Below are 72,089 nucleotides of genomic sequence, written 5' to 3'. Positions count from 1 at the left end.
GTTGATCAACAATATTTAACGTGTCGATTAAATAATCAATGAATTAAAATTTAATCAACTGATTTATCAATGCTTTAAAATTAATCAACTGATTAACCAAATGATTAAATAAAACCTACCCATCATGCATTGTTTTGGAGCATCCTGTCTGTAAAAATATGGCTGAATCTGCTGAACCAAACCCAAGTAAACTAAGAAGACTGAAATAGACCAACTTCACTTTGGGAGAGGAAGACCTGATCCAACAACTTGTAGAAAAACACCCCAGTATCATAAATGGAAAACTAACAAATTCTGTAACCAACCAGTTAAAAAAAGGTTTGGGATGACATAGCCATACAAGTCAATTCGCTTGGGGTTGCCATTCGTACTGCTACAAAAGTTACAAACAAGTGGAGGAATACCACAAGAGTGGCCAAGGCTGTTTACACAACTAACAGGAGTGAGTTATTCTAAACTGGGGGAGGACCAGCCCCAAAACAACCTAGCTTCAGGGGGATTCAGGGTGGACTTGAAACTGAGTTATTCCAGACAAGTAAGTAAATAATTTTTAACTTTTTTTTTTTAACTACAGTTTTGGAAGTAAAAATTTGAATAACACAAGATTAGATTTGGACTTAGTGGATGACGAAATTCCTTCATCACAACAATCTCCTCCTATACATAGAATTATCCCTATCAGCTTCGACATAGGAAGTCTAGACGAGGGGATTAATATAATCCCAGAAGCAAGTGAAAAAATCGAGGCAAAACTTAAAAGAAGACATCATGCAGCAACTCTTACAAGAGACCTAAGAAGATTTTCCCTGGATGAACTACCTTCATATGCAAGAATTGCAAAGGCAACATTCGCCCCCTTTCATGAAAAGCAGTCACGTTTATTTTGATAATACAAATTCTAAACTAAAGACGCGATATTCTCATTTTAAATTTGGAAAATGTCACAATAGACGCACTATTATATAGTCATTTACATTCTCATTTACGCATTTCTCACTGGTGCGTGATAGTTATAATATGCAAGAGAATCAATATATTTCAAAAGTATTCCAAAACATTCTTTTTACAGATTTTTTTTAATAATTATTCACAGATACTTATTGACGCCATAACGATAAGTGAAGAGCAGTCTTGTTATTTTTCTCAACTAAACTGTTTCTGATGTCCAATTTTATGTTGTAGAGAGAAACATATCGGACCAAAAGTAAAAAATACTTACATTTCTATAACCTCTTCCCTCCTCCTTTTGGCGCGAATATTTGTATTATGTACACATTGGCCAGATGGGAACACTGCCATGAGCATATTCTTGGGTATGTTATAATATTCGTCCTCTACTTCTATTATATTGCTGAAATTCAAAAACAAGACCTTTATTAATTTATATGAAATAGTATGTGCAAAACATTGCCTTTTATATCTCCTTTTTTCACACTATTACATTTATTTTACTCCCATCGAGCTATATTACGTTTATCTTAAAATCTAAAAATGAGACTTTGAAATTTCATTGTGTATTAAGATAAACGATTAAAAGTAAATATTTAACATTTTTCCTATATTATTGGTGGTCTTCAATTTCAAGGAGTGCCCAAACTTTTACTCTTACTAAAATTTGGTTACCTTGAAGAAAACATTTAGGAAAAATACTTTTGACATGTGTTGTACAAATGTAAATGATATTTAGAAGTTCAAAACCTTCCATCAATAGAAATACACAAAATATTGAATGCAAAATTTGAAACAGTAGGTCTTTGGTATTTCTCACTATATTTTTCAATTTTACGGATATATTTTCTCTAGTGTTTCCGAAAAATTGTTTTAAAAAAAAACTTTCTCTTAACTCGCATTCATTAAATTACACACTAATATTTTATGCATGGCAATGCGAAAGATATTGTTACTACCATGAAAATTAGCACTTAATGAAATGTTTTAGGGGAAATTCAGTTTGGAAACTTGAAATATTCCAGTAAAAAAATGATTAATTTATTAAATTGTAAGCACAATTGTTTTGTTCTAGATGCAAGCTTTAAAAACTCAAATTATCAAAGAAATTTAGCTACAAATGAAATTAAAACCAATCAAACGATCAAGCAATTCAAAAATTCTTTAAAGGGTCGGCACAAGTGTCGTGCAATACGTTAAGCTATTAAACTGGGCTTTGCTGGTTTTATTTTCTCTGTACAAAAACAAAATCTTTCTTCACGATAGCAATAAAATAAAATGACGTGCCGCCAGGGAACACGTACCTTTCAAACTAGTCCACATAATTATGACGTCTTGAAAGGCTATTATATTTTTTTTCTTTGACGCCTTACTCCAACGTCATAACGCCAAATTCATATTTTCAGTTGGACTTTGAGAGGGAATTCACTGCTTTATTCAAACGTTTAGCTGATTTTCCTCAAGATGCTTCATTTTAGGTGTATAAAATATATTTTTGAACCAAACTTGGGATGTCGTATTGGTCATACTAGAATAACACACGAGTATCTTTTAAAAGATGAAGATGAACCACAATGTGTTCCTTGCAACTGCAAGTATACTATTAAACATGTTTTAATTAATTGTATTGACTTTGCTGATATTCGTAAGAAGCATTTCAATGTCAATAATATGTATGATTTATATAATGATGTTCCATTTACAAATATTGTTGCTTTTTTAAAAGAAATTGGAATTTATTATAAAATATAAAAATGTTATTATATTTAAATCGATTTTAATTTTTATCACGTTATTTTACTGTTGATTTTTTATTTGTATATACTCAAATTGCTTTAGTCAAGAATTTTAGTATATTGAAGGACTTTTTGTCTTTTTTTAAAAATATGCTTTTAATTGTAAAAAATATTCGAATTAGCTCTCGCCGCGATATAGCCTTTTTGTGCTAATGCGGCGTAAAGCAACCAACAATCAATCAATGAACCAAACCCGGAACATTTTGACGAACCTGAATTTCCGGATAATGTAAAACAATGGTTCCGGAAATTCGGGTTTTACCGAGTTTGGTGTAAAAATTATTTAATAATCCCTAAAAAGAAATCAGACGAACGTTTTAAAAAATGCAGTCGACACGACCCCGCCTCGGATGGAATTGTTACTGATATTATTATTTCTGTAGGGATTAATTGGAAATATTTTGCACAAACAAACACATAAAAGGTAAGAATTTTTATATATGCATTTTGTTTTAGTCTTCAATGAAAATTTAATGGCTAAATTGGGTCTCAAAGTTGAGAGCCAAATATGCTGTCAAAGTCCAACCAAAAATGGCGGCTTCAGCATTATAACGTCGAAGTAAGGCGTCAAAGAAAAAAATTATATTAAATAGCCTTTCAAGACGTCATAATTATTTGGACTACTTTCAAACGAAACCGACTCTACAAACCCGGTAATGATTCCTGTATCCTCAACCCTGTCTTCCAATATCTGTAATACAAATTAATATCTGCTTTACTAAATACTAAATCATATTTAAAAAAAACATCCAATTCCTTGAATCAAGCTTTTGAATACATCCATCATATATATACAAGTCTAAATTGAAAACTACGTTCAAATAGTTATCAAAAGTACCAGGATTACAATTTAATACGCCAGACGCGCGTTTCGTCTACACAAGACTCATCAGTGACGCTCATATCAAAATAGTTAAAAAGCAAAAAAAAAATACAAAGTTGAAGAGCATTGAGGACCAAAAATTCCAAAAAGTGCCAAATACGGCTAAGGTAATCTACTCCTGGGGTAAGAAAATCCTTAGTTTTTCGAAAAATTCTGAAGAGACAAACCTATGTTTGCGTTGGATAAAAACCGCAATTTTTATATGCGTGCATGTAAAACAAATTTCGTTGTAGAAGGGTCTAAATACAGCACAAACAACATTTTCCAAAAAGACAAAGAAAGTGAAAAAGTATATTTAAACCAAACGCATTTGACTTACAGGTCGAACAACTGATGTTCTTTAACCCTGCTGACTGCCATTGGCGATTGCAAAATAAAATTGATCATCAGATGTAACAAAATGGATCTTAATATAGATTCAATACTAAACAGAAAACAATGAACTGGTGGCCAAGATGTTATGCCACACACATAAAGTGTCAATATACTTTTTGTACACCAGATCCGGATTTCGACAATAAATGTCTCTTCAGTGATGTTAGCAATCGAAACGGTATTTGGAAAGCCATATAATTTACCCTCAATATATATTATATATAATACGGAGGTATATGGGGAGGGTGTAGATCTTGCGAGGGCTGTATAGCCATGCAAGGTCGTAAAAATCGTCCATCATATCATCAAATATGTTCAACACCGCCGTATTATTGCGTCTGTCCAAAGTAAGGAGCCTCTTGTCGTTACAAGTTTTGAATGTGTTTTAATTGATTTTTAAATTTTTTTATTTAGAGTTTAGAATAACGTTCATTGTCGTTCTTCGTTTGATCAAAGGATAAAACTTCATGAAAAAAGATGAAAACGAATAAGGATACGAAATACCTCAAAGGTTGTTGACGGAGATGCGTTATAGCATCTGCAGTCATGAAAATCATTTGTTGGTACAACACTTTTTATGCTGTACATCTTTCCGGCCTGGAGATGGCAGCCGCCAACAGTATCTGCCAATGCATTCCAGGTCGTCAACTTGGCTGTACGGCCACTATACTTGAGGATCATTTCTCGTCTCTTTGACCCATTGGCTATCTGTATTTCCCCTATCTACAATTCATGAATATTAAAGTTAACTTAGTTAAATCAACTGTCCATCTCCATTCAATTGTAAAAGGTTATTGTAGTATCATATGAATGTACATGTATATACTTTTTATAGTTTCTTGATTTTGAAAAAAAATGTATAACATTGAAACTAAAAGGGTCGTTATCACTTTATAACACAGCGAACATTTGAAAGGTTGGGATTTGATTTTGTAACTACTAGCAAAAACTGTCATATATACACTCAAAACACAGGGAAATTATCGAGAGAATAAAAATAGCATTATTGATACGAAAAATCAAAGCTGTGGTTAAAATGTTATTTTGCACAGAAGGCGTTTCAAACAAAAGATATGTTGCGTAGAAGAATACTATTGTAAAACTGATAGAATATAAAGTTGAAGACCCCAAAAATCTAATTTCTCTGGATTGAACAATATATGTACATGTATGTTGGTTACTATGTTATTCGTATTATAACATATTTGGCTAACATATGATTAAAATATTATGTTATTTTCTGTGGATATTACTCTGATATAGTCGGTTTATATTACGACTTAAGTAAAGACATATCGACTTTTAATACATACACTTGTAATGCCAACTTTCTCCAAAGAAATGCGGACCCCGTTGGAAATTGATGCCGCTTGGTCTATTGTATACATTGGGGGGTTAAAAAATTCTTCTCTCAAACCCACCACAGTTTCGTTGAGGGGACTACTTGTTTTCATTATCTGAAATAAGGAATTCGTGATGCAGTTTGTTACTATTTCATGGATATTGAAACTTATGGTGTACTAGTTTATCAAACAAAGTAGTATAAACAATGTAAAAGAGATGTGTAATTTAGATAAATTCATATTTGGATCTTTTAATTTGAACACCGAAATGCTAAAATAATGTATGTGTATTACTACAACATCTTCTGCTTTGCTGTCACATAGTTTGAGTTATATTTGTATTTATGTATTTTATGTATTATTGATATTTATGCAATTCAAATGTATACCTATAGTTTATATATAGACTTTGGTCATTTATATTACTAGTATCGTCTGCCTATTTTGCTTCAAAATCTGTAAGACTTTAAAAATTATTTCTTTGATAACATATAAGGGTAGACCTTACTTTTTATAAAATGAATATATATATATTAGAAAGTAAAATCACAAAAATACTGAACTCAGAGGAAAATCAATTTGGAAAGTCCATAATCACATGGCAACATCAAAAAACAAAACGCATCAAAAACGAATGGACAAGAACTGTCATATTCCTGACTTGGTACAGGCATTCTCAAATGTAGAAAATGGTGGATTAAACCTGGTTCTATAGCGCTAACCCTCTCACTTTAATAACAGTCTCATCAAATTCCGTTACATTTACATGATGCGTTAAATAAACAGTCACAATCAATATATATATTAGGTTGATTGTCTAGGCACTTTATATATATATATACAATACATATTAACAGATAATATCAAAGACGAAAATTAAAAGGTACAAATGTAATTGCAAGTTGTTAATGAAATATGCAAAACATCATAAACCGAATATTTGTCCCCTTTATGCAAAGAATATGTTGTTACTTTCGTAAACCGAATATTTAATGTTCCCTTTAAGCAAAGAATAGCTAGGTTTTGTTTGTTTCGAAATTTTTCAACTTTTACTTGAACTCTAGATTCCCGTCATGTGCTTCGGGACTTAAATTTTCAACTTTAAATATTTCTTTATACAAATTACAACTGTGTCCGGCCTAATGATGTAGCCGTATGTTGCGTCATGATGTATTTTGATAAACTTGATTGGCTCGTCCCTGTTTAACTGCTGGGCCTTTTTTTCTTTAAAAGTTGCTATCTGACATATTTTACTGTCAACTATTGCCCAAACTGTATATTTGAGGGATTTCCCTTCAGGGGAGAATTTACTTCTCACTGGAAAAGACACCACGTCTTCCAATATATAGGCTTTGACACTCTGAAATAAAATAAAGTTTTCCTAAAACTTTTAAAAATAGAATGGGACTCTGTAAAACAAGACACAATTAAATGTTAAAAAGAAATAGTTTATGACATTTCAACTTATTTCACATAAATTGAAGATAAATTAAAGAAGCAAAAAAAATTTATAAATTAGCGAGGTTGGAACACGCATTTCTATTCTGCGTGCATTGGGAGAGCAACAGCCTAAACATGACGCCATCAACTCATGAGTATAGAAGAGTTAAAAGTAATATTTATACATTAGACATATAAATTAAAAAAAAAAGTTTTCTCCCGACCTGCAGTAAAACGCTTGTCGAAGTGGGGCGTCCGTTTGGAGAAGGGAGACGTCAAATCCAATGCCTCGTGTAAAGAGAGTGCCACGCTCTTTGAACGGTAAGAACACTTGCAACAACTCTTTTGAGGGGTCCGTAGGTGGCCTGTTGCAAGGCAAAATTTCTGTCCCTATCTATGATATCCTCATTTTCCAGTGGCAGTCAAAATTTCCCCGACCATCATCCCATATGGCCTCTATCGTATCAACCTACCTATTGTATTTATTGTGAACTTGTTGTCGTCCTGAATATGCATGAATTATTTGCCACTGGACGTTAAGTAACCAACAATCACTCACTTAAGCCTTAAATTTAGTAAAATCGGGTCATTTTCAGAATTCCCGGGTTATTTGTTTTCCTCAGGTCACACCCGCAGGATACAGTTTACAGGTATAAAGACGTCTTACTGATCGATTTGACACATGATTTTTAGCGTAAAAAAACAAATTACACTCGGTGCAAGTCTTTAGAAACATGTTTTCTAGAGACAAGTGACTGCGAGTCGGACTATCGGGCTATAGGAGTGACGGACTACAGTATTGTCGGATCATGAGTCTGACCCCGACATTTTCTATTTCATTGTATTTTATTCTACAAACGCTACAGTTTAACCATGATAATATTGTACAGAAATTGAGCCATCAAATGCTAAACCTGGACTCCGCTATATTCTTTTACAATAATCATTAATCTTGAGTTGCATCAGGCGCAATTACAGAAGGCTGACATCGATTATGGTGGAAACACACTGCTTGTCTGTGAAATAATTAGAGGCGAATAGCTAAATGACGACAACATACAAACACTTCTACAAGATACCTATTAAATGTCACAAAACAACATACCCTGTGCTTAACAACATGAAACGACAAAAATATTTTCAAATACCCTGTCTGTTGACAAAAAATAATTGACGCGTCTTCTACCACCTGGTGTATAAATTATGAAATTTTTGAAGAGAACATGCAGTAACAGATATGGTTTATTTATTTGCTAATTGTGTGAATTCTTATAATCAAAAATAGATATTAAAATGATTAGAAATCTTTTCTTTGACTTGATTATTATTATCAAAAATGAAACAGAAAAATGATTGACATACAATTTACTCACAATGTGGAATCAATGAATGGACGTTAAGCAACCAACAATCAATCAATCAATTGAACTTGGCCCAGTAGTTTCCGTGGAAATTTTTTTAAGATTTACTGTAAAGGACAACAACTCCTTAGGGGATCTATTGACCATTGTTAATCTTACTTTGTTGACCATTATTGCTGTTTACAGTTTATCTCGATCTTTAATAATTTTCTAGATAATAACCAAAAACAGTAAAATTTCCTTGAAATTACCAATTCAGAGGCAGCAACCTAAGAACAGATTGCCCGATTCATCTGAAAATTTCAGGACAGATAGATCTTACCCTGATTAATATGTTTTACCCCTGTCAGATTTCCTCTAAATGCTTTGGTTTTTTAGTTATAGTAAAGCCAAAAACTGCATTTTATCACTAAGTACTATTTTTAACCATGGCGGCTATCTTGGTTGGCCGGGTCACCGGACTCATTTTGTAACTACATACCCCAATGATGATTCTGATTTTCTTATCTTAGGCATAGATTACCTTAGCCGTATTTGGCACAACTTTTTGGAATTTTGGATCCTTAATATAATGTAGGATGGATATATTTAGAATATCTCGTCATACTGATTTTTCCGGATTGTAAAAGAAACGTAAATAGTGTAAAGGAGAGCTCAATATTCGTCAATTTCAAGAGAAACAGAGAAAAATGTGTAAAAAAGTCTGTATTTATTTGTGTTTCCCCATCTTATCAATCTCAGTAAGATTTGTTCGGGGGTTTTCCACACTATAAAAACAAAATGAATGATGTGAGGGAATGTTCACTCTGGTCAAACCCATAGGGAATTGACGGCTTCAGTCGTCTTTCCCCAAAAATGGTATATGTATACACATACCAAACAACCAAATCATGCAACTGCAATAATAACCAAGAAGATCAAATCCATCATAAACAAAAATGGTAAGACCACTTCTAAATTCAGAAAATTATTGCTTGCATTTATTATTGTGATTTTTCAGGGAATGGACAACTTATTGTGATTACAAAAAAAATCTGCATCGATTATATGTACATGATATATATATGTTTCAGTTATCAAAATATGATTTCTTATTTTTGCAATACTCACCCAGTCACATTACTCGCATTACTAAAAACCTCTGGATAATTTCTGAATTACAATAATAAACATGATAAAAATAATTGCCTCTGAATGATGACTCTTATAAAAATAAGGAGATGTGGTATGGTAAATGAGTGACTTATCAACCAGAGTTCAAAGAAGTGGATGCAAGAAATTAAAGGCCAATGATGGGCTGGCCTTCAATAATGAGACAACACTTCCCTTAAAGGTCAGCCAATAAAGATCCCAACATGAAAAAATTTAAACAATCCTATTTAGTTCAACATGTTCAAAAACAATAACAATTAATAAAAAAAAACAATCATGTCTGTGAGCACTAAACCTGGCCAAAATATAGGACAGTGATTCAAATAACACAACATATGAACATTCTATAACACTTTTGTAAGTGGCTAAACTTTAAATATCACTGCAAGGTACTACACAACGAATGTTTAATCTTGGGACACACAGCACTGAAATAAGAGAACTCATATAAAGCATGACAAGTAAGAATATCAAATGAAAGTTTCTCAAATGTCATATGAAACGAGTGAGTGATGAAAAATAAAGTTTGTCCAATTTTTGAACCAATGCATGTATACATCACAAACTTGGTCCTCTGTGCACGATTTTATCATTATTTTCACAAGTATATTATATAGATCGTCATTTTTTTTCTCTCTCTGTTATGATTTAACCAATATGGCTGCTCATTAAATGCCGTGTTTTGAAGCTGAGTTTTACTGATTGTCACCTTATAGTAAACAAATCATAAAAGCATGGGTATTGAGCACGTGTTTAACATGTATAATCAGCTATTTGTTTATATCAATGACAGATCCTTGCATATTGTGGTCACTGGTTTTTTACGAGGAGGGTTACGCTCGGGTCACTATGCATATGGAAATAATGTCGGCATATTGCTTCCTGGAAGCAAGCAATTAAAAATAAGTAAACTTCTTCTAAATGTGATCTTCCCAAGGTGACTGGGGTATAGAAATATGATCACTTGGTCTTCTCCCGACCGGCAGTAAAACGCTTGCCGAAGTGGGGCGTCCGTTTGGCTGTGCGGGATGTATCAAGTTCGCAGTCACTTCCGGTCAGAAGGGGGACGTTAAATCCGACGCCTCATGTAAAGAGAGTGCCACGCTCTTTGCACGTTAAGAACCCTTGCAATAACTCTTTGAGGGGTCCGTAGGTGGCCTGTTGCAAGGCAAAATTTCTGTCCCTATCCAATATACTCTCATTTTCCAGTGGCAGTCCAAATTTCCCCGACCATCATCCCAGATGGCCTTTATTGTATCAACCTACATTAATTGTTAACTTGTTCTCGTCCTGAATATGCATGAAATAATTGCCACTGGACGTTAAGCAACCAGCAATATATCAATCTAAATGTGATCAAATTAAAGAATTTTCCCCAGGAAAAAGTATATGTACTTATGTTGTATAATGAAAACTATCCATTTAGTTATAAAAACATATGCATATTTTTTTTCAATTTCAGGTTTCTTCTGAATTTAATTAAAACATGATAAAATAAGCTTATTTATATAGCTGTTTTTCTCTCTCCATTTATAACCTTTTTTTTTGTATTTTTAACTTGCTCTTCAACTTTGTATTTGTTTGACTTTTTAACTATTTTGATCTGAGCGTCATTGAAGAGTCTTATGTAGACGAAACGCGCGTCTGACGTATAAAATAATAATCCGGGTACTTTTGAAAACTAATTATTCTTCAGTTCAGAGAGATAAAATCAACATGAGAATTTTCTCCTTCAATTTCTTGTTGATAATATTCCAAATCAATATTAAAGTTATTTATTACTACATTTGGTTGATCAACCATCAACACAGAAACATCTCTTTACTTTTTTTGTATCAACCTACCTATTAAATTTTATTGTGAACCATTACCTGTGTGACGTGAAACAATTTGTCAGTTGCGGTCTTTAATCATTTCATGTGTTCGTAGATAGTAGTGTCTTAGTGTCCTGTTAAATTGTTCCTTTTAAAAGTTTTGGATTCTCATAAATTCTATGTATAACTTTTGGACTAGTTTGAATCTCGGTCTATTTCTGTAATTTATTCTTAGATACTTTTGATTTTTGTAACCCTGTATGCGTACATTGCCTATGTAAATTTTAAAATTGTTTGTATGCACATTGAACGACAAATTTATGTGTCCTGTTAAATTGTTCCTTTTAAAAGTTTTGGATTCTCATAAATTCTATGTATAACTTTTGGACTAGTTTGAATCTCGGTCTATTTCTGTAATTTATTCTTACAAACTTTTTCATTTTTTAACCCTGTATGCGTTCATTGCCTATGTAAATTTTAAAATTGTTTATAATCCTGGTACTTTTGATAACTATTGTATGAACATTGAACGACAAATTTATGTGACGTATATATTTTTTTCTGACGTCAGACACTCAAATCAATCCATGTGTTCGTGGATAGTAGATGTTTTTGTGTCCTGTTAAATTGTTCCTTTTAAAATTGTTATACAATACGATGATGACTGATGTACCCATATATTCATGAATTTGACATACCGAATTAGACTATTTACCGGATTTGTAATCACATAAGCAACACGACGGGTGCCGCATGTGGAGCAGAATCTGCTTACCCTTCCGGAGCACCTGAGATCACCCCTATTTTTTTGGTGGGGTTCGTGTTGTTTATTCTTTGGTTTTCTATGTTGTGTCATGTGTACTATTGTTTTTCTGTTTGTCTTTTTCATTTTTATACGACCGCAAATTTTGAAAAAAAATTCGTCGTATATTGCTATCACGTTGGCGATGACATACACTGCATCTCCATTTGGGGGTGTCGGTGGTTTTGAGTTGTTATCTAGCATCTTACACACTGTTGTATATTTTCCACCAGCACTGATATTTCCAATAATATCTGTCACAGTTTTGCTATGAGAAAGTGAAAAGATTGTTAAATTTTGCAGTAAGCTCACTGGCCCAATAAACTGAGCATTTCTTAATTTGTATACATGTTCTAGGAGCACAGACATGCTACATTGTGTACATTCATCCAGTTCAGTATCAAAGTTGCATTTAGTCAACATGCCAAGTACACCTTTCACAAAATCGTTTCTATCAGACAAATATTCTTTCAAGTTGATATCTTTTATGGCTTCAAGTGTTTTGTACGATTCTTGAATATGTTCAATATCTCTTGTTATATGTTTCCCTTCTGAGTTCATAATAGCTGATACCAAAATTGCTTTCTGCTCTGAATTTATTCCATCAATAAAGTTTTCAAGTGTTTCTTTTTTATCACCATCAGGTACAATTCTAAATGCTTGTATTAATGGACAAATCAATTCTTCTTCATTTTTTTTATTATTATTATCATTATTATTCTCTTGTTCATAAATTTCAATTTCATATGTTAAATACAGGAGTTCTTTATTTCCCATGCATGGACAAATGTCTGTATGTTGCCCAAAACTACATACTGAAATGGAAGAGGTAAATGCTTTTCCGTTTTCCTTCGCTTTTCTGTATCTATAAAGTTGAGACGCATGTTTTCCACATATTGAAGATGGCATGATTATCTCATTGTCTTCCTGTTCAACATCAATGTTGCATATATTAATCAATTCGTCCTTAAAACTCAGTTTATTGATTAGTTTTTTTGATGGCAACCCACATATTCTACAGATAGTATTCAACCATACTATATGTTGTTGGCTTTGTTGTTCTGCCATCTTTATAATTTGTTATATTTGATTGTCTTTATTATCAACACCAATGTTACATTCATTCTAAAAGTAGAGGTGTTTAAAATAAAAAAATAAAATTTGAAGTAGAAAAGAACACTTAAAAGTCAAGATTCTGGATCAAATGCTGTACATTGCCCTTTGCAACAACAATAACAAGCATGCAAATTTTAAATTAATAAAAACAATAAATGAACAGCTGCGTTGTAAGACCATGATACGCATTTCCCAAGAAGAGATATGTTATGAAAATGTCAATAATAACTGAAGAAAGAACTTGTACTGATGTGATGCAAGCCTGTCGAAAGAAAGTTGCCTTTCATTTTATAACTAATTATTTGAAGGCATGTACAATTTTTAAAAGTTTTTTTTTAAGATTTGTTTCATGTTTGTAGGCGGAGGTATTTTAATAGAGGTTTTTGATGCTTAAAATAATAAAACTCCCAACACTTATATTTACTTAAAACAAGACTTAGAGGTATGGTATTGCCTGTTCCAACTATCAGAATCATTTAACTATGAAAACAATATTACTGTAACATGTGTAATATGGGCAAAGTAGAAACAAAAGTCAAGGTAAAACTTCAGGCACCAGCCTTACATCCCCTGGTAGTGGGGTACCTTTCTACCAAATATCATTTTAGTCAGTTCAAAAATATTTTAAAGTCATGGAATGGAAATGACTGTAAGTGCGCAGTTTGTGCAGACTTTTAGTTTATATATTTTGCAAATTTATTTACCATCTAGATCATACCCCAAATTTTATGCTATGCATTTTTGCCAGTTTTTATGCCTAGTTTACACTTATATGCTTTTAGCTTTAATACCTAGCTTATGGTTATATTCTGCTTTTAGTGCTTCATTTTTGTGCTGTGATATGTATTGCATGTGTACTTTATTATGTGTTGTATTGTTAAAAATGTCTCATATATCGGTTAAAAGCTCATTAGAGCTTATGTTTGTCTATGTTTATATACCTTGCCGACTCTAAATAAAGCTTATTTATTTATTTATTTATCATTAAACAAAGCCTACTTAATTTTCAAAGGACCCTATTGTGTACCATTGGAAGTATATAAAATAAGGCATTCTCAAGTTCATGTAATGGTGTTGCATGTACCCCCTTTTTTTTAATAAGTTCAGTATACAGCATAATAAGCATGTTTGCAATGTATTCTCCCTGAATGAAACAATCAACGGTCATGAAAAATCATGACTTTGAAACTAGTCACGATTTCCCGTGACGTGTTATTACACTTCGTCATGGAAAACCGTGACCAATGAATTTAAACTTTAAAAAAAAATCCCCAAAAAACATCGCGAAACTGGTATAAAACCGAGCGTAACTTAAATAAAAACTACGCAAAAATGTACAACAATCAACCTAGCACGTATCGGTAGTCTTAGTAACCCCACAAAATCATAAAAATAGTCTCAAACAGGTTTTTAATCGATGGTGACTTACCACTGTTATTCACTGTAAAAGCCATTTTTCACTTTCAATCACGTGATACGGACGGTCACATGATCAGGAACAGCTAGCAAAAAGTACGACGAACCGAACCCGTCTCTCATTGCACGCTGTAGTGTAAGGAAGAGTACAAAATTGTTCCAAAACCCCGATAACGATATTTACGACTTGGTCATGGAAAACCATCACTTTCACTGGTCATGGTTTACCATGTTATCCCTGACTGCTTAGTTTAACCTATAATTTTGTACTCTTGATCCTTGAATTCAAACAATTGTATATAATTGTTTCAATTTATTAATGTTGTGTTCTGCAAAATCTGTTTTTTTTTCCTTCTGAAGGGACATACACTCGAGGACATTGATCAACAAGTTTTAGTTATTCACACAGATTACGACGGGTTAACGCCGTGACTCTTTCGCAGCTGCAAAAGGAAATAGAATAAAGTTTTCATGATAAACCACAGCAGAAAGTGTTAGCATGTGTACGAGATGTTAAATCATGGTTAGACACTTCTCTTCATGAGATGTCATTCCATTCCTTCCAACATCAGTTTTGGTATGTATTTTATACAGCTTATAAATAAATTAATCATATTTAAAATGTATCAGTTCATAGCAAGAAATACATTAGCAAAAGTACAAACTATTTAGAAATGACTGCCCATTTCTCACACTTAACACATGGATAATGAAAATCTAATAGAAATTAGGAATAATCAGAAAAATCTGAATTGAACAATCAATTTTTAGGAAAGGGGTTTTTTGAAGTTTCAAAAACTGATTTCTAATACTAATAGAGCATTTTTTTATCAGATTTTCTTCAAATGAGCTGCAAGAATAAGGGAAACAACAGACAATATCAGATAAAAAAATTAAAGGAAACCGTTATGGTGGAGAAGATCATGTTAGAATATCAGATATCTATACTTGTAACTGCAGTAACACCTGCAGTTTTATCAGAGTATCTTCATTATTAATTAAGGTTCTCATTTATTGATACCTTTTCGAAGTCTGATGAATAGAATAAACTCCATTAATTAGTGTATGCCTTGGAAAAGAGTCTCAAATCGCAAGATAATATAATGTTAATCTGCTGAATGATGGTTTATAATGATTCCAGTAGGCAGCAGATCTGCATGCTCAATACTTTATATAAAGATGCCATGTGAGAAGTTTCCATCTGTTACGTGTGACATAACCCTGACTATATAATTTCATACTTAGTGAAATGCCTAGAAAATCAACCTAACAAAGTAAAGGTTCATGAAATCATGAAAAATTTAACGATGATTAAGCCTAACGAGTCAACATGGCTGCAAATGTGACTTCAAAATCTACAAGATAAAGAACTAAACTTCACAGCAATTGAGAGCAATTTGATAAGTGAGCTGGCTACAACCCATCTTGAATTACTCCAGGGGAAGCATTCCCCAGATGTTACTTATGCCAAGAAACAGGAAATGTGGGAGGACATTACATCTAAAGTTAATGCATTTGGGGGGGGGGGGCAGGACAGAGACAAGAGATTCGAAACCACTGGAGCAAAAAATTACTACAGTGCAGAAGGAAAGAACACAAACTGGTGGTGGTCCTCCTCCCACCCAACCTTCCCAAGCAGAGGAGATCATTATGAATTGTGTAAAGGACACTGCCTCTTTCAGAGGAGTTCCCGGTGGTCAGGAAACTGTAATTGAGGGACCAGAAGGTAAAATATGTTTAAAATGTTTTAAAATTACTGTAATAATGCTTTTAAAACAGGTTTTTCATTCCGAAATTTACAAGAAACATTTTAATCAAAAGGCTTTTTATCGTCTGCAATGTTTACAAATATACAACAGGGGTAATCACAAATGGTGATCCTGACCTTTGAAATAAAAATAGATCCATTTTTATCGTTACAATACTGAGTTGTAGACTGTGACATTTTCAATGACAGTCTTGTGTGCTTTCTTGAATCATTCCTATAAGATAAATGCTCTGCAGTTTGTGTCAAAATCTCACCTTATTTGTTTACAATTCATGATTCCCCCTGCAACTTGGCTGTCCTTGGCGAAAACAAGCCGCTTATGTCATAGCAAAATATTTATTCAATATCTCCCGTGAAGATAACCCAACTCCTTTTATCACTCTTAATTTCGGTATCGGGTCCGTTCGCCCCAATAATATGTTCAACATCCAACAGATACGGAGGTCTTGAATCCGGCATGGACTGACTATGATTTAGTTGATACATTTGGGAAATTTTTGATAGTAAATCTACCAAACAGCCAGAACATGTTAGAAATCATAACTGAGTTAGCACATAACGCAATAGTTAGAAGTTCCTAGTTTCGTCATTGATTCTTGAAATTGTATTTTTTCAAAGCGACCCCCGAAAAGGTTATTAATAATTATTATCTACCCAACAGATATGGATGTGCTACAAAGTACCGTGAGTAAGCATTTGTAACGGTTCATAAAGGAACTTGACAACAATTCCCTTTTAGATTTTCTGAGATTTGTTACAGGATCAGATCTAATGATATAAGACTGCATTTCAGTTCGTGTTGTTGATCTTTAGGGAATTGACAGACGTCCGATAGCCCACACGTGTGGGTGTGTATTAGAATTGACAAAACGATATGCAACCTATCCGGATTTTAAAACGGAATTCTTGTCAGTTTTGCAGAGCTCACCTCGGGTAATGGATATTGTTTATTTCTCTTTATATATACATGTACATTATCACATTTCGTTTTTCGTTTACCTGAAAATGTTTTCATCAATTTCAATTCAATCTGGGATAGTACGGCGAGTATAAGTGTTTACCTAAAAGAGATAAGATATTTCTCTATCTATGAAATGTCTGTACCATTTATAATTATTGAGGAAAATAAATGTTGATATTAAATCGATAATTACTTTTTTAAAGCTCATATCTAACTCAAAGCTATTCCTAGTAAGTGATGTCCGTTGTCTATCCGTCGTCCGTCTGTTAACTGAGTGAGTGTTGAGTGTTGGTTGCTTAACACCCAGTGGCAAATGTTTCATGCATATTCAGGAAGAGAACAAGTTCGCAATAAATACAATAGGTAGGTTGATACGATAGAGGCAATCTGGGATGTTGGTCGGGAAAATTTGGACTACCACTAGGAAATGAGGGTATATTGGATAAAGACAGAAATTTTGCCTTGCAACAGGCCACCTACGAACGCCTCAAAGAGTTGTTGCAAGGGTTATTAACGTGCATAGAACGTGGCATTCTATTTACACGAGGCATCGGATTTAACGTCCCCCTTCTGACCGGACGTGACTGCGAACTTGATATATCCCGCACAGCCAAACGGACGCCACACTTCGGCAAGGGTTTTACTGCCGGTCGGAAGAAGACCAAGTGACCATTGGATATAAACCTCACAATCACAGACAAGTAACCCCAGAAATAAAAAGTTTTGCACAGAAATGTAGCTGAGTAGAGTATCCATGTTTTATGGGGTTGGGTGTCCATCAATTGTGAGCTTTCATGTTCATACTTAAGACATCTTTAATAATTTATTCCAGGATAGCTACTTTGGAAAATTTGGGTCAGAGGAGGTTAGGAAAAAATATAACTTTTCAAGAAAGTATTTTTAAAATTCAGATCTTTAAAGGTTTTTGTCCTAAGTTTGTGGGGTTACTTTGCCATGACCATGTAGCCTTTTTTTGGAGTTAACATACATGTGGAATACAGTGCTTTCCTTTTAATTTTGCTTCTGAAATGGACAGCTTTATTCATGAAGAAAATTTGCCATTTGGAATTATATTTTTTTTTGATGACTTTGAATATTCTCAAGCAATAAGTTTTTGCTCTGATTTTGACATTGATGTCCACGAGATATATAGTCCACGAGATGTATAATTTTTTGGGGTTTCCTATATTAATTTTCTACACAAGTGAAGAGTTGAGAGTTTGTTTATTCTTTTCTCGCTTATATGGATTACAATTTGAATGCCTCAGAAGAATACAAGGTACAGTTGTTGCAGTGGAAGGAAAAGAATATCAGTTCACTACATGTATTTTTATACGACCGCAAAAAATTTGGACAAAGACCACATGTATTTTATCCAGTGTCCCATAATTCAACAGTCAAAATGGAGAAAGGATTCTTAATCAGATAAAAATGGCTCAGCTTTGCTGGGAATTTCCTTCTGGAATTTTAGTTTTAATTTTTGATGATGAATTTTTCAAAATACAATTATTGTGTCTCTTGTGGATTTGACTTTTATAACATGTACTGTCAAGGCAAATATTTCATGATTTTTGGAAGTGAAATGCAACTTTGTGCTGCTAGAAGGATTTGTTCAGATTTGGGCATTCTTGCCTACTACTATCATCTAACCTTAAGTAACATTTAAGAAAGGTAGGTAATTAAATGACTATCAGTTCTATCTAGGTATACATACTTGTTCGTAATGCATATTCCAAATGCTTGTTTTGTTAATTTTATTAATAGCTCATTTGTTGTCATTGTCATGGGCAGAGACAAAATGTATGGTGAATGTTAGTGTAGGGGAGGGAAACACCATATTGTTTGCTTTTAAATTTCTCTTCTTCATAGAAGCTCTTTTTTATAAAATGCTTCAGTAAAAAACACTTAATAATTGAGCGGGCTGGTGGCAAAAATGGGTACATAGTTTGTGTAATCAATCCTCTTAAAGTTTTCAGCCCAGATCCCTGAAACTCTTGACCCATCTGACATCATAATATTTAAACCCAAAAATGGCAAAAGTTTGAAAATTTTAACAAAGTTGTAAAAATTCCTTACACTGAACGATGTCCATTCCAATTGTTTTTCACATAAAACCGCATTTTATTATTTTTAGGTTTTTCTCACAATTTATTTTGCTATTTCTTTGTATATAGTCTACAAATAGATTCACTAAGTATTGCACAACAGAACGAAATCTGCAATTGAAAATAAATTCAAATTATTTAACCAATTTCACGTTCTTTGACTACATTTATTCTGTGACAGAAACCTATAATGTGTCAAATATTTAATTAAAATCCAAATTCAGACCTGTATCAAGCTTGAATGTTGTGTCCATTTTTGCCCAAACTGTTCAGGATTGGACCTCTGCGGTCATATCATGCTGCGCTCTGTGAAGCACATTTTCTCTAACAGTTAAAATATGCCATTTGATTTCTCACAGAACCCATTACAATTTTTTTATGATAAAAAGTCTCCAGCATAAGATTTTGAAATTAGATACATGTATTAACCTCACAATCTTCGACAAGTGTCCCAAGAAATATAGATTATTATTTATTATGATGAATTAGATATAAACCTCACAATCACAGACAAGTAACCCCAGAAATATAGCTTATTATTTAATATAATGAATTAGATATAAACCTCACAATCACAGACAAATAACCCCAGAAATATAGCTTATTATTTAATATAATGAATTAGATATAAACCTCACAATCACAGACAAATAACCCCAGAAATATAGATTATTATTTAATATGATGAATAAGATATAAACCTCACAATCACAGACAAATAACCCCAGAAATATAGATTATTATTTAATATGATGAATTAGATATAAACCTCACAATCACAGACAAGTAACCCCAGAAATATAGATTGTTGTTAAATATGATGAATTAGATATAAACCTCACAATCACAGACAAGTGAACCCCAGACATATAGATTATTATTTAATATGATGAATTAGATATAAACCTCACAATCAGAGACAAGTAACCCCAGAAGTATAGATTATTATTTAATATTATGAATTAGATATAAACTTCACAATCACAGACAAGTAACCCCAGAATTATTAATTGTTTTTTATACGACCGCAAAAATTTTAATTTTTTGGTCGTATATTGGTATCACGTTCAAGGGAATATTTTTTTTAACCTATTTTCGTATGCAACCAGATGTAATGACATGTACTATGATTTTTTGGTATGACACCTAAAAACTGTCAAAACTTGGAACATTGTCTGTCTTTGAAAACTGTTGTCAGAAGTCTTCCTATCTGAATCAACTGAATGCAAAAGGTGCAAAGAAGGCCACAATAATACTTAGCTACATGTAAATATATATATATATATGCTATATCTTTAAATATGGTGTGGATTATTCGTTTCGACAACAAAAAATGTCTGACTCTCCTTTATTTCTTATGTATTAACAGATAAAACCAAAATGGGAAGAAAGAAAAGGAATAAGAAGGACATCTTCATGCCTGGTTGCCTTGTCTGGACATCATTGGCAGGAATACCTAAGAAAATGAAGTGGCCCGGGGAGATTATTAGATTTGGCGACGGGAAAGTGGAGGTTTTTAGTCACTCAGACAATTCATGGTAAGCACCAATATGCATTATTTAGGACGAGAACAAGTTCACAATAAAAACAATAGGTAGGTCTTGTCACAAGAGAGTTCATCTGGGATGATGGTCGGGGAAATTGTACTCCGTTTGAAAAATGAGGGTACATTGGATAGGGACAGAAATACGGACCCCTCAAAGAGTTATTCAGCAAGGGTTCTTAACGTGCAAAGAGCGTGGAACTCTCTATACACGCGGCATCGGATTTAACGTCCCCCTTCTAACCAGACGTGATTGCGAACTTGGTACATCCCGCACAGCCACAGACGCCCCACTTCGGCAAGCGTTTTACTGCCGGTCGGCAGGAGACCAAGTGAGCATATTTCTATACCCCAGTCACCCTTTGGGTGGATAACAGTTGAGGACAACTTTCCAATTATAGTATTTGATCAATACATTCATGGAGAGTAAAGGAAGTAATATTGAGTCAGTGGGCATAATCTGATCTCAGAACAAACCCGGACTTAGTGCAAGTTTGGATGGCACTGTTGTAGAACCATCAGCTAATATACCACAGCGTGATCTAGAGGGTGAAATGTTCCTATAATAAATATATTGAATAGAATGAACTGGAAAGCGATGTTGATTCAGTTAGGTTTGACAGGACAAAGAAACGTCTTTCAAATTCTAAAATGGTGAAAACGAGCGACAATCAAAGTGCTGGATAGTTTGAAACTTTAGCTGTGTATTATTCCAAAAAGGTTATAGACGTGTTTTATTTCAAATATGTATTTCATCACAGCTTTGATGTTTGAAACTAAACTAAACTCGTCAGTAATTATCAAAAATCTTTTTTTATGTTTATCATAAAAAGATTTGATATTTTCTCATGATTGCAACCTTCAACTGTCATGACTGTAGATCTAAAATAATGAAATATACATGCAGAAAGCTCTGTTAATGACTTTAAGTACCAATGCCATGTCAACTTCATTGAATTAGTATTTTTCTATTGGTTTAAGTCCTTCATATTTGTTTTTAGTAAATTAACACTTAATTTTTGTTTGTTTGAATTGTTTCGCATGTTTCATATCAGGGCCTGTTAAAGCTTTCTACATGTATATGGTACAAACATTTCTCATTATTGACGACCTTTAGTTATTAATACATTTTCATTCTTTGAACTCTTTTGGATAGCATTGGTTCTTTGCAAAATATACTGCATCCTTACTTATAAATAAGACAGTTACAGTAACTTAATAAATCAATACAACTGTAAAGAAAGTGAATTTATATTAAAGGCTTTTATCAAAAATAGGGAACATGTCCATGGGACTCAAATGATGCTCTCGCTAGCATTAACGTTATAAACTCATGAACTGTAAATGTGACACTACCAACATTTTTACTTGATCTGAATTATGGGTTAATAGACATTGTATATTCATTCTAATTATACAGTATTGTGCAATTGAATTGTAAGATCTTGACATTTGTTTTGTGTCAGAAACCAATATGTTATGTCAACAATTTGATCGCAATCCAAATTCAGAGCTGTATCAAGCTTGAATGTTGTGTCCATACTTGTCCCAACTGTTCAGGGTTCGACTTCTGCGGTCGTATAAAGCTGTGCCCTGCAGAGCATCTGGTTTCATTTGTAACAAAGCACAACCCTAGAGCAGTAAAACTATTAAAATCAACAAATTCAAACTTGATCAGTGTTTGTGGTAATATTATTGGAAGAAGACTGAAGAAGAATTGACGTTGGTCAATGTTTTTTCTGCTGTCAGTTTGATCCAAAGCAATTGAATTTCTATTTAAATAGGGCATGCTATGACATGTTTGTCTGTAATCTATATAAATTTTGAGGTGAAATGCAGCCATTTAAGCCAAAGGGTACACATGTACATCATCATAATTTCAAGAACCTTAATCATTTCTACAGCACTTGTCTTCATACCCTGAGCTATCTATAATACTAAAATTACGAGGTCCAAATTGTCAGCCGTCATCACGTAAAAACGACGAATCAAAGAATTCAACTTTATATATAACTAATACAGTACACAGGTGTAGATTAAAAATTACACGACTCCAGGCCCTTTTGTTTTCCAAGTAATTAATATTGCCAATAAGTAAGAAGTTCCGAGTCGAGTCCGATACCGATACCAATAGTATATTCACCTGTTACCTATTACCTTATCTGTACGTTCCGCATCTGACAGGAGCACCACCAAACGGTGTATTTAAGACTATGTTATTTACACGGGTCATAATCACAGGGTTGACACTACTAAATTCCATCAACAATTGTCAAATTGTTACCTATTGTAGTATTTTAATCAGTAAGACTTTCTAAGATAACAAAACGATTATTAATCACAGTTCAAGTTCGACGGGTTCAAACAGAAAGATTTGACAACAGAGAAAACTGTGTATCTTATAATCAGCATGACTTTATCAGATGACAATAATAATACTGAAATAAGGCTTGCACATAGTTATATATACTTTAATTCAGTCATGGACCCGCGATATCACGGGTGTGTTCTAGTGTTATTTAAGAAGTAGATGCTGACCTGGTTGCTTTTAATATGGATGCTATATGATACGAATTTGCGATAATACGCCAGAGGTAGTATGATGTAAATTATTGGAAGACTGAAGAAGATATGACGTTGGTCAATATTTTTCTACTGTTAGTTTGATCCACTTGAGCATGCTGAACGAGTGAAGGCCCTTATATCCATATTGGAATGTATTTAAAAAAGTTTTCAAATGATTTTTGGCATCAAAACCTTTGAAGTTTCGATCGATGTTTAGACAAAAACAATGCATTTTAAAATTATTCCGACGGCTTGCACCTCATTCCCGATTTTTTCAATACTCTCGGGCTTGTACCACGTTTACGTACGTACATAGTGAACAGGTAAAAGTAGAGCGGAAAATGTTCATTCATGAAATTTTCATGAATGAAACTGACGCAATTTGGCGTAGATTTCTTGTGATTTTCTCTTCAGCGTATGGCAGATCCGCGAAGTAGTGTTTGAGATACTCATTTTCAAAATGAAGTTAAATTCATCTGAATCGTCGGTGAACATTCAATTCTTTTTTTTATTAAAGCTGTAATCTTTTCAGTCAAATGAGAAGTTACTCAAAATTAAAAAAGAACCTTCCAAGAATCAGAATTCAAACACTAGTACTAAATTATCTCGGATCAGAATAAATGGCAATAATCTGTCACCATAAGTTGGAGGCGGATGGAAAGTAGCAATAGCAAGCTATAGCAAACTTTCCAAAAATCATTGAATCATTAATGCCACCACAAAGCTGTTCATTGTGCAAGGAGAGTGCTGTCATTGATAGAAATTTTTTTAAATGTTATATTGGTTAATGGAAACACAGTCGAGCTTACTTCAAATGGAAGAATATGCTTCTACCAGCCATATTCGGATTAGTCCCTGCTGCCAGCAAGAAAGAAGAAGCCTAAACACTCCTACAACGTATTTATACATACACACAGGGCGGATCCAGTCATGCTTCAATGAATCCCTATGAAATTAACATATTTATATTATTTTTTTTCCCTAAAAGGAGGGCTCTCTGGATCCGCCTATGGCATTGTTCTTGTACTGTAGTTAAATATATCAGAAGCCAAATGCAACCAAGAGGTTATTAATTGTCTTTCTATCTATGAAAGGGCATTAAGGCATCCACATTGATATTGCCAGATTATGAGGAGAAAATAATCAAAATGATTTTACAAATAAAGGAAATTTCGGTAGAAGTGTAGGTACAATTAGACATTTTGCAATTTTTGGTGAACAGTGTTTTAGTCAAAAGTCATTCATTTTTTTTTCAGAATATTTTCTTTGAATACAACACTTATTTTAAAAAAAATATTTTTGTATTTTTTATCGACTTATTGTATAATCCACCTTTGTTTTCATTTTCTCAAAACAATATTATCAAAGATCTTTACGAAAATGATGATGCTTTTCTCGAAGTTATCTGTGTGTTTGAGTGAATGAAGGAATAAAATAGGTATTTTTTCTGCCACTTTAGGAATGTGCATCTCTAATACCTTACCTGACCTCTGTATCTTTAACCTCCTATATAGGAGAACCACACCTGTGTCTTCATAGGCACCAGTATGTCTAATATATTGAAAACAACACGTTATTAATTTCTTGCGTCCGAAGCGCTTTTCTGGATTTACCTTCACCAGGAACGCTCAAAGCCAAACATTTATAACATGTGCAGTAATATCCTCCACCTGCGTGCTTTATATATACGTGTAGTGCAGTCCAATACCATTGAATTTTGTTTAATATATATATACAGTTTATTTACACATTGTTAGTTTTCCACATCACTGATTCTTGGTTATTACACCTTTACGTTTTTCTAGTCCTTTTTCCATCCTTTTGACAGGAAACGGTATATGGTGGTGTGTAACAAACAGAGAAGTCGGCGGCTACAATATTCGATTTCGGCCATTAGTTGTGTATCTAGTTTTAGATTTTCCCGCAGCATTGTAATGTCCAGTAGAATTTGCATCTTTACTTTTGATGATTGCTTATGAAAGTTCACATTTCTTGAATCCTTCAGAATGGCACTAATTTCATCCATTATTGAATTCCAAGTATCGGATAACCCTTCACATTCCAGGATAAAATGTTCCAGCGTTTCGTCCCCTTGGTGACATATAAGACAGATCGGGTCTGTTTCATTTTCATACATTTTGATTCTGTGTGTCTGCAAAATGTATGTGCCGGTTAGCATTTTTAGCTTTGGAGGAAAAATGATATGATTAAAGACAGTAACTGACAATTTTGTTTTACATCACACAGGTAATGGAAAATTACGGAGCCCCGCTAGGGACCAGCAAAGAAAAAAAAAATATATTATGACCACAACTTAAATATATTGTGCGCACAAAATAATATATTGAGCGCACAAAATAATATATTGTGCGCACAATTTAAATATATTTTGCGCACAACTTAAATATATTGTGCGCTTAAATATATTGTAAACACAAATTAAATATATCGTGCGCACGAAATCCTTTGACCTTACACATAGTACGGGTCTTCAATGTCTCCTTTTTAAAGTGACAGAATGGAGAAATGCATAAGGTTTATTTTGAAATGGGGCTAGAATACATGGAAATATTCATCACTGCATTTGTATCAACTCCTGACAGGAATACTGAAGAAGTTACGTTTATTTCGTCTAACACTTGGTTTACCAACTGATGCGTTGGAAGCCTCCACTTTATATCAAAGTTTATTGGGACAGTTTGAAACAGACTTGGCAACAGAGCGAGGAAACTATCGAACTTATGTAGACTTTGATACTATGGTTTTACCTGTTTTCTTGTAACAAATATAAGAAAAGTACTTTTTGCACTGATGCATTATACTTTATGTCTAATAATCTCAAGATTTTGTTTATGTTGATTGACTCTGAGTCTCAAGACTGACATGTAACTCAATTCACGACTTTGATTTTGTTACCCTGTTTGGCGATAGAGATGGTTGTTATATTTAAAAGTCTTTACGTCCGTTCATCCGTACGTCTCTGTTTATGATGAAGTTTTAGTGTCACCAACTTTTGTGAAGTATGTGGTTTCTTAAAGGTATCATTGTAAAAGCGTAGAGTAAGTCAAATCCACTGAAAACTGAATACACGTACACGTTGTTTTTTTTGTTTTTGTTTTTTTTTATTAAAGTTGACTATGTTTGATCATGATTACGTACGGTTCTCATCCGAGATGTACTGTTCGTTATTGAAATATGACGGTGTGTTCAGTCTAAGAAATTCACCATGAAGTTGTGATCAAAAAAAGATAAAGCTGGGTACATATAAAGCAGAAGAATCAATATGAGTGCCAATGAGACAGCTCTCCACCCAAGTCATAATTTTTTAAAAGACTTTAAGTTAACAATCATTGGTTATATTACGGTCCTTATCACGGAGCGTTGGCTTACACCAAACAGCAAACTATACGGCCCAAAATGACTATAACAAAACGATAAACAGATATGAACCACACCAATAAACGACAATCACTGAATAACAAGCTCCCGACATAGAACAGTATGCTTATTATGATTTAAACTTTTAAGCGTTGTATACAAATGTTTCAGGTCAAGTTATAGTTTCATTCTGATTATTAGAAGAGGACAAGAGGTCACTTATAGTATCTATTTTTGATCGATTTCATTATAAAATTTTACAGTATGTTGTTCGTACTCATTATGAAATTGAAATGTTACGAAACAATTTAGGAATAGTCAATGAAATTCCTCAGTGAAATATTTTGAAAACAATCGAAACAATTATGATTCATTTTTTCCAAATATGTAAAAAAGAAGATGTGGTATGATTGCCAATGAGAAAACTATCCACAAAACACCAAAATGACACAAACATTAACAATTATAGGTCACCGTACGGACAATGGTCCGTTTTGGGGTATCATTTATTCAGAACCTTGTGGCCCGATTGATCCCGATCGATCGAAATAGACAACTACCGAATATACATATACACCATAGCTCATACAAATACGGGTTTGATTCTTCTCATATATTTTTATGATGGTATGATACTAAACCCCTAACGGGGAGGATTGTGCTTGATATTCATATGATTAAAACATAATCTTTCAATCAGTTTAATTGAGGTGTGGAGCTGGCATATCAGTAACTGCGAGTAGTCCTAGTCTTTTAATGTATCATTGTCATTTTGTTAAGTTTCATTTGTTACCTATTCTGACAACGGTCACGGGCTTCTGTACTGTCAGTATTGCTGTGTGTGTGTGTTTATTAATCTGCATTGGCTGGAGATATAAATGGAGGGTTGAGATCTCACAAAACATGTTTAACTCCGCCGCATTTTTGTGCCTGTCCAAGGTCAGGAGCCTCTGGTCTTTGTAGGTTTTGTAGGATTTTTAATTTTAGTTTATACTTTGGATATATAAAGGAAGAGGTGGTATGCGTGCAAATGAGACAACTCTCCATCTATAATTCACAATTTATAAAAGTACACCATTATAGGTCAAGGTACGGTCTTCAACACATAGCTTAGGCTCACAACGAACAGAAAGCTATAAAGGGTCCCCAAAATTACTAGTGTAAAATCTTTCAAATGGGAAAACCAACGGTCTTTTAGTATGACGTCCATTATCACTGAACTAGTCCATATTTTTGTTTATTATAGGCCAGCTGAAGCACGCATTTGGGTGCGGGTTTTTTTCTTGCTGTATTGAAGAACCAAATGTATCTGAGAAACACACCTTATATGATTTGTGCGTATATTATATTGTGCGCACAATATATTTAAGTTGTGCGTACAATATATTTAAGTTGTGCGCACAATATATTATTTTGTGCGCTCAATATATTATTTTGTGCGCACAATATACTTAAGTTGTGCGCACAATATATTTTTTTTTCTTTGCATGTCCCTATCGGGGCTCCGTAGATTGCTTATGAAAGTTCACATTTCTTGAATCCTTCAGAATGGCACTAATTTCATCCATTATTGAATTCCAAGTATCGGATAACCCTTCACATTCCAGGATAAAATGTTCCAGCGTTTCGTCCCCTTGGTGACATATAAGACAGATCGGGTCTGTTTCATTTTCATACATTTTGATTCTGTGTGTCTGCAAAATGTATGTGCCGGTTAGCATTTTTAGCTTTGGAGGAAAAATGATATGATTAAAGACAGTAACTGACAATTTTAATTTACATCTGTTCTGTTCTGTTCTGTACAGGTATTCACCTCCGTTTAATCGGAGCACTCCACTTATCGGATGAGCAATTTAATTTACACACCGAGATTGCGGATATCTTTATATTTACATTAAAATATGTACGACTAAAAGAAATATTTTAAAAGTCTTAAAATATTACGACGATAATAAGTTAAAAATATTATGTACACATCACAATTGCGGTAATAAGAATCAACACGATATCACGGTAAAAATGTATGCAGCTAATGTTCACCACTTGTATCACAATAAAAATGTACACAGCACAAGTTGCAAATACTATATCACGATAAGAAATGTACACAGAACTATTGCGGCAATAGCGTTCACCACTATATTATGATAAAAATGTTATTTACAGCTTATTTAATAAAACTATAAGTGCCCTGCCAAGGCTATCATTAAAAAGTATAAATCACGCATCCCATGCAGACTGTACAGACTATATTGGATATTGCTCTTGATTTGAAGATATTATAGAGTGTACTAGTTAGCTTGGCATCCCATGCAGACAGTACACACCATATATTTACGATTTCGGTGTTATATTACTTGAAAACTTTAATAGTTAAAATCTAGAACATTTTAGTAAGACTTATTTGCTATTTCAGTATTTAAATATATACTTTAGATTTATAAAAGTTAAAATCTAAAATAATTAGAGCCTTCATACATTTCTTTTACTTGATGTCACATAAAAGTTTTGTTCGCTTTATATGTAACTGGTAGCAAAGATCTTGTGTTTGCCTTTCTATATCCAGTAGCTTGTCCATTGGCTGATTATTCAGTATATTTGTCTTAGAACAATCCAGTATAATTTCTATCAGTATTTCATCATTACCGACGTCGACTGTACCACCCCCTTCTATCTCTCTTAGCTTGTTGACTAGCTTCGCCATGCATTTTTGTCGTACATCACCGAGCCTAGTACATTCCAGGAGAAAATGTTCAAGGGTTTCATCATTGTCCTTACATAGCTTACAGTCAGGCAGTACTATATTTTTACTGAATTTTGCTTTTATACTTTGAAGCATGTATGTACCAGTTACTAGCTTACATTTCAATTCCGCTTTTTTGATGTCATATTGATTATTTCGAACACATTTCCAAATGTTATGCGGATTATTTACCGGATTATTTTGCAACGATAAATGTTTGAGTGTTGGTTTTGTATTACATTCTTCTGTCCAAATTGAAGACCAGTAATCATTTATGGCTTTTTGAAGTTGTTTTTTCCAAATATATTTTGATGGAGGATTTTTCATAATTTCTTCTGCTGTTGGGAGTTGATATTTTTGTAAAATTTTGCTTATACGACAGATGAAGGAATTGTCAAATTCTGTGCTGATTTCTAGTTCCCATTCTAGGATTTGATGTTCTATTGAGCCATCTAGGCGAGAAATTGAAAGAAATAAGGCTAGCATGTTTTTGTCCAGTACCGATTCAATGGGTTCAGCTCCTATTAGTATATATACTGCTGCAGATGCTGTCCTATCTGGTAGACATTGAAATTGTTTGAACATTTTCCTCTGTAACTTTTCTAGTTCAGATACATCCTTTTTCATGCATATTTGTACTTCGAGCCCATAAAGATAACGGGGGACAACATATGTTTTCCAGATCTTTTTAAGTACCAGCGGTGACATTCCTGTTCTGGCATGTAGGCCAGAACCTAGCAAGGCATATATAGTTTGCCGGCCAGTTTTTAGCCTTTCGTCCAAGTTGACTTTGCCATTTGTTGCCCTGGTGATACCTAGATGCTTCAGCTTTTCTACTCTTTTTATTTCTTTTCCATTGAAGCTGTATGAATGCGTTTGTTGCTTTAATCCTTTAGATACGCACATTATCTCTGATTTGTCTGGATTAATTTTAACCATGTCTCTTTTAGTGTGGAAGTCTATAATATTGAGCATTGCCTGTAAATCTGACCGCTCACCCAGTAAGGCAATATCGTCCGCACATGTAGGAGAGCCTACTTGTATGTTGCCTATTTTTGCGCCTAGATTACTACTGGATATTGCATTGAGAATGGTATTATTGTATCGCTTGTATAGCAGAGATGATAATTTTGCTCCTTGACGAACCCCTTGCATGATATTAATACTTTCTGATGTTTCATTATTCCACTTGATTTTGAGAGACAGATCTTGATAGATGTTCCGTAGTAGGATCCACATATCTCCCTCAATTCCATCATGATAAAGCTTATTTAACATGATCTCATGACTCAGGGTGTCAAATGCCTTTTCTGCATCCAGTGCAACAAGTTCTAATAATATTTGAAGAAGACGATATATTAGAATAGTTTCAGTTGTAATAAAGGCTGCAAAGAGGCTTGATGCGCCCTCTGTAAACCCTCTCTGTAATGGATTTTGCGATGGTAGTAGCTCATATTCTAGCCTTCCTTTAACGATTGATTCAAAGATTTTAGAAAAGATACTTGTTACAACAATTTCCCTGTAATTTCCAGGTACGGTTTTATCCTTCTTCTTTTTAAGAACAGGTGTTAATAAACCATTTTTTAGATTTTTTGGAACATCCAAATCGGAGAAAATATCATTGATTATGCTTGCGATTTCTTCTGATAATTCATCTACAGCATATTTGTAATGTTCAGAACATATACCATTTTCGTCTGATGTTTTGCCAGTGCTTAGGTTCTTAATTGCACTTTTAACTTCTTCAGGTGTTGCTTGTTTAATTTCTTTTTTGGAATGTTGATTTTCAAAGATGATGTCATTTTGTAATTTAGCCAAGTGGAAGCGTTCCAGGTCAAAGATATTTTTGTCATGATTTGGTGTTCCGAGTTTTTCGAAATGTATTGTCCATGCTTTTAGAATACTTTCTCCTTCAAATTTCTCATTTCCAATGTAAAGAACGTCAGTATTTGATGAATGATTAGATCGTTGTTGCTTTATTAATTTATGGAATGTTTTGCTGTCTTTTTCTGAAGCTTGCATGATTTCATTTATGAACTTTTCCTTCTTTGATGCATGTGCCTGTCTCTGTAGTTGTCTCAGATGACGTTTTTTGTTTTTGAGAGCCAGCTTTTCTTGATCTGCATCCTCATTTTTGTTGGTTTTATCTATCCAGTTCCTATGTGCAGACTTTGCTTCTTTAGATGCTTGGCTAATTTTGCTATTCCATATGCCTTTCCCAACAGATTTTAGTTTTTTCAGCTTCCTGTAGCTCGGAATAGATTTTGTACCAGCTTTATGAAGTGTTAATTCCAATTTTTGTATACGTGATTCTACGGTACCCGAGAATTTCTTTTCTCCAGATGTATTGTCTAGACTACTTTCAATAGTTGACTTGTAGAGGCTTTTGTCGCATTTTCTCCAGTTTGGCCTTGTATATATTTTGACAGGTCGTAGAGAACATCTTTTAACCTTTAGAGCCATATTTGCAGTGACTAGAGTATGATCAGAGGTATTTGTAGGATGCCTCATAGCTATTTTCACATTTGGATTTGATTGCTGTATAATTCTTTCATCAAACAAGAAATAGTCAATTTGTGAGGTATATTTGCCATTGTGATGAAAAAAGGTTGGCTTTATTGGATAACCATCTGGTATATGGAGATTGTTTATGCTTTTGAATTCTCCAAAGACGGTGTCCCGTTTCCTATTGTCACGATGTAAAGACGCATTCATATCACCACATAAAATTATCTGGTATGTTTCTCTATACTTATCCATAATTTCGGAGATTTGATCTAGTGTATCTTTATATTCAATGTCCCCACTACTCTGTGCAGATGGCATATAGGTATTAATTAAGCATGTTGCAATTGGACTGCTGTTTATTGTTATCACTTGAATACGAGAATTCCCATCCGGCATTATATTAACTGTGTTGTTTAGATCTTTCTGCTACAGAATTGCTGTTCCTCCGTAGCCACGGATAGATTTAAAGTCTATTAGTGGGTTTTCGTCATCCACTGATTTGATATTTGACGAGAATTTTTTATTTATTTCTATTGCTATATTTTTTTCCAAAGATAGCAGCCAATGTTCTTGTATACATAGAATTTGCACTGTATCCAGGATTGAATTAAGATACAGGGTGTTGCCTTTTATATTTTGAATATTGATGGTTCCTATTATAAATTCATGTGGTTTATTGTCCAGTTTACTGATGAGGCTCTGCCTGCTCCTAAAAAAGGCTTGTTTGAGTTTATTTGTTCATTATTTAAGGCTGGTTCCGAAATACTTCTATGATGTAATTTACTTCTAGACGGTGGAATATCTGGCTTACATGTACTATGAGATGTGTCCATATCATGTTCTGTACATACATGTACATGTCCATCCCTTATTTGGGTGTTAGCCTGATTTGATTCTGGAGTTTGTACCAGATTTTGATGAGAATTTTGGTTTGGCTCCTGATTTTCTTGCACTTGATGGAGAGTTTGTTGCTTGTAAACTTGTTCACTGTTGGTGTTAGTGGTTTTCGCCAGTTTTTGATGATTTCTTTGCATTCTGGACCGTTTTTGTCCTTGCGTTTCGGTATTTACTCTTTGGCGAGGTGGTTGAACATTTTTATGCCTTGTATCATAGCTTATGTGTGTTTTTTGTTGTTGCATATGAGGAGCATATGGGGCGAATACCAATCCCATAGGTGTTTGATAGGGTTGTGGTCTAGTCCACATTGGAGGTCTTGTATATTGTACACCAGGTATCTGTGGATTGTTTAGTGCCTGTTGAGGAAAGTTCTCATTCTGTGGTCTATCCTGTCCAATAGGTGCTTGGTATTGTGGTGGTTTAGTCCATATTGGAGGTCTTGTCCACTGTAGCCCAGGTGTATGTGGATGGTTTAGTGGTTGTTGAGTTTGTTGATTTGAGTTCCCATTCTGACATCTTGGAAATGGAGTGAATTGAGTATTCATCTGTGGAAAAATTACTCCTTGAAAATGAAATGCCACATCATACGCAACATACTACCCCTTATGTTGAATTAGAGGAGAAGAATATTCATGAGTATTTTAGTCATTTAAAGGAGTCTTCTTTATTTGGTACAGGAGATAGACTGACACTGCATCACATTTTTACTGACACTGATGCAACAGCTGAACAGACGGACAGTTTAATGAAATACAGACAGTTAGGACAGGAAGATTTATCAAATTATGTAAATTGCTTTTTGCTTAAGACTACGGACAGCAAGACAAAACCCCCTCCCCGAAAAAAAAGAAATTTAAAAACTTTTAGTATTTCCAAGGTTACAGTTCATAGACAAAAGAAAGAAATAAAAGATCAAAAAACTGTTATTTCATGTTTAAGGAAAAAAATTGCCTTTTCTAAATTAACTAACAAGCCAGTTTCTAATTTGGAACAGTTTATACAGCTGCCTCGTGCTATTTGTGATGCTGAGGGTGTGCCAGAGAAAGGACAAAAGAGTTGGACAACCACAGTTTTTAAGAAATTATATTCAGAATCATTCTTAACTAATTTGCCAGTTTCCATTTCAGCAGCTAAGTCACTAGCTTTTATTATTGATGCCATGTTTATCATTAATACAAGTCCTCTTTCTATTCACAAAACATTTTCAGAATATGCAGCCTTCCTTTTTGACTTGTGGGTAGTACGTCAACATCACCAACTCAAGGCCTCAGAAGTACACATAATATTTGACCACCCGAACAGAAATGGTGTCAGTCCAAAGGACCTTGAACGATCCAGACGTGATTCTGAAATACAATCCTCAGATTACAAAGAGATATGCCCAAACACAGTCTTGCCTCAGAACTGGAGATCTTTTATTGGTGTCAGATTTCAGAAACGCTTACTAGTTAATTTTCTTTCAGACAAATTTTTACAGCTGGCAAATGAAAAGTTTTCAAGTTCTGATTTTCTTTTAGTTACAGCAGGTGGCTTTGACAATGAATTCAAAGACAAAGCACTATGCTCCAAACATGGTTCTATTACAGAATATGTTGATGCAGCTGGCGATCATGAAGAGGCAGACACCAGAGTATGGTTGCATGCTGTTACATCATCTGCTATAAACATCATCATTTACAGTCCTGATACAGATGTTTACTTCATAGGTTTACCAATACTGAAAAATATAAACAAATCAATTTTTGTTCAGTTGAAAGATACTCATTATGAAAAATCATTTATTGATATGAACGCATTAGTTCGATCATTAAAAAATGATGTTTGCTTTCAGGGAATTGAAAACATAGAACAATGTATTCAAATTTTGTATATATTAAGTGGATGTGATTATACTTCCTTTTTTAAAGGGTATGGCAAGAAAACTTTTTTTGACACCTTTAGAAAGTATGCTGGTTTTATATCAGGTGGTTCTGAGCATGGTCTCTTATGTGATATTAATTCACAGCTCGGGCTTCATTCCTTTTACAGATTAATCTCAGCTGTATACTTTTCCAGACACTGTTCTGCCTTCCTACCTATTTCATCACCAAAGTCTCTGTTTGATACTATAAATGCAGATACTATTAATGAAAAACATTTAACATTAATTTCAGATATTAGGGAAAAGATGTGGGAGAGAATTTTGACTGAGGTTGAAATTATGCCAAATGCCGACGCATTAAAATTTCATTGGCAGAGATGCTGTTGTGTCTTTATGTTTTGGTCACAAGCGTCTACTGGGTTTTTAAAGCTTCCATCTCTTTCAGATTTTGGATGGCAAATTATAAAATTGCAGGATGAACATACTAACCTACACTTTGACAGCTTACTTAGGTGTGTATGGGATAGTGATGTAAACTTACTGAAAGTAGAGAAGACTGTAGATTGGTATACGAAGGGCTGCTCTTGCAAAACTGGATGTATTACCAATCGATGTAAATGCAGGAAGTTGAAGTCTGATAGCCATGATGGTTTTTGCTGCCCTGGTTGCAAATGCATCAACTGTAAAAATATGCATGAGGCACCAATCTCTGTTGATCTTGATTTTTCACTTTCAGATGTAGCTCTTGAACCAGTTCCTTCTGATGAATCTGATATGGAATCAGATGATGAAGATGACTATGAAGATCCTGTACAAGAGTTAGAAATGATTTACTTAGATATAGATGACACAGAAGTTTGAAGTATATACATGTATCTATTTATGAATCAGCCAGTGCTAACAATTATTCTTTTAACCACTCGTAATCATATAGCACATGTGACATTCAACTAGATCAATGGACATATTGTATTCAGTTGTTAAAATATAGTTTTGGGGTTAAATAGACCTCGTCTCAAATATTGTTGAAGTATTTTAAGTATACTTGTGAAGAGTGTTGACCGAAAGATACCTTTTTGATAATGTTTCAAATATTTAAACATTGTTTAATAAGCAAAAGATAGCCAAGTTTAATGTGATGTGTGCCTTTGTGTTGATATTAAGCCTTCTTGACTCTGTTGTATATATTCAAATGTATATACATGTACATGTATGTAATAAATAGGAAAAAAATGTAGAGAAGAGTTGCTGTAATTATGTACATGTGTGTTTTCACTCACTTATACATTTGTACATGTATGTTAGCATTTAAATGCAAATATTACTTTCCACTTCTTAATTATATTTTTGAAAGTATAGTAAAGTATAGAATATATATGTTTCAGAATTGCTGATTTTTAAAGGATGTCCAGTTTGATGTTGTAAATATATATGCTAAATCTATATGTATAGATGGATTCACAAACTTATTCTTCTTTTCAGATTAAGAATCAGTTGCAAATTTGATCATAATTCTCATTTTAAATACATTGTACATGTAGCAACACAATGACTTATCAATGAAGCTTTTTCTAAGGTCATTTATAATTAAATGATGTTTATTAATTATTGAAGATATATAGTTAAATGCAATGTTTATAGTATCTTACAACCAATTGTATGAACTATTTGTGCATAAGTGCATTCTTTTTTTTTTGTGTATATATGTGTATATAGTGTTGACTTGCATGTTAGTTTGCTTTAATAGATCCAAATATGATGTACTGCAGACACTGACAACCAAAGTTGTAAAAATTTGAAATAATCATTCATATTCATCATATTGATACACATTATAATATTCATGTTATTTCAGAATATCTAAGAAGCAGAGCAACTCCACATTGAGAAGTTCACTTGTAGAAAGATGGACCTATAGATGATTTTACAGATGTCTGAACCCAATAATATGAACATTTACTACTCAATTCATGTATACTAAACAGCACTTTAAATGTATTTAATATTTAATTATTTCTTGTGAGTTTCATGTATTTGAAATACTCTCAGACTATTTTATTTTAATCTTCAGTTTTAAGGTTTTGACCTTGGTTTCTTTTTCTTTATTTTTAATCTTTATTAAATTATTTTATCTAATTTTTTTTAATTTCAAATTCTGCTTAGTTTATACTTTGATTTCATTTTGGAAGGCGTAACTACCATTTAACATGTTTAAGATTACTTGAAATTATAAAATCATGATATTTTTCAAGATCTTTTAATTAGATGTGGCATGTACATGTATATATTAATCAGCATGTAAGATTAGGATCTGTTACTGAAAACAAAGCACTGAAGAAAAATGTATGGGGGAAGAAGAGACATTCAATCGAATATTCAAATGTTTATGTGAATGCTCGTCATTCTGTGTTGTCTGGGGAAAGACGGTATTGCACCCTAAGTACTCAGTTTATGTGGATGCTAGTCATTCTGTGTTGTCTGGGGAAAGACGGTATTGCACCCTAAGTACTCAGTTTATTTGATTGAATGTCTTTTTCATGAAATTTGTAATTTTGAAAATTCTTAATATATTTTAATGTGTATAATGTTATAGAACTAACAAGAGAATATGTTGGAGAAGACACAGCATTGCTGTAGATAATCACAGATTGAACCTTTTAATTGGGTTTAAAATCCTACTTTGGCATTTATCTATCAAAGTTTACATCCTTAGAACATATGTTCAGTATAAATGACGCCATCATTTACTCTTTGTTGATTTAGTTTTTGCTTTCCTAATTTGCTAATTTTATTTTAATATTATTTACCTCAGTTTTCTATTTCTTTGCCTTCCTAAGTTATATGACAATGAATTGAAAATATATATATATATGCCTGATGTATTCGAATTAAATGTTAAACTTTCAGAATTATTAGCTTATTATGACAACAGAACAAGTAGTATTAAACATCAAGGATTAACGACCTTTGTGTATACTAACGCATGAACACTAGAGTAATACTTGTGAATGTTTCTTAATTTCCAACTGTCATACAAAATCCAAATTCAGAAGATATGTACATGTATTTAAGGAGAAGTGGTATGACTGCAGATGAGATAACAATTAATTTAGTACTTTGTAGACATGAGAACATTGCTATGAACAGCAACAGGTGGCTTCAGCCTTCAACAATAAGCAAATCCTATATCGAATTTCTAAAAGCTTTCAGGATAAGAAAATATGGAAGGTTAACTATATGTCACGGAGTGAGACGTTAGCTATTCTTTGTATTTCTTGGTATCATGTTTTATATGACGTCATTGTACAGAGTGAAACACTTGATATAGGCAACACTAAGTCTCTATTAATGAGAAAATCTCATTCCATATGGTTGGCTGTAATTGGCTTTGACGTGAACCATAAATAACCACTGAATGTGACTTGGGACAGGCACACAGAATATGGCAGGGTTAAACATTCTATGTTAACTGAACAGGAACATCTCCTTTTATTCATATGAATTTTATGGCATGCCTGCCTGTAAGAGTGCATATCTATATTAACTGTAAATAAAGGTTTCAACACTAAAGTCAAGAACAGTTAAAGCAATATTAGAATGGGAATATTGAGACAGCATAGAGATGACAGCAAACTTCTTGAACTTATATAGTCTATTCATTTAAATCTTGCTGCATACACACTCAATAGTAAAAATCAACAACTTACATTTAGAGTCTCCATGAAATAGTGTCAGAGTATATCATATGCAGCACAAAATAGTGAAATAGCTTGCATGTAATACTAAATGAAGGTGACAATCTCTTGCAAAATGTATACATGCATATGAATCTGGTTTATGATTGCAAATGGGACAACTATCCATAAGAGAAACAATCATTGTTATGATTGCAAATTGGACAACTATCCACAAGAGACACAATCATTGTTTACTCAGTTGAGTATAACATTAAAATTATAAATACTTTTGTCCAAGTCATGGTCATTATGCATGCAGATAAATCGTTTAAAACATAAAAATTATCATCACATGAGATATTCTATTCGTTTATAGCATTCTGATCATTACAATGGTGTACATTATTTTTGTATTGGCATGGATGTTCAAAATCCGCAAAATCAGCTGTTGTTTATTTACATCTTGCATACATACCTTTTGACTTTTATTGGCTAAAAAAATCATTGTCGCAACCATATCTTATCTATTCTGATAACAAAGAACTAATAATTGTAAAATCAGCACTGTTTTGCTACGTATGGATGTTAAATTCTACCTCCTGGTTGTGAATTCAATTGCGTTTTCATCAAAAATACCGCCGTTACCTTCCACACATTCCGATGTGTAATACACTCACATCGCAACGAATGATGGGTAAATTTGGTGACGTATCGATCACCTCATGTGTTTCCCCGAGATTCATACCAGTTTTGACCAATGGGATGGCTTAGGATGCATTTGTGTCACTTATTTTTAGACCAAGGATTCCCTTTGTGAAAAAAAATCAACACGCCCCCTTTTTAGCTCACTTGGCCCTTCGGGCCAGGTGAGCTTTTCTCATCACTTGGCGTCCGGCGTCGTCCGTCGTCCTGCGTCCGTCGTCGTTAACTTTTACAAAAATCTTCTCCTCTGAAACTGCTGGGCCAAATTAATCCAAACTTGGCCATAATCATCATTGGGGTATCTAGTTTAAAAATTGTGTCCGGTGACCCCGCCAACCAACCAAGATGGCCGCCACGGCTAAAAATAGAACATAGGGGTAAAAAGCAGTTTTTGGCTTATAACTCAAAAACCAAAGCATTTAGAGCAAATCTGACATGGGGTAAAAATGTTCATCAGGTCAAGATCTAACTGCCCTGAAATTTTCAGATGAATCGGACAACCTGTTGTTGGGTTGCTGCCCCTGAATTGGTAATTTTAGGGAAATTTTGCTGTTTTTTGTTATTATCTTGAATATTATTATAGATAGAGTTAAACTGTAAACAGCAATAATGTTCAGCAAAGTAAAATCTACAAATAAGTCAACATAACCAAAATGGTCAGTTGACCACTTTAGGAGTTATTATCCTTTATAGTCAATTTTTAACCATTTTTCGTAAATCTTGGTAATCTTTTACAAAAATCTTCTCCTCTGAAACTACCAGGCCAAATTTAAACAAACTTGGCCGCAATCATCATTGGGGTATCTAGTTTAAAAATTGTGTGGCGTGACCCGGCCAACCAACAAAGATGGCCGCCATGGTTAAAAATAGAACATAGGGGTAAAATGCAGTTTTTTGCTTATAACTCAAAAACCAAAGCATTTAGAGCAAATCTAACAGGGAGTAAAAGTGTTAATCAGGTCAAGATCTATTTGCCATGAAATTTTCAGATGGATTGGACAAACTGCTGTTAGGTTGCTGCCCCTGAATTAGTCATTTTAAGGAAATTTTGCCGTTTTTTGTTATTATCTTGAATATTATTATAGATAGAGATAAACTGTAAAGGGAAACAATGTACAGCAAAGTAACACCTAAAAATAAGTCAACATGACCTAAATGGTCAATTGACCCCATAAGGAGTTATTGCCCTTTATAGTCAATTTTTAACAATTTTCATAAAATTTGTAAATTTTAACTAACATTTTCCACTGAAGCTCTTAGGCCAAGTTCAATATAGATAGAATGATTGTAAGCAGCAATAATGTTCAGTAAAGTAAGATATACAAACACATCACCATCACCAAAACACAATTTTGTCATGAATTCAAATGCGTCCTTTGTTTAATATTCACATAGACCAAGGTGAGCGACACAGGCTCTTTGGAGCCTCTAGTTTTATATCGACTCGATTTGTATAGTTATAATCGATTGACAAAGTCGTTATTCATCAATCATGTAATCAAATCAATATTTTACTTAAATAAGTTCTTAAACTGCATTTAAAGTATCTAGAAACCACCTTTTAAGCCAATTTAAAAGGTAAGGTAAACACTGCGTCAATACGATGGTGGCGCCATCTTTTAAAACTACGATTATCTCCCTTTTCCCGCGTGACCGATTGAAAGGAACTCTTCAGTGTTTCCGGCTTTCGCACTGACATACAAGTTTATAGATAACACTTACAGGTTACATCTTCATACTCTGAACATAATGCAAATCATCTGAGAAATAAATATTGTTTAAGCGCAGCATAAAACAAAATGTGAAGTATACATTGTATCAACAGAATTTATGAGAAAGTTTTAAGTTTTAAGAATTTTCAATTATGAAAATAATTCAAAGTTCATTTCTGTAATCTGAATGTTATTCTTCTCTTGTGTGATTTTTTCATAATGTTGAGCTTCAATATACATAATATATAGATTTGAAAACAATATCTACATTTATTTCAGTGATTTTGTTTTTTACTCTGTAAATGTTATATAATAACAATTTCTTATATATTTAAAGAGGTTAACATCGTAAGCTGTAGGACTGTTTTTTCCTGAGGCCCATACGAATATACATGTATTACTTAGGTGTACACACATTTTTATATCAATTTGTAGTCCATATTCAGCTCTTTCATTTCAAAGATTAGTGCAAGAATACTTTAAAGTTCATACCAAACTACATGTACATTATCATATCATTCACACTACCTTGGAAGCTATTTTTATTACTTTATTCTGCCATTAGCATGAAAATTGCTTGAGGACGATGTGCAGAGCTCACAATTTTTCACTGTCCATGTACACTATATAGCCTCTGAATATTTTTTTTTATAGTATTATCATTTACATCTACTTTACATACCTAGTACGCACATACAAATATTTTGAACATATGTGCTAACCGTCACACTATAAAAGATAAACATGATAAAAACATTGATGGACATCCATCTCTTAGTTAGGGTTTATTTTATCGGCTTCGGTAAAAAAGCGATTTGTATAGAGTTTTGCTATTTTGCCGGTCTTAAAACAAACAATTTTACGAACAATTAAGAACATCCTAACCTCAAATGTTGATGTGCTTGAAGAAAACATCACATATAAAATGACAATGCAAGTATTAATGGACAAAACAAGCATATAAACTGTTTACCGAGTCACATCTGACCTGATATCTCAAAATGAAATTCCTATCAAGAAGGTCAGTGTTCCTTATACAAAATGCACGATATCAACTGGTGATGAAAGACCAAGCAAACAAAAAAGATGCAGGAAGAGTGGGTCCAAGGATGGGTGTTGCAGCAATGAATAATTAAACAAACATTTGAAAATCTAGTCTACTTAATACAATTTTCAAAAGTATAATCCTTTCTATTAAATCTTAAAGTCTCATGTAATGAATATGTGAATTAACATTAAATAAGGTTTTTTTTCTATTTTCCCTCATAATACACAGTAAATAAATTAGTGCCATATTACTGTAAAGATATAAAGATCAATTCTTAAAAATTCTGACAAATTTTACCAAATCATTCATCTTAAATGAAAAAAAAAAACAGAAGACAGTTACAGTAACAGATTCACAACAGTGTCAATTTCAAGAAAACAGACATCAGATAACCATTCAATAACAATTAAGCATCAATGATCTTGGATATTTACCACTTTAAACTATATAAGCACAAAACCAGGACCGTTTTTCTAATCAGTAGCACATCGTCAGGACAATTTCGTTTGATGAATTTGCACGAATTCTGCAATATATTTTTTTGTAATATTCTTTGCACGACACTGTTGACGTATCAGAGAAAAATTAGGCAACGCAACGGTTGTTTTAAAGCCGTTCTGATAAAATGAAAAAGATAAAATGTACATTTCTTTGCAAATGGCAATTGCCTGAAAATATTTGTAATAACTTTTTATATGAACCGAAGTAGTAAAAGTTTATGACTGTCTTATGACTGGTATATTTTAGATTTTCTAGGACATTTGAACAGTTTCAAATGAGCTGAATAGACTATTGGACACTCAGTTCTCAACCCCAGAATGCCAGAAGACTCGGACAGGAATTGAGCAGATAATGTTTGTATGATGTCGGGCATTCACAAACAAAAAGAGGAAGAAGACCTGCAACATGAACTAGATAAAAGGATGACACATCTTCAGGCATATTTAACTTGCTTGAATGACCCCAGCACTGATAGAGTGAACAACATCAATTTTAATTTCTTAACAACTTTGGGATTATGTATTTTTAATGAAGTATTATCAGTATATAAATGTGAGCACACTATGATCTACAGGCTCTACAGAGCCTGGACATGTGTCGATAGGACACGTTTAGGAAGCTAATTTGGCCTTTCGGACCAGGTGAGCTTAATCAAGAAATGTCGTTTGTTTACGCTATTATAGTCATAATATAAATGTGATTTGACAGTAAAAATAGAAAGTAGGATCGCGTTTGAATTATAAAAGATACAGCTCTTTGTGAGTGGAACAGATTGTATCAAAGTAACATCCATTAGCTAATCATAGAGCATTTTTCTTTTCTGTATACTCATTTTTAATACAAATTTCAAAACTTTCAAAAGGTGTACCAGAAATAGAACGCGCTCAACTACAGTATGGCGTAGGACGTCAGAGAAGTCATCTCTCCTACAATGGACAGACATTGAGTTTCGAGAATATTTGCACAGCTGTTTTCCAGCACTGAAAGGACATAGTTATGAAATCCTGTATTCAGGTAGAGGCGGCTTACTACACAGCATTCCCCAACAAATAATTTATTCGACCAGATAAGCTTGTGTACAAATTAGAGGTGAGTATTATATTTTGTTTCAAAAAATATAAATGTATGCTGCTGTCCATGTATTTGTGTTTGCTTTTCATCCCACCAGGCTAAAAATTCATTCCTCTCATAAGAATATTATTCAAATCTTAAATGAGATATAATTAGTCTCCGTAGGGTCGATTATCAAAAGTCTACGGAGACATAAGATACGGTACGTTGATATTCGAGATCGGTTTATCTTATATCATAGTTACTATTACTTAAGTGTAATAAAGAAATACTGCCTTGTACACCCGTCAAGTTGGAGTTCACAACATGAACCGTATTGGACAAGCGTAAACTTGTAGGTTCATCCGACTTGTATACCAAAACGTATAGTGAGTGTTTCGGGGGCGGGCTGTTCTTAAAATAACTGTCGCCCCTTACCCCCCCCCCCCCCCCCTAACTCCGAAAATAAGCTTTTAATAAAAATAGTAATTGTGAAGACTAGTATACTTGAGAATATTTTGAGGCTATCAGACAAACAAAATTGAACATAAAATACATAAATCCTGGAAGTGTTTACCAAGATTTAAAAATTTGAAAAACTATATTGATATTGAACATTTAATTAAAAGTTAATTTTATTTCACAGAATGTCTAAAGATAAGGAGTCTTTATTTTAAAGATGATTTGAGGGATATTTGGCCGCCAGAGTGCATGTGTTGTGAGGTAGTGGTTTGCACAGGCCCTATCCCCAGAACACGTGCCAAATACACAGTTCACTGGAAGCTGAAACATGTGAAAAAAATAAATGTCTGCTCGTGTCCACATAAGTGTAAGCAGAAATATGCTGAGAAATGGAAGATAAACAGACATCTGAAATTAATACATAAATACAGTACAGAGATGGTTTCTGCAATTGAAATTCCTGTTTTGAAAGAGGAAAACATGCACTTTGTCCTGGAAATGTGTTGTATCGAAAAGTGTCTTAAGTAAACACCAAAGCAAGGGACGCGCCTAGAAAGGCTAGACAAGATTATATTAGAAAACAAAATTTACCGGTTCGTGACCAATCGTCCGGAGATCTGCAAGTGTGTAGAGGCCTTTAAGTGGATTTTAACAACAACTTAACAGAAGCTAAGGTGGTTAAAAGGTGGCGAAGTTTAGTTTGATCGTTAATAAACAACTCTTTGAGGGGTCCGTAGGTGGCCTGTTGCGAGGCAAAATGTTTGTCTCTATCAAATATACCCTCATTATCCAGTGGCAGTTCAAATTTCCCTCAATTGTGACAAGACATAGCTATTGTATTTATTGTGAACTTGTTCTCGCCCTGAATATGCATGAAATATTTGCCAATGGACGTTAAGCAACCATCGATCAATCTATATTGGGATGTTATACTATTGTTTCAAAAAAAGGGAGAAGGTTTGCTACCTTTCAAACGTTTAATCCCACTGCAATTGTTTGCACCTGTCCTATGTCAGGAATCTGATGTACAGAAGTTGTCGTTTATTTATGTAATTTATACGTGTTCCTCGTTTTTTATACAGATCAGATCGTTGGTTTTTTCCCGTTTGAATAGCCTATACAAATAATTTTTGGGCGCTTTAAAACTTATTGTTCGGTGTGAGCCAAGGCTCCTTGTTGAAGGCCGTATATTGACCTATGATTGTTTACTTTCATTTGATAAATTGTTATTTGGATTGAGAGTTGTCTCCTTGGCACTCGCACCAAATATTTCACTATTCATAAATACTTATATTTATACAATATATACTTAAATATTTTTTTGTTTATTTAGATCGAGATTTGTGTATGTTGCGACGTTAAACATTGCATCCGTGCATCAGAGATAGGAAAGTTCACAATACTGGGTACAGGCCTAGAATACAAAGAGGACGAGATGAGTGCTCGTCCTAACGAACCACAAATGACCCACACCCAAGATAGTGGTATATAATTTCATGCATATTCAGGACGAGAACAAGTTCACAATAAACACAATAGGTAGGCTGATACAATGGAGGCCATCTGGGAAGTTGGTCGGAGAAATTTGGACTGCCACCGGAATCGGAGGGTATATTGGATAGGGACAGAAATTTTGCTTTGTAACAGGCTACCTACGGACCCCCAGGGCGAGTTTATTTATCTACTAGGGTAAGTACCGGAGTAACTCGAGTGAAAATTAAACGCATAGAGTACGCACTCGAGTGACGTCATCGACTAACTCTCTTCAACCCACCGCTGGACCACGATCCCTCGAGTTCCAAGATGGCGTCCGAAGAAGAAAACATGTAAGATGCAGTTGTTAAAATCTGCATAGTATGCTAATATCTTTGCAGATTATCGATTTTACTCGATAAAAATCAAATACGTGTGAAGTGGAATATTTATTATTTTTAACTTCATCATGCAATCCCTGATCACGTATTTCCACTATCTTCTGATCGGATGTAAAAAGTATTTATTGAAATATTTGTTTATATTACTATATAACTGCACAAGATGATAAACACACATTTTTTATTTTGCCCCCCAGTGCATTAGAAATACTGTTTTGGATGAAATCTATTATCATATCAGTGTGATTTTTTTTAAATCAAAAATGAGAGTGTGAACCTGTAACGGTTTTATGACCCCTGTAACCTATGAATTCACACTGCTCGAACTTTACATACTGTAATACACACATTATGTAATGCTATGAAATCACTGTTTTACTCTTAGATAAAATAAAATTGGTGATGAGGCAAACAAAAAGTATGAAGGTTGGGAACTAGTAGTAAGTGTATTAAGACATGGGGTTCAAAAGGGATGACTGAATTAGGAACTGCTACCCCTTTTCTTCTATCCCTTCTCCGATAATGGCCCAAAGGCTCTGTCATGACCTGCTGTGGGACATTTTTTGTCGCTAGACCCCTTGCCCACGATTTACGTTTTGCTAAATTCCGGAATTCCCGAAACATTGTACAAGAAAAGAAAGTACTAAGGTACAATCTGCTGTTCTTTCTTAAAACAATCCAGAAAAAAAGTTTTATCGTTTTTTTTATCTTGTAGGATTATGGTACAATTGACTAATCCTGAAGGGGATATAGAAAGCTGCAGGATGTCAAAAGAATTAGTGCAGATGCTGAAACACCCTGAATGTGGTATGTATAATGCATGTTAAGCACTATATTAAGCACACTTGAATAAATATTTTTTCCCTTCAAATTTAACATTATTATGTATGCAGGAAAACTGACTTCATATTTTTTTGTCAACTACTTGTTCACACAATTTATTCACTAAATTTTGGATTTTTTTTTAAAATAATTTTTTTTTAACATAGACCAACCTTTTTCCAAATTAAATGGACACTCAAAATGTAATGAGAATTAAAAAAAATTAGAGCTAACATGTCTTAGATCAAGACAAGAACCATTTGACTTCCAAGAGGTCAATTGAGACCAAATGCAATAAGGGTAAACACAGACAGAACATCTATTTTTTTTACACCTCCCTTTTTTTCCTAAATCAAATGTTGTGTGGCCAAAAGGGTAAGACACCATAGAACTGATTACAGAAGACAATAATTATAATTTCATTCGTTTAAACGGGCAGTGCATTAGAGTGAAATTAATTTCTCCTGGGTGTTTCATCATATGTAGCATAGAGGGCGTAATGTTTTCCCGCTTCAAAATTATTTTCGCGGTATTTTATTGCCTATGTTATCATTCAGCACGACATCGTCAATCTGAGCAGTCGAATTTTCTTGGTACGCTGCCTATCTTGAATTTGACAATGAACCCAGATTCTCCATTACTTGAGGAATCTCCTGCATGGTGTTTCACAACAGGACATTTTCAACACTAGTAAACAACAATTAAAGTTTCAACAGCAGCCCTTTCGAGAACCTCATCCCGGTTGTATATGCCGTTTTCCCGTTATATTGCAACATGTCCAGCATGAGCGGAAGTCAGTCTTAAGTTTCAGGAAGGAGCCTGCTATGGTTGTGGATAACCAATATTTGAGGGATAGATGCCTATTCAACTCGAAAGCAGTCTAATTATTTATTTAAGATGAGTATTTAAATATTTATATTAGTAGTCAATCGAGTGCACACTTTTCTCACACACGACTACATTGAATATGAACAAGGTCAGTCTAAAATTATCGTCAGAGATAGATTATAGAGATATATTGATTTTTGGTATAACATTGGTTGTCATGATTTCATTACCGACAATTTAAATACCGATACCATTTTACACGCTTATAAATACTCTTTTGTTTTAAAAAATTGTACTACACGGCTGTCCGTTTGTTTACAAAACATTATTCTGCTATTACATACAGTGATTTTGTTTTATAAGCTATTGAAGATCTTTTGTTAAGGTGAACTTATTATTGAATGTACTGATGTAAACCATTGGTTTGCTTATTCACTTGCCACCACTTGCTACCTCTGTTCTAAACAATGGTAATCAAACTTTTAATTTTAGATATATATTGTAGGTCATGTCATTTACATCTATGGAAAACACCTTTGTGAAATTTGAAGATATCTTGGTAGATATGCAATATAATTAAACATATTTTTATTGTTTTACGTTTAACATTCAGCTTATCGCCAGATATGCATATATACGATCTGCATTCTGATCATCTTGGTTTTTACTGAACATATGACGAGGTATAATAGTTAAGACTACTAATCCTTGGATGGAAGTTCATATATATTTTTATTCTCGTTCTCCTTTTTGGGATGAAGTTTTGCTTATATATATTTACTGAAGTTGCTTGACCACTAATTAAATTGATGTGAATGATAAGAAATTTAAATTTTATGTATATAGATTTATGGATTTGTCACCGATTCTGATATTAGCGTGTGTACAGATTTTGCCACCTGAGTTAGACAAGACCTTATTGATCAAAGTGGTTGTATCCACATGGTCTCCCAGTTATACATTGACATATTTGGTTACTAAAGTATTTCATTGATACAGACAAAGCTATCATAAGCATAACCGGTTGAGAAACTCATAACTGTTTGATACCATAAAACAAGTTAAACTATCTTCAGAATATTGAGGTTAATTTTTTGGGAGAACTGTAGCTTCCGTTGGTCAAATTATATCCATTTCGTATAGGAATGTGGCTATACTATGATTGAATCATTAGTTTTGATGTTATATCAGCCTATATGAATCTAATATTGGACTTTCAGTTCAGTAAGATTATTGCTCAAGGTATGTGTCATGAATACGATGTAAACCATAGTTCTATTTGGAAGAACTTACGGCTGTTAAATATATATGGCTTCTTGGACAGATTTTATGAGAGATAAACGCATTAATGGTTTACGGATAACCAAAACGTTTTGTTATTGTTTATATAAGGGCAGTATGAAGCTTATTTGCAGATATTGCGTATGTCATTTTTGTGACTTGTTAGAAGCACACTTAAGTCTTGTTCTTAGAGGTTGAATGGATACCTAGGGCATAGATAAAATTGCAGACTATATAAGTCGTATCATAAATACTGATGACTGCCGTTTTGCAGTACATAATTTTGTATATTTGGATTCCCTGTTTGGGTCCTCATGAAATTAATTGGTTTGTTAGTGATCATAACCATCGATTACCTGTATTTTACTCCAGGTATTGGAATGTACATTCATGTTTATTGATGCGTTCACTATCTATTGGCAAGGTTTTAATGGGTGATATGTTCCCACAGTTTGCCTATTATTGAAAGTCCTTATGTATACATGCAGCAGTGTAAGGGATATTTTACTATTATTTTACCTTTGAGGAGATCGGCGTATTATTAGCCGTTTTTATATATCAAAGGAGATAGAATAATTTATCAGAAGGTATAAATGGGTGGTATGCTCCCACAGTTTGCCTATTATTGAAAGTCCTTATGTATACATGTACAAGGCATATAGAACTATTATTTTACCTTTGTGGAGATCGGCGTTTTACTGGCCGTTTTTATGTCCCAAAGAAGATAGATTAATTGATCAGAAGGTATAAATGGGTGGTATGTTCCCCCAGTTTGCCTATTATTGAAAGTCCTTATGTATACATGTACAAGGCATATAGAACTTTTATTTTACCTTTGTGGAGATCGGCGTTTTACTGGCCGTTTTTATGTCCCAAAGGAGATATATTTATTGATCAGGTGTTGGGTTTACATTACCTACTAACAAAGCTATTTTTTTATTTGGTAGAGGGAATAAATCGGCTTTTGGTATATGGATTTACCATTTACGGTGTTGGCTATTAGAATGGAGTTTAGGGTGACATTAAATTAACTAGTATTAACTTGGTGATAGTTTTCATGTATTGGGATAATTTTTATTGCATATGCTTTATTGTAATTTTTCATTTTATTGGTCTATAATGTATTGTATTGATGAACTATGTGAAAACTTGGAAGGAACCACATATCAATTTAAATTTATGTTATTTAATGTTTTTTCCAGGTGTTCAGAAACGATATTGCTTTGTCTAGTCCTGTATGTATCTGTATACTATAGTATAGAGGGGCGCACTCGATTACTGGTGTAGATTCTACAACAGATTCTCAATTAGTGAAATATGTTTTTGAGGATGTTGAAAAGAAATTAGGCCCACAAATCTGGAAGGAAGATCCGATGAGTTATTACAGGATGCGTATAATAAGTTATTTTGTGTATATAATCGTTTTACACAACGTACCATTGGTGCGTGCATATTGGGATATCTATGTTTTAAGTGTATCAGAATGGTTGAATCTGCGTTATTATGCAGTTAATTGCAAGTCAATACACATTTCAATTTGTATCGGAAAACGGATATTTACAGAGATGGAAACTGGTTTATTATTGTGAAAAACGCACAAATTTGCGTCCAGTCCTAATTTGGAATTATATATGCATAGAGTAGCATTTAATCTGATTAAAATTTGTATTCATTCAGGAATTGTCACAAGTGAAAGAACTTTTTGTTTTTCGTTCAACAAATTAGCCTTTAAGCTATACAAGGATGAGGGAATTTACTTTGATGCAATTTTCTCCATTTGTTACCGATATAAAAGCATACGGATTATATAGTTTACGATCTTGTGGTGCTATTACCGCTGCAAGGTTTGGTTTTTCAGATAGACTTTTTAAACGTCATGGACGTTGGAAGTCGGACACTTCAAAGGATGGCTATGTGAAAGAAGATTTATCAGAACGTAGGATTGTTTCTCAGAAATTGGGAAATTAATATCTTTTTTGTTTTATTTACATTTGACTATATAATTTTGCATACATAGTACTAAATAGCTTCCCGTTCTTTGGGTTCAGCATCGGCGTTGTCGTGCGACTATCCACTTTACAAAGTCTTTGGTATTTATTATAGCATTTTATGGCGTTTATATGCAGAGTGTGTACATATATATACTTGGATGTTTGGTACAAGTATTGGTTATACTTGGATATTTGGTACAAGTATTGGTTATACTTGGATATTTGGTACAAGTATTGGTTATACTTGGATATTTGGTACAAGTATTGATTATACTTGGATATTTGGTACAAGTATTGATTATACTTGTTTATTTGGTGCAAGTATTGGTTTTATGTTTACATTGATGGGCGGTTTATACCAGGAGAATTATAATTTCATTCGTTTAAACGGGCAGTGCATTAGAGTGAAATTAATTTCTCCTGGGTGTTTCATCATATGTAGCATAGAGGGCGTAATGTTTTCCCGCTTCAAAATTATTTTCGCGGTATTTTATTGCCTATGTTATCATTCAGCACGACATCGTCAATCTGAGCAGTCGAATTTTCTTGGTAAATTTTAATTCTGGTTAAAGTTTATTAAGCTTTTTATTTGGAGAGTTTTTTGTGTCGATACTGATGTTTCAGTTATATATTATATGTGTAGATATATATGTATGTATTGAGATTATTTATCATTAAATATAGAGCATCGGCGTTGTCGTGCGACTATCCACTTTACAAAGTCTTTGGTATTTATTATAGCATTTTATGGCGTTTATATGCAGAGTGTGTACATATATATACTTGGATGTTTGGTACAAGTATTGGTTATACTTGGATATTTGGTACAAGTATTGGTTATACTTGGATATTTGGTACAAGTATTGGTTATACTTGGATATTTGGTACAAGTATTGATTATACTTGGATATTTGGTACAAGTATTGATTATACTTGTTTATTTGGTGCAAGTATTGGTTTTATGTCTACATTGATGGGCTGTTTATACCAGGAGAACAATAAAACTCCTAAGACAAAAGTTGTCTGAAATTGTAATTATTAACTATGTTAAGATCTCCAGAAATTACATGGCCAGCAGGATTATAACATGCAGAAATGTGCAAAACCAAAGCAAAAGTGCTGCCCTCAGGCTCTTATAATAAAATTGTAAGGTTAACATGAAAGACATGTACATTTTTTATGTTTGTCTTTTGTCTATTTTTAGATGCTACTGTAAAGCAGCAGGTATTAGAGGCGGTTTTTGAAGGGAAAAACAACATACCAGATGAGAAAATACCAGAGGCGAAAATATCAGATGAGAATGAATGTAGTGCTGCAAGTGGTGCAAGTTGTAATAGTAGTAGTATTGGAAAGGTAAATACATACTCGCAAAAGAGTGTGTTTTCTACAAATATGTTTAATTTTATTCATCAGCATTGGAAACTTAATGAAACAGTATGATAGTCAGTTTTGATATTAGTAAAAAATTAAGATAAATAGTACTGACAATATTGTCTTTTCCATCCCCCTTAGGTTATTTCATCAGTCATATTGTACAAAACAATGTTGTACACAATAAATAAGAGGCAAACAACTTTTAATTTTGGTACAGATAATTTTTTTATTTTAAAGTTTCCAATTAACATTATTTTTGTATGCCCCGCAGCTAAAGGAAGGGTGCATCAAGTTTATTATGTCAGTATGTACGCCCGTCCGTCTGTTTGAATGTACCTCCCATAATTTGTTTCCTTTCTCCAACTTTAGTTTGCCTCAACCAAATGTTATGAAACTTTTACACAATGCTTATTACCACAAAACACAGTACAATTTGAAATTTGGGTGGCATCAGTTTTACTGTCCATGAGTTATGCCCCTTATATTATATGCAAGCAGGGGCATCATCTGTGTCCCATGGTCACATTCTTTATTCATTTGTACCTTTTTTTAATTTTTAGGAGAAAAAGTTACATGACCCAAATTTGTTGGCCAATTATGAAGACAAAGTAATGATGGACAAAAATTGTGATGTTTTTCTGCAAAAATTTTATCGAAATATTTCACCATCTTCAGAGACTGACATTTCAGTGTTATCATTAGATAGCAATGAAATAGAACCTTTTGTCCAAAAGGGGTACTCATACTCAAGGGATAGCGAGGAATCCACTAAATGTTTTCCATCAGAGGACATATCTCCTATTTCTTCGTCAATGGGGGAATTAAATGTCAATGGCATTCAAATATCTAGCACAACATTTGTTACTCAAATAGAATTCTTAGAAGTTGTATCAAAAAACTTGCCTGTAAAAAAGTCAAAATTATGACAAAAAGAAGGAGACATAGAAGAAACTTCTACCGCAGAAGATAGATTGACACAATTATTTTGATATTTCAGGTTCACAACTGGACACAGTCGGAAGAAGTTCTGTTGATTACTTTGAGAAGTGATATAGAGTCGAAATTTGTTGGTGCCAAGGCTCATGAAACACTATGGAATGAAATTCAAAAGAAAATGGAAAAACAAGGGGTAAAAATTTCTGTTGCTCAAATAATAAACAAATGGAAAAATATGAAAAAACGTTACAAGGAGGTTATTGACGCAAACAATAAAACTGGAAACAATGCTGTTAGTTGGAAGCACTATGACAAGTTTAATGAATTGTATGGGAACAAAGCTTCCACAAAACTGCAAGCATCTTATGATTCAGGTTTTCAAGGAGCATCAGCTCAATTACATGCTAAATCTAACGAGGGAGGAAACAATATTGCTAAACCATCCTGTTCTGGAAAAAATTCTGTTGGAAAGTCTGCCAAAAAAAGAAAACGGGGTGATCTGTATGACATTATTGAAAAAATTAATGATAATGCACAGGATTCATTAATGTAAATAAAGAATCATAATGAGAAACAGCTTCAAAAACTTGATAGATTTCTGGATCTCTATGAAAAGTCAATTTCTGGTAAAGGTAAAAATGATGAGACTGATTAGGACAGAAATAAATTGAATTATTTTGACATTGAGGGTTCTCATCTTATTTTTCCTGTCGAAAGCAAAGGAGCTGTGATTTTAAATTGTTTCTTCTATCATAGCTGGATTAAATCGAAAATTATATATTTGCTTTTTGAAATGTTTTTCCTGGTTTTTTTTTGTATTATTCTTGATAAAAAATCAGGGTATGTGTCGGATAGAATTTATTTAGTTTTATTTTATGTTTTGCTCTTTGTCTCGCCTGTAACGAAAAATCATGAAGGCGACATAACGACGATAGATTATCAAAAAATATACTGTGATGTTAAAGTTTTATACTTTCAAAAAGTGTTTTCGTTAAACATTGTTGGATATTTACAAAACTTTTCCTATATTAAGAATGGTGTCCAAATTCAAATTTAAAAAAAAATAAAATCACAATTTTCTGAAATTTAGCAGATAACTGGACAAAGTGCTTTTTTGCTACAAAATTCTTTGTTAACCCTTAAATTAAAGTTTTATAAACTGCCATAAAATTGTCAAAGTAATGCTGGCATCTTTTTAAAATTGGCACACAATATTATTACCAGAAAGATTGTCTCTGGATATTTCTTTTAATATGTTTATTTGGTACTTTTCAGATATCTGGACTTTTTTTTTGCGATTATTTTAATGTTAACTATGCTTAAGTTTTGTAAACTTTGATAAATTTGTTTAACCAAATTCAGATCCTCACAGATATATATGGGCTGGGTTAATTTTTGATTTGCAGGTGAGATGAGGTTGTGCAGAAATTGTTGATAAAATCAGGATATTTAAGTTTTGTTATAATTTTTACTTTTGTTTTAGATATGTTTATGTACTGTTAAAATGTGTTTTTTTTCCATTTTGTTGATTAAACATTTCCATGATTACTGTGTTATTCTTGAAAATTATAAGATATATATATATATATATAAATATATAATCCATGTAAGTTGCATAAATGATCAGTATGAAATGTCTAAGAGACAACAACACAACCAAAATGTACAAGACCTAAGTCCACCAATGGTTACGCCTCTTTCAATTATTTTTTTATAGTGAGTCTTTTTTATGTTGTAATGTTACACTACTGTCTCAGGTTATGATGAAAGATGGTGCCTGTTAAAACATTCAAAACCTGCTGCATATTATATGCACCTGCCCTAAGAAAGGAGCCTTATGTCAATGGTTGTCGTTTGTTGGTGTGTTTCATACATGTTTTTAGCTCACCTGGCCTAAAATGCCATGTGAGCTTTTCTCATCACTTGGCGTCCGTCAACATTTCACTTAAAGGACTTCTTCTCTGAAACCACTGGGCTAATTTGAACCAAACTTGGCAGCAATGGTCCTTGGGTGGTCCTCTCTCAGATTTGTGTTCGATGACCCAGTTTGTCATTCGAGATGGCCGCCAATGCCAAACTTAGTTTAACATAGGACCCTATGGGAAAATCACAAAAAAATCTAATTGCTGACACGATTTGAACCAAACTTGGCAGCTATGGTCCTTGGGTGGTTCTGAACCAAACCTATAGGAGTGTAAATGTTTCTTTTTTTAAGGATGTTATCCAATGATACCTCATGGGAATACAGGTGAGCGATACAGGCTCCAGGGAGCCTCTGGTTTGTTTCTGGTTTTCAATACTAGTATTTAAATTAGACCGTAGGTTTTCCCCGTTTGAATTGTTTAACACTTGTCATTTTTGGGCCCTTTTAGCTTGCTTGGTGTAAGCCAAGGCTCCATGTTGAAGGCCGTACTGTAATTGCTTTACTTAACTACATTGTGTGATGGATAGTGGTCTCATTGGCACTCGTACCACATCTTATTTATATTAGTATAAACTTGGAAAAATAAAAACATCTTCAGTTGACAACAAATACTTGCTTATAAGTTTTGTTGTGCAAAAAAGATACTTTAGACTCATCTGGCCATCTGTCATTTTACTATGTTTTCTGCACCATAACTCAAGTTTTCTTTGATTGATTTTTATGAAACCTGCACAGATGGACGACCATGGAAGCTAAATTAAAAAGAACACAGAAATGTATTGACTTGTAGGTTAGAGGTCATTTGGTTTATTAAAAAGAAGATATGGTGGTAATACAGGTACTACAAATACCCTCTCCAAATTTCTATCAACAGAGGTCACCATTTCTAAACTGAGATAAAAATTGAAGATGTTTTTACAGAATAAACTTTAAAAAAAAAGAAGTTTGCCTGGATGGATTTTCATTATAAATGCACAGAAAAAAGCTTCAGTCACAAAAGGGATATCTACTATTATTATTATATTTGTCAAACATCAAGGTCACATTTTATAGAGACAGTTCTTGAGCGCTTGTCTTCTTTTTGAAAATTAATTTTCAAAAATGATCGTACAGAATCAAAAACACTTTCTAATGCCATTCTGAATGAACTCTACATTTTAAACCCATATTGTCTCACAGAAAACTTATGCTAGTGTTCTCATAAGATTTTCCCTTACTCTAACTCCAGCATTATCATTTCTGAAAATATTTTGAAATCCATTGGGGTGACCATCTTGATTGTCATCAATAAATTGTTCAATGTCCTCGTGGTTAATTATTGTCAAATTATGAAGTATACATCCACATACAATAATGCCAACAATTGCTGAAGGTTCATGTGACGTAACTTCTCGGAGACGCCTGAAGCGACCCTTTAAAAGGCCAAATGCCCTTTCAACTACTTGTCTTGCAGATGAAATAACCTTGTTGAACTTCTTTTGCAAGTTTGAAAGGTGTCCCTTATCTTTAAATGGAGGTATTAAATAGGGTTTAACTGGATATGCACTGTCAGCAATCAGGAATTTGTTGCAACCAAATATTCTCCCATTTTCTGCCCTGTCTGATAATGAGGAGTTTCTAAAACCTCGGGCATCATGTGTACAGCCTGGCCATCCTGCGTATACATCACGGAACATAAGATTATGATCCACAACAGCCTGAAAATAGGAATGAGAATTGAATAAGACTAGGTAATACGTTCAGTTGATGTGTGCCACATTCGTTTATCACAATACATTAAAACCTAAAAACGCCGTGTGAATTGCAAATTGTTATACTAGAAAAAATACTTTTCTCCAAACAAAGTTGAGTCCCAGTTCGGACAAATTCATGACAGCTTCTGAATTTTTCATCACATTGTAAACACTAATACATGCAGTAAGATTTGAAAAAAATATGGGGTTAAGTTAAATTATGTTTCAGTCACCTTAAATAATTTTCATAGGTATTCAAATTTGCACATCACCTAATCGAAATTCTAGGTAAATGGTAAAATCTAACATGATGCACATATATGATATTACCTGCAACTGCATGGACGGAAAGCCTTTTCGATTGATGTAGTCTGAATCCCCCTTTGGACATGATGCTAGGCGAATATGACTGCCGTCCATTGCACCAATGATTCCCACCATTCCACTATTCAGCTGAAATTCTCTACTTATGCTATCCTGTTCTTGGAGATTTGGCCACTTGATCAACTGAAGAGAGAGATAAAAAGAATTTTATTTTATAATACATATGTAATACTAGTAGTATACATAACTATTTAATTTTTGAACTTATACAATCTTTAACCCTAATACCACATTTATCTGTTTGTGAAAGGGAGTGGTATGTTGCCACCGGTCCCAGAAAAGTCATTGATTGTAAACGGTAGATGTCCTAAGTGCTTGGAATTGGCTTCCTATTTCGATATATTTGGTTATGAGTCCTTCTTTTATAAAAGCTTTTTTTTTTGTTCTCTATTTTCCTAACTATTTGGTCCAGATGCTTCCGATTGATAGGTAACTCCTTGAAATACGTATGTGGTATTTTATATTTTCAAAAAAAAAAATATCCCTTTTAATCTATAGTCTGTTTTCGGATGGCGGGGATTAGCAGCTGAACAACCGTGTGTTGCATCCTCTAAAACTCGGGGAGATAGAATAGAATAAGCAAATGATAATGCTCAAAGTAAAATGGTGTTTTTTTAACATTTTTCTTGAAGTTTGAAGCTTTCTACAGAGCCATCGATATAAATTGTATTTTTGATAAAGAAATTTATATAAGCACTGTACATTTAATTTGGTTAGACAATAATATAGATCTACTTATTATGACTAGCTATACTTAGTCTGTAGTTAGACTGATAACTTACGTAACAGAGATTATTTAATATAGCATTTACAACTGTCTTGATTACGTTAAAAACTGAAGCCTTGTATACACCAAAATAGTGTCCAATTTCACGATGTGACTCCATATTTGCCATATAACATAAACATATAAGAAGTTTTTTGTCTGGTGCAATGGGCTCCTTCCCTCTATCAATATCTGGTACGAGATCGTTTTTTAAAACATCTAATATTTGTTCGAATGTCAATTTCCTTTCCTCCTCTTTCTCTTCTTAGTTCCTTCTTTCTTTTCCCTGTTCTTTCTTCTTTCTTCTTTCTTCTTCTTCCTTCTCCTTTCCTTTCTTTCCTTTCCTTTCTTTCCTTCCTTCTTTCCTATTTCTCTTTCTTTCTTCTTTCTATTCCTTCTTTCCCTTTCCTTTCTTCTCCTTCTCTTTCCTTCTTTCTTTCTGTCCCTCTTCTTCAATTTCTGCACGTCGGAGCCATTAAAAATATGCCTTTTTCATTAAGCGAAAAAAGTAGACGATTTTTTTCAACTGCATTTTAGGTCAATTTGAGCCGCATGACCCTATATTTTTTTTTGGTTGTAATGCAAAACTGTCATTTCTAGTAACAGGAACTGCCACCTGTTTTTCCCTAGTTGGTGTAGTCTTCGAGAAAAAAAATACGGAACACTAGTGGTATCCTATGGAAAATGCATTACGAATAATTGCGGTCTTGTAACCTATAGAGAAATGACACTTTTTTTTTAATAAGGCTTTGAAAAATATCAAAAATTGTCATTTTTCTCTGGAAAAATGTGAAACAGTGAGAAACGGGGTCAAATGGACTTTTCATCGACGGGAATTCATGCTATAGTCTGTTTCCTATTTGTATTTATTTCTATATCTAAATCTAGGGTGGGCTCGAATGTCGACAAAGTATGAAAAGAATGCAACGTTTTTGTGGTATCTACTGTTTTCATCGGAAAGAGCATGTATTTATCTTGAATTTGAAGGTACATTTTGGTTTTTAACCTTAACGACCGTGTCTCAGTTATTGTTCTAGCAAAAAGCTAATTTCATGAAAATTGGCCAAAAGGGTCCCTAAGCAAATACCAACGATTTAGTTAAATTGCAAAGTAGAAAAATTAATCTTGGCATTGAATATCGTAGTCTAAGAATAGTTTCATTTGCCAAAGTAGAAATATTATCATATTTTCAACATTTGTAAAAACTATAGTCTGTTTCAAAAACGTCTTTTTTCGAGAAATGGTTTCATATATAGCCATTCTTCAAAATTCGATGTAGCTTTTCCATATCAGAACGGTTTTGTCGACAATATGATCAGTGCTGGATGACCTTCGAAAAATTAGGCCAATAAATTAACATTATCTTCATGTCTCTTTGACCAGTACCGTATTTGGTGAAAAAATTAGTTCCAATTTTAGGCCTGATCGGCGGACAAAAACTAATTCTCCAAATTCAGAGAGTGATCAGATAATGTTTTGAAGATATGGTATCATCTAGATAGACGCCAGCGCAACTTTTGGCGCGGGCGCTTAATTTTCGGAATTTTTTTTCACTACCGTATAGGTTACAAGAGCGCAATTATTTGTTTACGTTTTACCGGCAAGATTTTTACCCCAAGATGGTACTCAGAATAGAATCATATACGGCTTCTGATTGGTTGATACAGGATTGAAATTACATTTAATCGAAAGCTTATTCAATTAGGTTTAAAAATTGCCGAAAATCATATTCACATTTTACGAAGTCTAGAAAATATCTTCAATTTCTGCACGTCGGAGCCATTAAAAATATGCCTTTTTCATTAAGCGAAAAAAGTAGACGATTTTTTTCAACTGCATTTTAGGTCAATTTGAGCCGCATGACCCTATATTTTTTTTTGGTTGTAATGCAAAACTGTCATTTCTAGTAACAGGAACTGCCACCTGTTTTTCCCTAGTTGGTGTAGTCTTCGAGAAAAAAAATACGGAACACTAGTGGTATCCTATGGAAAATGCATTACGAATAATTGCGGTCTTGTAACCTATAGAGAAATGACACTTTTTTTTTAATAAGGCTTTGAAAAATATCAAAAATTGTCATTTTTCTCTGGAAAAATGTGAAACAGTGAGAAACGGGGTCAAATGGACTTTTCATCGACGGGAATTCATGCTATAGTCTGTTTCCTATTTGTATTTATTTCTATATCTAAATCTAGGGTGGGCTCGAATGTCGACAAAGTATGAAAAGAATGCAACGTTTTTGTGGTATCTACTGTTTTCATCGGAAAGAGCATGTATTTATCTTGAATTTGAAGGTACATTTTGGTTTTTAACCTTAACGACCGTGTCTCAGTTATTGTTCTAGCAAAAAGCTAATTTCATGAAAATTGGCCAAAAGGGTCCCTAAGCAAATACCAACGATTTAGTTAAATTGCAAAGTAGAAAAATTAATCTTGGCATTGAATATCGTAGTCTAAGAATAGTTTCATTTGCCAAAGTAGAAATATTATCATATTTTCAACATTTGTAAAAACTATAGTCTGTTTCAAAAACGTCTTTTTTCGAGAAATGGTTTCATATATAGCCATTCTTCAAAATTCGATGTAGCTTTTCCATATCAGAACGGTTTTGTCGACAATATGATCAGTGCTGGATGACCTTCGAAAAATTAGGCCAATAAATTAACATTATCTTCATGTCTCTTTGACCAGTACCGTATTTGGTGAAAAAATTAGTTCCAATTTTAGGCCTGATCGGCGGACAAAAACTAATTCTCCAAATTCAGAGAGTGATCAGATAATGTTTTGAAGATATGGTATCATCTAGATAGACGCCAGCGCAACTTTTGGCGCGGGCGCTTAATTTTCGGAATTTTTTTTCACTACCGTATAGGTTACAAGAGCGCAATTATTTGTTTACGTTTTACCGGCAAGATTTTTACCCCAAGATGGTACTCAGAATAGAATCATATACGGCTTCTGATTGGTTGATACAGGATTGAAATTACATTTAATCGAAAGCTTATTCAATTAGGTTTAAAAATTGCCGAAAATCATATTCACATTTTACGAAGTCTAGAAAATATCTTCAATTTCTGCACGTCGGAGCCATTAAAAATATGCCTTTTTCATTAAGCGAAAAAAGTAGACGATTTTTTTCAACTGCATTTTAGGTCAATTTGAGCCGCATGACCCTATATTTTTTTTTGGTTGTAATGCAAAACTGTCATTTCTAGTAACAGGAACTGCCACCTGTTTTTCCCTAGTTGGTGTAGTCTTCGAGAAAAAAAATACGGAACACTAGTGGTATCCTATGGAAAATGCATTACGAATAATTGCGCTCTTGTAACCTATAATGAGATTGAAAATCAACAGGAGCAAATGTTGGAATAACTGTTTCTGCGTAGCATGTAATCCGTGGAACATGGGGTCTACGGAGCAATGCTGCTATTGTTATAGCTAAATTATTCAGTTGCGTGTGTCTAGCCATTGCTAGATTTTCTAGGCCCGTCATATTCTGTATGAAAATGAAACATTGCATGTTGTTGTCAACTTCGTCCTCCATGTTGAGAGTTCCTCTAGTATCGAGTTTTCCGTTCACGTAAAAGATTGCGCGCGCACAGGCATTAACATAACCAGAGTAAGTATAGAGTAGATAAATAAACTCGCCCCCAGAGCGTTGTTGCAAGGGTTCCTAACGTGCAAATAGCGTACACGAAGCATCGGATTTAACGTCCCCCTTCTGCCTGGACGTGACTTCGAACTTGATACATCCCGCACATCCAAACGGACGCTCCACTTCGGCAAGTATTTTACTGCCGGTCGGGAGAAGACCAAATGACCATATTTCTATACCCCATTCACCCTTGGGGGTTAATAATATTCAAATTATTTAGTTGTCAACTTATTGTTCATTATAAAAGTAATGTTTTGTCCACATTCATAACCCACAATCATATGCAAATGCACGGACACGACTGGAAACACCATTTTTCAATCTTTCAAGAACCATAACTCCTGAACGGTCAAAATCGTCATTATTGAACTTGACCTCCATTTAGTCATCGGTAACAAAAAAAAATAATTTTGGAAGCTTTGGGAGAACAGTTTATGCGTAAATACACGGACACGACTGGAAACGCCATTTTACGATCTAATGAGACTTTATATTAAACCCCTTTGATATAATTTGCTTTAATTTTAAGGTACTAATTCGACAGGTTTTTTTAACACGACAGGTGCCTTATACGGTACAGTAAATGCTTACCCTTCCGGAGCACCTGATATCACTCCCGGCTTTTAGTTGAGTTCGTGTTGTTTCTTAATTAATATTTATAAGTGTTCATGTAAATGTCAAAGTTGCATTTTCCAAAATTATAGTCAAACTAGGGGCTGTACTTTTTGGTATGGTATGATTTTGTCTGCCAAATGCACAAAATAGATGATCAGTTTTAGACACCCAGACATCTTTTGGGTTTCTTGGAGGTTTTTTTTACTAAACGATATCGTTCTTACAAGGATCTGATCCTGCAACAAATAGCAGATACGTTGAGGGACAGCACTGGATGGAGACATTTCAGCTATTCTAATACACACAGGTTCAGAGTAGAAAAGGGATGACTTTGCCAACAGGGGATATGATACAATTTCTTTTCCGATTCCTCAATTATTAGTGGAATCAGAATCAGAAAATGAGCAGTTGACCACTAGACCATTATTAGAACCGGAGAATCAGCAAAATCGCTGTCAGTCAACACAACATTTTACTTTAATAGTCCCAAATTTTGGTTTTCTGAAACTAGCTGGCTTTAGTTCATCATTTCATGAGCCACCAGCTGCCAATAGTGGATCTTATGTTGTACATGCTGACACACCAACTGTATGTTGTAATAGAAAGTTTTATCTTATTTTATGATCTTGTGGACAGCAGTCCCATCAACAATCCTCCCACTCCTATCCCAACTTTATTTTTATGTGAATACAAATAATCATATTACCTGTACAGGTAGGTTATGAGAATCTTGCCATTTAGTTTGGCAGACAACAATCAACAAAACATTCAAAGATTAATAGCTATGTTTAATACACCATATACAATTACACAAGTAAGCATTATATTTTAATAATGAAAGTTAGTTAGGAATTAAACACATAATTAAGATATACCTGTTTGCTTTTGAGTCATTTTTCTGCTATTTAACATCTTTAATCTGTCCCATTTTCTTTCATTATCTTTTTTAGTTACTTTATCATAATACTCCACCACTTTAGCCCAAAAGTCACCAAAGAACTCCAATTCATCACTCCCTTCAACATTTAATTTCTGGGAATGCATGAATGATAGTTATCAAAGGTACCAGGATTATAATTTAATACGCCAGACGCGCGTTTCGTCTACATAAGACTCATCAGTGACGCTCAGATCAAAACAGTTAAAAAGCCAAACAAATACAAAGTTGAGGAGCATTGAGGACCCAAAAATTCCAAAAAAGTTGTGCCAAATACGGCTAAGGTAATCTACTCCTGGGCGTAAGAAAATCCTTAGTTTTTCGAAAAATTCAAAGTTTTGTAAACAGAAAATTTATAAAAATTACCATATAATTGATATTCATCAACTCTACAAGAGATAATTTGTTTAAACAAAATCAAATGAATAAGAGAGGATATTACGTTTGCTCCCTTTTGAATTCTTGATCAAACGAATCTTGATTCAGCTGTAGGACTGTAGGAGTCACCCACCCATCTTGCCCAATGATGTAAGTTTTCCCTGTTGCTGTATCAGTCAATCTGTGTGGAGTCACATAAACAACAGTCGGTTGTCAATTCATGTAATAATAACATATCAATATATAGTATTATACATTTTATATCTTTAGCATACACATTATTAGGATATCACAACTGGTATAAAATCATTGTAAATAATTGCAGGCTATATCCGCGTTCACCATACTACATATTTTTAATGTTAAAACATGATGTTCAAACAATCATTGGTTTTACAAGACGTCTGCCTTTGTGTGTACTGTATGACCTTCGCTGGAAATTGAAATTATTGATCCTGTCCACATATATACATCTAGCTATTCCTCCAAACATTGACTGAGCTAAAGGTCTGGTATGTTTTTGAATAACCTCTTCTGGTATGAAAATCAAATGGTTGATGCTTTATGCAGTCACTATATATATTATTTTGTATCGCAATAATTTATGTTTTTCTTTATCTTGCAGATCTCAAAAGAACAGGCAGCTACCCCAAATTAGCGACAGTTAACCCATGGAATAGGAAGAATAAACAATCAAGATAATCAGAGATTATAATAAATATGAACGATAATCAAGAGATTATAATAAATGTGTACGATAATCAAGAGATTATAATGAATATGTACGATAATCAAGAGATTATAATGAATATGTACGATAATCAAAAGATTATAATAAATATGTACATCTTCATGTCTCTTTAATCTATCAAGCCAACGTTTTGAAAATTTGCTCCATTTATCCTGACCTTGGAAATCTTGTTGTAAGAGGACACCTGAACAGGATATGTTATCCTGGAAACCCGGAATCAGCTATATTGGCAAACATACTATGGACAACAACCCGTATAGATATGAACAACAATTATTGGGTTCCTAATCACTTTGTACCTGTTCTATCATTAGATATGTCCAGAAACACACGAGCCGAAAACATAACTGTTAAGTAACGTACAAAGACACACTGATCATTCCATTAATTGATTGTTGGTTGCTTAACGTCCAGTGGCAAATATTTCATGCATATTCAGGACGAGAACAAGTTCACAATGAATACAATAGGTAGGTTGATACATTAGAGGCCATCTGGGATGATGGTCGGAGAAATTTTGACTGCCACCGGAAAAGGAGGGTACAAAAAAATGTATATTGGATAGGGATATATATTTAGCCTTGCAAAAGGCCACCTACGGACCCCTCACAGAGTTGTTGCAAGGGTTCTTAACGTGCAAAGAGCGTGGCACTCTCTTTACACGATGCATCGGATTTAACGCCCCCTAGTGACCGGACGTGGCTACGAACTTGATACATCCCGTACAGCCAAACGGACGCCCCACTTCGGCAAGCGTTTTACTGCCGGTCCGGAGAAGACCAAGTGACCATATTTCTATACCCCAGTCACCCTTGGGTTAAATCGGTTATTCCAATGTTATAATCAATCTCCTCCAATGATTTTATATTCAGTAATTTGCAACACAAAACAGAGACAAAGCCTTAAGTGACAAATGTCCACAAATTCTGATGTTTTCTTTTTCACATTTATAAAATTTGAAGCGACTGAGAATTTGAAACAACGGCCCACGTGATTCAGCACTTTTTGCATTATCGAACGTATTCATACAGTCCTGAAAATGAGACTACAATATTGGAAATATTGGTTTAGGACAATTCAGCCATGATGGTAGTTTTGAGAGATGATAAAATGTAGCTTTTGTGTACCGTAGTTGAATAGTTTACCATTTACTTTAAATTGATACAGTAATACTGAAAAATGCTGTTATTGAAGTATGAAAGGATAGTGAGGAATGTTGCCTTAAAGTCTTAAGTATTGTTTCGAAAACCAAATGACAGATACAGTTGATATTTTGAGATACTTTCAATCCAAAGTTTTAACCGGGAGAAGACTGGACATTAAAAATATAGCAGAAGTGATAGAGGGGAACACTAATTTTATATTGATATACCGTAAAAGACTTATTCGAGGAGATCGAATGCATAGAAAATCTGGGGATATGTCTGGACATGAAAACCGATTTTCCTACTTTAAAACTTTAAACAGAGAATTAAAATTCTTTAGAACAGATAACAGCTAATGAAAATTATAAACACGTTAATGTAATGTAATATTTACAACGACCCCTATTCCTTCAAATTAATCAGTTCTAGCCAAACAAAAATAGCATTGTATAAGTAATTACGTAAAAAAATACCCAAAAAGACAAGAATCATATTTTCGTTTTTTTTTGTTTTTTTAATTTCCATTTTTAAAGCATTCATCTTAAAATACACACTGTCTCTTTTAGAGTATTTTTTCCATTATCATAAAGACCACATTATTTATAGTGGCTTGTCGACTTCGGTATGGTCAGCTTATACAATATTTTTTTATAATTTAATTTGGTTGAATATATAGCGAATATGTCAACACAAAATACTATTTGTGTTTATCTTGTGAAAAAATTAAAATGATCCACAAAACAATCCAACCAAATGAACCTGTGTCAATTCTGCTTCTAGTGATACTGGAACATTGGGTGTGCTGAAGAATTTTGGGAGTCTTCAGGATATTGTTTTTATATGAGAACAAATCATTAAACAGGGACACCTTTCAAAGTTTGTTCAGTTATGGTGTTTCAGAGGAAGGGAGCAACGACCACCAAACTGAGACGGCAATTGTATCTTTATGGCGTGGCATATTTTCTATAGTAATTCAAGACAAATGAAAATTTCGAAACCCTTAAATCAATTCAGCATTACTAATTGCGTCATTTAAAAATTGTCGTTGGTAACAGCTTCTTTCTTACAGACTTTGCACCTCAATCAAAATGGTTGATTAGTGGTTGCTTAACGTCCAGTGGCACATATTTCATGCATATTCAGGACGAGAACAAGTTAACAATAAATACAATAGGTAGGTTGATATGATAGAGGCCATCTGTGATGATGGTCGGGGAAATTTTGACTGACACTGGGAAATGAGGGTATCTTCGATAGGGACAGAAATTTTGCATTACAACAGGCCACCTACGGACTCTTCAAAAGATTTGTTGCAAGGGTTCTCAACGTGCAAAAAACGTGGCACTCTCTTAACACGAGGCATCGGATTTAACGTCCTTCTTCTGACTGGACGTGACTTCGAACTTGATACATCCCGAATAGCAAAACGGACGCCCCACTTCGTCAAGCGTTTTACTATCGGTGGGGAGAAGACCAAGTGACCATATTTCTATACCCCAGTCACCCTTGGAGTACAATAAAAATCGAGAACAGTAGCTGACATGAAGCAGATGGCTTATTTTTCTGAAGTATAAAGTATTGGTCTTCAGGACTGTATATCTACATCGATACAATTAAAGGGGTTGATAAATATAGGAGTAAAGTACATGTAGAAAAGATCACTGTATATGCGTGTGTGGTAACAACAGCTACAATTTTTATAAGTCAGTCAAGACGCCCCGAGAGGCAATACAATTATAGTTTAAATTCAAGTGTACAAATAACTGTGTAATATATGTGATAAAAACAAAATATTTCTCAATACATTGAAACAATTGTCAACAAAATATTAATAACTTTTTGTCCTGTGATTTTCTGTCCGTTTACTGTAACAAACTTTAGAATTTATGAAAAATGTATTTTCAAATTGAAATACAAACTGCTCATTCATTCTTTATCAAATATATAGCTTTTCAAACTAGTAACAAAAACGCTTCTCAAAATGCCATATTGTATTCTTCAAATTACGTTTTTCCTTGATTTAAAAAAAAAATAATAGATATTTCTGTATTTTTTTAAGTCAAAGATTGATATGTCTGAGTTTAAGTGGCATGACTGTATTGTTTCCGAGAAATCTCCGTTTTTATCAGAAATAGAAGGAATGGAACTATATTGATATGAAACACGATATTGCTGAGAACGTAGTATAATCGTGGTAAGAACGTGCTATAATCGCAGTAAGATCGTGATGTTATTGGATAACTCGTGGTATGGTCGTAGTGAGAAAGTGAAGAGCGAAGAAAGATCTTTATAAGCGTAGTGAGGTCGCAGAATAATCGCGGTGAGAACGTGGTTTAATCGTAGCGGGATCGTTATAGAAGCGTAATTAGGACGTAGTAGCATCGTGAAAGCAACGAAAATTAACATGTTCATGCCGCTCATACCGCGACCTCACCACGATCTATTTTTTTTTAGATCGCGGTGAGCGTGGTGCGATCATGGTCTAGTGGGACTGGGGCTTAAGGCTTCATATTTTATCATTTTCTAGCTGATCTGCTGATAGTATTTATATCCAAAACAATCCTCAAGTGTCAAAGTGTGCTCGCTTCATAGAACATTAGAAAAAGATATTTGTTTACTGAATATTGCGGCGGACACGTTGTTTGTTGATGTGTTTTATCTTTTATTTAGTTCATTTTTTATATAAATATGGCAGTTAGTTTTCTCGTCTGAATTGTTTTATGGTGTCATTTCGGGTCTTTTATAGCTAACTATGCAGTATGGACTTTGCTCGTTGTTGATGACGGTACGATTACCTATAGTTGTTTATTTCTGTGGCATTTTGGTCTCTTGAGGACACATATTCCTTTTCATATATGTCTTATTACGTATATTTTATGTATTTACACCCTGTTACCATCTCCAGCTGATTAGGCAGCAGTTCAGCTTCTTCTTTAAGTTTTGGTAGCAGTAAGAAGGGTTTCTTCTCTTCTGATAATTTCTTGTTGATGCGCCTATGCCACCTCTCTACAATCGTTGTTTGTACGTGTCGGATGGCCAAAAGCTGCCCACGATTCCACGGGCCAAACGGTACTGTGGATCCATGTGTCTTCTACATACTTAAAAAGACGATGAAGTGGAACCGCATTTCCTCCTCTATTTTGTGCATATTTTTGATGAAAATGTAATAAAATTGTAAGACCTCTCACCCCATTTTGAGACATTATATACCACTCTCATAAAAGTTAAATAATTGAGTAGCAGTCCAGCTAAGAAGAATGCTAAGGATGATACATCCATGATCAAGCATATTCATCTGCTTTATTTTAATTGGTTCAACTTAAGGCACAATTAATAAACTTCTGAAATTGATCTATTTTACCCCATGCAAAAAAATCTTGAGGGATTGATGATATGCCTTTGTCTACCAGTCCTTCAGTTCTGTTCGCTTTTTCTTCTTCTGATTTTGTCATACAACTCCCAACCACGAAGCCTTAGTGTTTTTGAAGATTTCAGTCTTGAGGCCTTTGCCAATACATATAGCATATATCTTAGAACCATTGACGCGCAGAGTGAACATAAGATTGATTGATTGGTGGTTGCTTAACGTCCAGTAGCAAATATTTCATGCCTGCTCAGGTGCAGAATAAGTTAACCATTAATACAATAGGTAGGTTGTTGTAATAGAGGCCATATGGGATGATGGTCGGGAAATTTGGACTGCAACTGGAAAATGCGGGTATATTGGATAGGGATCGATGTAATTTTTTTTCTTATTTCCTTTAATATCTTCAGGTGTTTTGGCTGCCTTTTCGTTCCTAAGAATCTTGACTTTGTTTTGTTCTCAGCATCTTGTTTTCCCTTGCTCTTTGTAGTAACCTTCTCCTGAGACGTTCCTATTCAAAGATTAAAGAAATAAATATCTATAACGTTTAATCGACATTTTAAGTTCAATGTTGAAAGACTCGTACATGACCAGAATAATGCTTGACAAAGAAAACGTAAACTATGTAACTTCCAAATAACTTCTTAATTCAGCAACACATTCATGTTGTGTCATGGTGATTGAAATTGTGAATGGTATTTACAGAATACAGAATTACATGACAACTGGTAACAGAAATATGTGAAAAATAATTAAAATAAAATTGAGAATACAAATCAAATTCCATTAAATGAAGTTGAGTTGTGATACCAGATTTTAAGAATAGACTATTGTCTCAGGCACTTTCTATACTTTATTTGTAAGTTGTCCCCGACTGCTCCCTGTTAACCGGTTAAAATGTTGGTGCAGCTGATTTGCAAATTACATTTCACTTTTCTTTACGCACATAACTTGTGTGGACCGGTGTGTCAATAAGAAAATTAATACAAAACTTTTAACCCCTTTTTTTCACCTCATGGGTCCGTATAAAAATAAACCTTCTGACACTCTTTTTTCTTTTTTATATCTTGGTGTAAAGAATCCACATACCGGAAGTTACATTTAACAAAAACAATAATCATATACATATGTTTTGTTTCCTGTCGACAAGAAGACTGTGTACACAAATATCAACAGGAATTGTTATTTACATGTAAAGATAGTTATCGAGTGTTTATTTATTTTCATGCTGGTTGTGATAATCAATAACATCTGTATTTAACATTTTATTTGTGCGATGTTACATTATCTAAGAACTTGAGATGTCTATTTAAAATCATTTATTGTACAGTTATCAGAGTTTGTGACCAACTTGAAGATTTTGATACAAAATTTAAATATTTTTTTATTCGTCCAGTTAGTGAAAGGTGGTTCTAGGTGAATACTCGGAGTTCAACGATTTCATCTTCTTGTTTACATTGAATGGCTTCAGATTTAACTAATCCTCCAGTTAAAAATGTTTGAGAATCAGTTTCTACATATACTGCTGTGTCCTCGGACGCCATTGTTCTTTCTAGTATGAATGCATTTTAAAATGAAACAAGCTATGTAATGGAAACAACGATTATAATAATGGGCCATCTTGATATTGGAGTTCCTGTGTATCTGTCTGTACAGATTGATCAGCATCCTGTAAGAAACATACAATTATGCATACAATATTAAGCAAGAATCGCTGGAAAACTCCAATTATAATTATATGCATCTTCAATGTAGCATGATGAATGATGATGTATTATTAACCCTGTGTCTATTATATCTCTGACTGTTGTACAGGAATTATTGTACCGACCATACTTTAAAGGATGGAAGTTCATATACATTTCGCCTGTAATTCTTTAAATGATTTTGCTGATTGGAGATACAGTTAGACGCCACAATAAGAACGAATATGGTTACGAGGCAAATTTGCAGTATCGGCGATAGGTAGTGCATGTATGTCTTGCGCGTCTCCGTTCATGTCACATTCAAAGTTGTATATTTTGTTTTTTTGACAAATGCAGCTCGTCGATTAGATCAGAAATAGAATTATCCTCACTGAAATCTTGATACCATTGTCATTCTACTTGATTAAATTTTATTCAAATTTATTATTTTTTCAAAGAAGTCGGTACAGGTATTCTCATCTTACATATTAATTGTTGCACATCCTACAGTTATTATGTCCATAATCCGGCTCGTGGTTTTCCATTATATATCGATGCAGTGTTTTTCTTTTATATCTGAACTTCTTCCTGTAGGGATCGCATTGATATACTGTGAAACTGTTTACTCACGTAGTGGTATTAACTTTATTGCAAAAAACATGAAACCCTGACGGGTTAAAATGCAAACAGAGTACAATGTATACACAAGTGACAAGAAACATAACTATACATGATAAATGTTTTTTTAAAAAGTGAAGTTGATATTAATAACATATATCTATATATAGATGTATATAATAATTGACCAATGTGGACCTTATTTTCGCAATTCCATAGATTGCTTTATATAGTCTACAACACTAGACAAAATATCTTTATTGGGATCTAGAATAGTTTTAAGTTTAGAGTTTGAGTCAAGCTGGTTAAAGTTAGGATAATGGGTTTTAATTGCATTTATAAGGGAATGTCTTACATTACTGTTAATTTGGCAATGAAGGAAAAAGTGTCCCTCATCATCTAAAATTTTACAAACTTTGCACAGTCTGTGTTCTCTTTGAATTTTTTTGTAACGTCCTAATTCAATTTCCAAATTATGATCACTTACACGTAATTTTGTTAAAAGCTGACGACTATTAAAATTGTTTAGATTGTGCAGGTAGTCCTCAAATTTAATTTCATTTTTAAGTTTACTATAAAGGTAAAGTTTTGAACTGTTATCAATATTTGAAAGTTTTTGAAGAGTGATGTTATTATACTTTTCCTTCACTATACATTTAAAAGTTTTTGTGAGTGAATTTTTTATAAGTTTAAAAGGTTTATCAGAATCAACATATTGTTCTTCATCAATATTAAATTCTTTAAAAATATGCTTGGCAAAAGTGTACCAAGTATATATTCCATCTTCAGACATAGACTTATTTACTGCAAAAGCTTCTTTAACAAGAGGGTTTATTTCATGGCAGTTTATTCGACAAAAATATAATAAAACTTGAGTTTTAATAAAAGAGTCAAGTGGAAATCGTCCTAACTCAGACTTTGCAGCTATATTACATGAGGTTTTTTTAATTCCAAGAACAGTTTTACAAAACTTATGATGCACTTTCTCAAAGCTGAATCTATCTGTCAATGATAAAATATCACAGTTAGTTCCATGCAAAGTGGCTCTATTTATGGCTCTATAAATTGAGTAATAATCTTCCATAAACCAGATCTCGCTATT

The 72,089-nt window shown here is 33.7% G+C and overlaps 3 protein-coding genes across 3 annotated transcripts; 1 reads left to right on the top strand and 2 right to left on the bottom strand.

Moving 5' to 3' along the window:
- Window positions 1-32,673: 32,673 nt before the first annotated feature.
- On the bottom strand, window positions 32,674-33,459 carry LOC134718080 (uncharacterized). The gene has a single exon (XM_063580572.1). The coding sequence runs from the start codon at window positions 33,457-33,459 to the stop codon at window positions 32,674-32,676; it is 786 nt and encodes a 261-aa protein (XP_063436642.1).
- A 12,139-nt stretch (window positions 33,460-45,598) lies between these two features.
- Window positions 45,599-53,753, top strand: LOC134718918 (uncharacterized). Its single transcript, XM_063581764.1, has 4 exons — window positions 45,599-45,753; window positions 46,517-46,608; window positions 51,928-52,076; window positions 53,095-53,753. The coding sequence occupies exons 1-4, from the start codon at window positions 45,731-45,733 to the stop codon at window positions 53,584-53,586; spliced, it is 756 nt and encodes a 251-aa protein (XP_063437834.1). The 5' UTR covers window positions 45,599-45,730; the 3' UTR covers window positions 53,587-53,753.
- Window positions 53,754-55,763: 2,010 nt separating this feature from the next.
- On the bottom strand, window positions 55,764-57,961 carry LOC134718079 (uncharacterized). The gene is made up of 3 exons (XM_063580570.1): window positions 57,857-57,961; window positions 57,021-57,215; window positions 55,764-56,654 (listed from the first exon to the last, which is right to left on the bottom strand). Exons 1-3 carry the CDS (start codon window positions 57,959-57,961, stop codon window positions 56,142-56,144), a joined length of 813 nt encoding a protein of 270 aa, XP_063436640.1. The 3' UTR covers window positions 55,764-56,141.
- Window positions 57,962-72,089: the final 14,128 nt, after the last annotated feature.

Source organism: Mytilus trossulus, chromosome 5 (assembly GCF_036588685.1).
Source record: "Mytilus trossulus isolate FHL-02 chromosome 5, PNRI_Mtr1.1.1.hap1, whole genome shotgun sequence".
NCBI lineage: Eukaryota > Metazoa > Mollusca > Bivalvia > Mytilida > Mytilidae > Mytilus > Mytilus trossulus.
Note: the sequence above shows the minus strand (reverse complement) of the source record. Positions and strands in the feature narration are given on the sequence as shown.

What these genes read in the sequence shown, in the direction of transcription:
- LOC134718080 (XM_063580572.1), bottom strand. Translation starts at nt 33,459, where the DNA reads ATGAATACTCAATTCACTCCATTTCCAAGATGTCAGAATGGGAACTCA.
- LOC134718918 (XM_063581764.1), top strand. Translation starts at nt 45,731, where the DNA reads ATGGCGTCCGAAGAAGAAAACAT. An exon ending in GCTGAAACACCCTGAATGTG is followed by an intron (nt 46,609 to 51,927) that starts GTATGTATAATG and finishes GTCTATTTTTAG; the next exon opens with ATGCTACTGTAAAGCAGCAG. An exon ending in ATAGTAGTAGTATTGGAAAG is followed by an intron (nt 52,077 to 53,094) that starts GTAAATACATAC and finishes TTGATATTTCAG; the next exon opens with GTTCACAACTGGACACAGTC.
- LOC134718079 (XM_063580570.1), bottom strand. Translation starts at nt 57,961, where the DNA reads ATGGAGTCACATCGTGAAATTGGACACTATTTTGGTGTATACAAGGCT. An exon ending in TATTAAATAATCTCTGTTAC is followed by an intron (nt 57,216 to 57,856) that starts GTAAGTTATCAG and finishes AAATAAAATTCT; the next exon opens with TTTTATCTCTCTCTTCAGTT. An exon ending in TTCCGTCCATGCAGTTGCAG is followed by an intron (nt 56,655 to 57,020) that starts GTAATATCATAT and finishes TCCTATTTTCAG; the next exon opens with GCTGTTGTGGATCATAATCT.